Below are 72089 nucleotides of genomic sequence, written 5' to 3'. Positions count from 1 at the left end.
GATTTATCCCCCCCACTGACTCTCTTAAGCTTTGCAATATGTTTCTGGACTTCTTTCAGTCAAAATGTAATCCTTCTACCAGCAGCTTCAGCCATCCCCCACCCTGCCCCCTGAACAGGTTCTGGCTAACACTACCCACACAGCCTGGTGTTTCTCTGCCTTCTCTCTTGTTAATGTGGCCCACATCACAGAGTTGGTCACCAGATCCAAATCCTCCAACTGTCCACTGGATCCCATACCCACGTCTCTGGCAAAGGCATGCATACCTTCCCTGTACCCTCATGGTGGACATGATGAATTCTTCCCTCTTGATTGGAAATGTACCTCCTGCACTCAAAATGGCTGCTGTTATACCCATCCTGAAGAAACAAGGAATGCACCCGGATAGCTTGAACAACTGCCAGCCTATTTCCAACTACCCGTTTCTAGCCAAAATCCAGGAGCAAACAGTCGCCACACAACTACAGCGTCACATGACCAACCATAAGATGTACAAACCTCTTCAATCAGGGTTCCCGGGACAAGCACAGCATAGACTACACCTGTAAAAGTAATCAACGACCTCCTCATTGCCACTGACTCTCGCCACTTCAATATCTTCATCCTGTGTGGCTCAGTCGGTAGAGCATGGCGCTTGCAACGCCAAGCGTCATGGGTTCGATTCCCGCTGGGACCACCCATATGTGGCCCCAGCCGACTTGTAAGTCGCTTTGGACAAAAGCGTCTGCTAAATGGGATATATTATCCTCCTTGACCTCTCTACTGCACTTGACACCGTCTGCCACAGCATCCTCCACGACCTCATGGAAACAATCCTGGGCATCACCGGATCGCCATTCAACTGGTTCTGGTCATACCTGGCTGACCGAAAGCAGTATGTGTCCTTTTGAGACTCCAAATACCCCCCAGCTCCTGTAAACCAAGGCATGCCTCAAGGTTCCGTACTTGGACCCCTGCTGTTCATCATATACAGTTGAAGTCAGAAGTTTACATACACTTAGGTTGGAGTCATTAAAACTAGTTTTTCAACCACGCCACACATTTCTTGTTAACAAACTATAGTTTTGGAAAGTCGGTTAGGACATTACATTGAGCATGACAACAATTGTTTACAGACAGATTATTTCACTTATAATTCACTGTATCACAATTCCAGTGGGTCAGAAGTTTACATACACTAAGTTGACTGTGCCTTTAAACAGCTTGGAAAATTCCAGAAAATTATGTCATGGCTTTAGAAGCTTCTGATAGGCTAATTGACATAATTTGAGTCAATTGGAGGTGTATGTATCTCAAGGATGTATCTCAAGGCCTACCTTCAAACTCAGTGCCTCTTTGCGTGACATTGTAGGAAAATCAAAAGAAATCAGCCTCAGAACCTCAGAAAAAACATTGCATGCCTCCACAAGTCTGGTTCATCCTTGTGAGCAATTTCCAAACGCTGAAGGTACCACCTTCATCTTTACAAACAATAGTACGTAAGTATAAACACCAATGGGACCATTCAGCCGTCATACCGCTCAGGAAAGAGACACTTTCTGTCTCCTAGAGATGAATGTACTTTGGTGCGAAAAGTGCAAATCAATCCCAGAACAACAGCAAATGACCTTGTGAAGACGCTGGAGGAAACAAGTATAAAAGTATCTATATCCACAGTAAAACGAGTCCTATATCAACATAACCTGAAAGGTCGCTCAGCAAGGAAGAAGCCACTGCTCCAAAACCACCATGAAAAAGCCAAACTACCGTTTGCAACTGCACATGGGGACAAATATCGTACTTTTTGGAGAAATGTCTTCTGGTCTGATGAAACAAAAAAATAACTGTTTGGCCATATTGACCATCGTTATGTTTGGAGGAAAAAGGGCGATGCTTGTAAGCCGGAGAACGCCATCTCAACCATGAAGCACGGGGGTGGCAGCATCATGTTGTGGGGATGCTTGCTGCAGGAGGGACTGGCTCACTTCACAAAATAATATGATTTCCCGAGGAAGGAGAATTATGTGGATATATTGAAGCAACATTTCAAGAAATCAGTCAGGAAGATAAAGCTTGGTCGCAAATAGGTCTTCCAAATGGACAATGACCCCAAGTATACTTCCAAAGTTGTGGCAAAATGGCTTAAGGACGACAAAGTCAAGGTATTGGAGAGGCCATCACAAAGCCCTGTGCTCAATATGTTAGAGGAATTTAACTCCTATATGTTCATTAACCAATTCAATTAAAACACTCTGTCCGTTTCTAAGAATTTGTAAGATACTTATTTGCATAAAATGGACAGAGACCAGTCTCAAAATTAATCAGTAGCGTTTATTTTCCGAGAGCTCCCCTCATAATACCATGTACATTGGTTTATATACCTCACATTTCGTCATAAATGTCTCTCCTCCACTCAGATACAATGGCAATATAGTTCACAAGCCTTCCAACATTGTCTGCCACCTGTTAAACAGTCAGTACCTGGTGTGGCCACCATACTGCAGTGCATCTCCTCCTCATGGACTGCACCAGATTTGCCAGTTCTTGCTGTGAGATGTTACCCCATTCTTCCACCAAGGCACCTGTCAGGATTTGGCCAGGGTTGTTCCGGGTTTTGGTCACTAGATGCCCCCATTGTGCTTTTTGACCTCATGTTTTTTCCCTTGTTCCCCATTATTATTTGCACCTGTGCCTCGTTTCCCCTGATTGTATTTAAACCCTTAGTTTCCCTCAGTTCTGTGCTCTGTGTTTGTATGTTAGCACCCAGCCCTAGTGTTCTGTGTATTCTTGTCGTTTCCGGTGGATGCTCTTGTGGAATTCTGTTTTTGTTTTTGAGTATCTCTTGAGGCTTTTTGTGCTATTCCTACCACCTTTTGGATTTGCCATTTTTTGTATTGAAGGACTTCTCCTTTTTTACTTTATTAAATACACCGTCTTAAGTACTGCTGTGTCTGCCTCATCTTCTGGGTTCTGCTGACTATTCGTGGCTCAGTTGGTTAAGTGACTGTTTCTCACTCCGGAGACCCAGGTTCGTAACCGGGTCCTGACAGAAACACAGAGCCAAAAATGAACCCAGAGGCAGCCAGTTCCCAGGACCTTTTTGCCATGCTGTCCCACCACCAGGAGACTGTCCAACGCCACGAAGCCGCCCTGGTTCAGCAAGAGGCCTTAATGGCTAGACATTCTCATCTTCTGTCGGAGATGCTGACTTCCATTAAGCAAATATCTGATCGTCTTACCCCGGCAACAGTTCCCGTCCCAGTACCTCAGATTCACGTACCCATGGCAGTTAACCCCCTGGCTGAACCTCGTCTTCCACCTCCCCAACGGTTCTCAGGTGATCCAAGTGCTTGTAAAGGGTTTCTCACCCAATGTTCTCTCTCCTTTGAGCTACAACCCTCGTCGTTTCCCACCGACCGGTCTAAGATCGCTTATATCATCACCCTGCTGTCGGAAAAGCCCTGGCCTGGGCTACTGCTGTGTGGGATGCCCATAGTTCCTGCTGTGCCAGCTACTCTGCCTTTGCTGAGGAATTCAAACGAGTGTTTCAAGGCCCAAGCAGTGGTTCTGACTCAGCCAAACAGCTCCTGACTCTCCACCAAGGTTGGCGCAGCGTGACGGACTATGCCATCCAGTTCCGCACGGTGGCAGCAGCAAGTGGCTGGAACAACGAGGCGCTCACGGTGTGCTTTCTGAAAGGCCTTTCCGACACTATCCAAGATGAACTGGCCACTCGGGAACCACCGGACAATCTCGAGTCCCTGATCAAGTTGGCCTCACGCATTGACCAGCGTCTGAGAGAGAGAGAACTCAACCGTAGACCTCTAGCCCCTATCAGTCCTAGCTCCGAGTCTCCACCTTTATCCTCGCTGGCTCCATCGGAACCTATGCAGATTGGACGCATCTCCCAGGCTGAGAGAGACCGCCGGATGAGGGAGCGACGCTGTCTATATTGCGGCAAACCGGGCCATTTCCGTTCCACATGTCCCGGGCTCCAGGGAAACGCTCTGTCCCGTACAGACCGGGGGGAACTGTAACGGGAAACATAACCTCCTCCCATCCGTCCAACTCCCGTCTGCTCATTCCAGTCACCCTCTCCTGGGACAACCACAAGCTTCACCTTCAAGCCTTGGTAGACTCTGGAGCCGCAGGTAACTTCATGGATGGTGTCTGGGCGAAGGAGAATGGCGTTCCCCCTGAACCTCTAAGTGAACCCATGAGGGTCACTACATTGGATGGAAGCCCTTTGGGATCTGGACTTGTCACTCATGTCACTACCTCCTTGCGACTTTCAGTTTCACAACACCAGGAATTGATGAACTTTCATTTGATCTCCTGTTCCGAGTTCCCTCTCGTCCTTGGATACCCCTGGCTTCACAGCCATAACCCTCACATCGACTGGTCTGTGGGCACTATCAAGCAGTGGGGTCCTACGTGCCAAGCTACTTGTATTTTCAAGAATTCCCCGAGTTCTACTCCCGAGTCTTTAGAATCCATCGACCTGACCCGAGTTCCCGAGTGTTACCATGACCTCAAACTGGTGTTTAGCAAACAGAGGGCTACCATGCTACCACCCCATAGACCTTACGATTGCCCCATCGACCTGTTTCCGGGCACTTGCCCCCCCCAGGGGTCGGATCTTTTCCCTATCTCCACCCGAACGAGCTGCTATGGATACCTACATCAAGGACGCTCTGGAAGCAGGCCTCATGCGTCCATCCACCTCCCCGGCGGGAGCAGGGTTTTTCTTTGTGGCCAAGAAAGACGGTGGATTACGTCCTTGCATCGACTACCGGGGACTCAATGCCATAACCGTCCGTAACCGTTACCCGCTACCCCTTATGGCCACAGCCTTCGAGCTGCTCCAGGAAGCAGTTGTTTTCACTAAGCTTGACCTGCGGAACGCATACCATCTTGTGCGGATCAGACCTGGCGACGAGTGGAAGACCGCTTTCAACACGCCTACTGGTCACTATGAATACTTGGTGATGCCCTTCGGCCTGACCAACGCCCCAGCGGTGTTCCAAGCGCTCATAAATGATGTGCTTAGGGATATGCTTAACATATTTGTGTTCGTTTACTTGGATGACATCCTCATCTTTTCGAGCTCCCTTCAAGAACACACTAAGCATGTCAGACAAGTACTCAAACGCCTCCTGGACAGCCATCTGTACGTTAAGCCGGAAAAATGTGAATTCCATTCATCCCGAGTACAATTCCTGGGATTTGTAGTGGAACCCGGTCGAGTCCAAATGGACCCCAGGAAGGTAGGGGCGGTAGCGGATTGGCCCACCCCCAAATCCGTTAAGGAAGTTCAGCGTTTCCTGGGCTTCACAAACTTTTACCGCAAGTTCATCAAGAACTTCAGCTTGGTGGCAGCCCCTCTCTCAGCTTTAACCAAAGGTGGCAATGCAAGGTTTTTGTGGGGAAGAGAAGCTGAGACGGCCTTCCAAGGACTCAAGCAGCGCGTTCTCTCTGCTCCCATCCTGATACTACCGACTACGGATGAACCATTTGTGGTGGAGGTAGACGCATCAGAGGTTGGTGTTGGAGCTGTCCTGTCTCAGAGGGGTGAAGACAAGAAGCTTCATCCGTGTGCTTTCTTCTCACACCGGCTTACCCCGACTGAGAGGAACTACGATGTGGGGATCGTGAACTCCTAGCGGTTAAGATGGCATTGAAGGAATGGAGACACTGGCTCGAGGGGGCTTCTCACCCGTTTCAAGTGCTTACGGACCACAAAAATCTGGAGTATATCCAGCAGGCGAAGCGGTTGAACTCTAGACAAGCTAGATGGTCTCTTTTCTTCAATCGATTCCAGTTTATCCTCACCTATCGGCCCGGGTCGAAGAATCTCAAACCGGATGCCCTGTCCGAGTCTACGCTCCTGCCATTCGAGATGACACGGACATGCCTGTCCTTCCTGCTGCTAAGATTGTGGCGCCGATCTCGTGGCAAGTTGAGGATACCGTGAGACGTGCTCAAGCTAGCGAACCGGACCCGAAAGGAGGTCCTGCCAATCGGTTGTTTGTTCCCAAGGCAGTGAGGACTCAGGTCCTTCTGTGGGGGCACTCCTCTCGACTCACCTGTCATCCGGGCGTAGGTCGCACCTTGGAGTTCATCCAGCGTAAGTTCTGGTGGCCTACCATAAGAGAAGACGTTGCCACTTTCGTCAATGCCTGTCCCGTGTGCTGCCAGGGCAAATCTTCTCACCTCCGCCCTCAAGGACTCCTTCACCCTTTACCTGTTCCCCACAGACCCTGGTCCCATATCTCATTGGACTTTATTACTGGACTTCCTCCATCCCATGGCAAAACTACTATCCTAGTCATAATCGACAGGTTTTCAAAGGCGGCCAGGTTCGTCCCTCTGACTAAGTTACCTTCTGCCAAGGAAACGGCTGAGTTGGTAATTAATCATGTGTTCCGAGTCTTCGGCATTCCTCAAGATATGGTTTCTGACAGAGGTCCCCAGTTCGCCTCAAGGTTTTGGAAGGCCTTCTGCCAACTCATGGGGGCTTCTGCCAGTCTATCTTCAGGGTACCATCCGGAGTCCAACGGCCAAACAGAGAGGATGAATCAAGAGCTGGAAACCACCCTCCGATGTATGACTCGTGACAACCCGTCCACATGGTCATCCTTTATTGTTTGGGCCGAATACGCGCACAACACCTTGCGTTCCTCCTCCACTGGTATGTCCCCGCACGAGTGTCAGTTTGGCTATGCTCCTCCATTGTTCCCGGACCAGGAGGCAGAAGTCAGAGTGCCTTCAGCCTTGAAGTTCGTCAGACGCTGTCGGCTTATGTGGAGGAAGACCCGTCTTAATCTTATGCGTTCCTCACAGAGGTATCAACAACAAGCCAACAGACGTCGCCGTCCCGGGCCTACCCTGCGCCCCGGCCAGAGAGTCTGGCTCTCCACAAGAGACTTACCTCTACGGGTGGAGTCTCGCAAGCTGTCCCAAAAATACATCGGTCCCTTCAAGGTTGCCAGGAGAGTTAACCCAGTTTCTTATCGCCTACACTTACCCAGATCCCTTAAGATTAATCCCACATTTCACATTTCATTGTTAAAACCTGTTGTTTTTTCTCCCCTTGTCCCGGCAGACAGACCTCCCCCTCCGCCTCGTGTCATTGGAGGCCAGCCGGCTTATACCGTCCATTGGATACTGGATTCCCGCCGGGTGCAGCGGTCCTGGCAGTATCTGGTGGACTGGGAAGGCTACGGTCCCGAGGAGCGCTCCTGGGTTCCTGCCAAAGACATCCTGGACCCTTACCTCATTCGTCAGTTCAGGGCCCTCCACCCTGAGAGAGCTGGTAGGAACGTCAGGAGCCGTTCCTAGGGGGGGGATTCTGTCAGGATTTGGCCAGGGTTGTTCCGGGTTTTGGTCACTAGATGCCCCCATTGTGCTTTTTGACCTCATGTTTTTTCCCTTGTTCCCCATTATTATTTGCACCTGTGCCTCGTTTTCCCCTGATTGTATTTAAACCCTTAGTTTTCCTCAGTTCTGTGCTCTGTGTTTGTATGTTAGCACCCAGCCCTAGTGTTCTGTGTATTCTTGTCGTTTCCGGTGGATGCTCTTGTGGAATTCTGTTTTTGTTTTTGAGTATCTCTTGAGGCTTTTTGTGCTATTCCTACCACCTTTTGGATTTGCCATTTTTTGTATTGAAGGACTTCTCCTTTTTTACTTTATTAAATACACCGTCTTAAGTACTGCTGTGTCTGCCTCATCTTCTGGGTTCTGCTGACTATTCGTGGCTCAGTTGGTTAAGTGACTGTTTCTCACTCCGGAGACCCAGGTTCGTAACCGGGTCCTGACAGCACCTGCAAGTTCCCAGAAATTTCTGGGGGGAATGGGCCTGGCCCTCACCCTCCGATCCAACAGGTCCCAGATGTGCTCAATGGGATTGAGATCCGGGCTCTTCGCTGGACATGGAGGAACAATGACGTTTCTGTCTTGCAGGAAATCACGCACAGAACGAGCAATATGGCTGGTGGCCATATTGGTGAAGGCAATGCATCGCGCCAATCAATTTAGGACACCGGGCGGACACCTGGAAAATGTCGTCTCTTATGGTCAATCTTCCAATGATATGCCTACAAATACGTCACAATGCTGCAGACACCTTGGGGAAACGACAGAAAGGGCAGGCTCATTCCTCTCGCATTCACAGCCATATAAGGAGACAATGGAAAACGGAGCCTCAAAAATCCTGCTGATTTCCTGGTTGCCGTTTCATCTTGGTTTTGCCTGTAGCTCCCGTTCTAGGGCACCCACAGACAATATCTTTGCAGTTCTGGAAAATTCTGAGTGTTTTCTTTCCAAAGCTTTCAATTGTATGCATAGTTGAGCATCTTTTTGTGACAAAATATCTTGTTTAAAACAGGAACGTTTTTCATCCAAAAATGAAATTGCGCCCCCAGAGTTTCAAGAAGTTAAGATTATCCTACCAATGTGACATTAAGAACTGCAACATCTTATGTTTCACCGAGACGTGGATGAACGAAAAAATTGACAATATAGAGCTGGCGGGATTTTCAATGCACCGGCAGAACAGAGACACTACCTCTGGTAAGACGAGGGGTGGTGTCTTTTTGTCATTAGCAGCTGTTGCGTGATGTCTAATGTTAATGAAGTCTCGAGGTATTGCTCTTGTTAGGGTTCGTTCCTTACATCATTTGTCAATCATTGGTTCATTGGTGAAATTAGCATTATGACAATATCTTTAATTAAATCATTCAAGAACCTTTATTAATGCAATTGCAGACAGACGTTGACAAACAAGAACATAGCATGCATGTTTCTGAGTAAGTTCTGCATCAAGCAAAAGGTCTCAAGTTGTTTTAAACCAAAATCCCGCCTTAGTGATGTCACTGACTACGTCATTACCTTTTTTCTCCTGAGACCAAAACCCTGCATCCACAACTGTGCAAAAATATAGTTTCAGTGCTTATCTAAAAGCTAGGCAATAAATGTCCCCTCCCCAAAGTTGATTTATTGTGGAATGTCTGAGTAGTCTCTTATCTCCCACACTCCCCTGCAGAGTTCTGTCTCAGTCACACATTTATAAGATGGGTATTCTTTATAAGAGAGAGACTAATCCGGACGCTTATAAGAAATCCTGCTAGCCCTCAGATGAACCATCAAACAAGCAAAGCGTCAATACAGGATTAAGATTGAATCCTACTACACCGGCTTTGACGCTCGTTGGATGTGGCAGGACTTTTAAATACCTTTTATGCTCGCTTTGAGACAAGCAACACTGAAGCATGCACGAGAGCACCAGCTGTTCTGGATGACTGTGTGATAATGCTCTCGGTAGCCGATGTGAACAAAACCTTTAAACAAGTCAACATTCACAAAGCCGCTGTGCCAGACTGATTCCCAAGACAAGTACTCAAAGCATGAGTGGACCAACTGTCAAGTGTCTTCACAGATATTTCAACCTCTCCCTGACCGAGTCTATAATACCTACATGTTTCAAGCAGACCACCATAGTCCCTGGTAATGAAGGTAACCTGCCTAAATAATTACCACCCCGTGGCACTCACGTCGGTAGCCATGAAGTGCTTTGAAAGGCTGGTAATGGCTCACATCAACAGCATCCTCCAGGACACCCTAGACCCACTCCAATTCATAAAATTCGGCACCGGACAATTTACCTTGACACCCCCTCCCCTTCTTCTACACTGCTGCTACACGCTGTTTGTTTGTTACCTATGCATAGTCACTTCGCCCCCACATACATGTACAGATTACTTCAACTAGCCTGTACCCCTGCACGCTGGCTCGGTACCGGTGCCTCCTGTATAAAGCCTCGTTATTGTTCTTCTTATTGTGTTACTTTTTATTATTACTTTTTATTTTAGCCTACTTGGTAAATATTTTCTTCTTCTTCAACTACTCTGTTGGTTAATTAAGGGCTTGTAAGTAAGAATTTCACGGTAAAGTCTACACTTGTTGTATTCGGCGCATGTGGCAAGTAAAGTTTGATTTGATTTGAATTACATTGTAGGAAGCTACAATCTATCCACAATATTAAAGCTGATCTACATCCTTAAAAAAATAATAATAATAAATATATATATATATATTTCACAAATACTACATATACACTTACTGTACACTGTTTTAAAAGGCTTTCTCACAGTTACAGCCAATCGTATTTTCAGTGACAACACGTTTTTTGTGGCCTTCTTCCCTTACACACAGGTGTTCAGAGCACCATAGATAGTTAATTAGCACAGGTGGTCCCTCCTTCTTCTGTCTGTCTTCTGTAAACATGCACTTTAACATGGAGATATGGCCATGTGGGAACACTAACCCCTAACCCAATAAAAGGTGTGTATCAATTTAACCTTTTGTTTTTTGAAAATTATTTCTTGCTGATATGAAGGATAACGTCCTTATACTTTCAAAACGTACTACAAGCCATCCGTGTTCATGTTCAGGCCAAGCGTAGGGCACTTAACAAAACTGCCCTCTACAGAAGATACCTTTGTCCAATGACTCTTCTGTGTAATGGAATGGAACTAAGAGTCAAAAGATCAAAGGCTACTACTAACGTTACTGCTACTGATACCACTGCTACTAGCGAGTAATAATAATAACGATAGTAACAATTATCTTGTTTATGCAGCAGTTCAAAGTGCTTTACAAGCTAAAAAGGAACTTGTAATAGATTTGAACCCAAATGATACATTACCCATAACCCATAAAGGCATGGCGGCAACTTTAAAACCAGACCAGTTTCAAAAAAACAAAACAATGATAAGAGACACATTATAATGTTTTGGCATACGATACATCTTTAATATTATAACTGTTGACATTACCTACAACGTGGCTTACCTCTTCTTTATTTTGTAAGTAAGAGGAAGTAGTAGTCGCTAGTGCACACGTTATTTTCAGTTGTCCTGCTTTTGGTCGTACTGCATTTGCTTGTTTAACATTAGTGAATGAATGCGGACCATTGAATAGGCTTTTTTTTCAACAATCTGGGCAACCTGGGTTGTTGGTTTGTACAATCTGTATCATGTTAATGAATGCTTGTGCAACAATCTCTCAACATTGAATGGGTGATACAAGATAGAATTTATGGAAACTTCTGCCTTCTCTTAGGCTGACAGCGAGCCTTCAATAAAACTTGTGGGCCAATAGCGAGCAGTAGTTTTCCCAAGGTCTAGCTAGCTAGCTGTAGGCTAGTTTACAGCGGCTGCAGCAGGTTTTATTGAAGAGGATGTTGTCCCTAATTTGTTAGCTTTGCCCAATTCAAGATTAACTTTCAAATGATTATGCGTGTGAAACATTGTGGCATTTGAACTTTAGATCACCGGTTACTTTATGTGATGAACGTGAAAAATATGTTTGCAATGGGAAGTAATAATTGTACATGGATGTCCAAGAAGATGTCCAAGTATATGTTATACAAAAAGTGTGCTCTCCTACAGTATACCACATCACATGGAGTGTGCTGAATATTAAGGTCGCCGTCCTTTCAGCATCATGAGCCTGTCACACACATCCTTTGGTGGGTCGCAGTTGTCGCTTTTGGTGATTGTGTGATAGTGATGGCATTAGGCATCCCGTCAGTTCAACGTCTAGTTTGGATTTATATTCGGTTGAGTTGTCAAAAAATGTGAATTCAACATGAAATCCCCAAAAAAATCACGGCATTGGATTTAGGTTAAAAGTTGTGTAAAAAAAGAAAAGAAAAGGAAATGCCCTTATGTTGATGAATTTTGCAAATCCAATTAGTTATCCACTGTGATTCAACGCCATCACATATATTTTTAAATGTCGTGTAAAACAATGTTGTTCTCGTTTTTGCCCAATGGGGTGGCTCAGACTTGTTTGATTCAGTTGGGTGCATTAAGTGATGCTAATTTTTTGTTCTGTTTCTAGATTTTTTGTTTAGTACAATGTGTTGGAAGGTTATTTTCCCCACATGTTCAATAGCCACAGTTTGCCACTGACCAATACAGTGACAAGAGTTTGTAACCCTTTAATAACAAATCTAACCCTTTATTTCTGAGAGTGTAAACGGCAAACGTGTGGCAAACAGATCTTTAAATCTGGATGTCCAAATAATCACTATCTATGCTTTTAAATTGATGCAGTGCGCCTCTCATATGGACTACCTATAGGCCAAGCCTGCTTGTTGTCAAACCCTGGGTCCTTTTACTCCTCCATGTTGTGCCAACCACCACGTCCTGGGCACCACATCTCAGCCCACCATCACAGTGTGCTGCTCAGTGATATATATGACCCTCTTCCAGGAATGTGAATCATCCAGTGGAATGCTGTGACACACTAATGCCATTTTGGTGACTTATCCCGCCAGCCTTGCCCTGGACCAAATTCTGAATATAATCATGTTGACACTTGTGTTCTGTTTGGTCGCCAGAATTCACATAAGAGCAAATGATAAAACCAGGACCCTAGGGGGACCTGATGCTAGATCAACACTCCTAGTCTGAGACCTGTTACCAAAGGTGAGCGGGGACAGAAATCCTCATGCAGGCCAGTCAAATGATTTCAATGCAGCCGAAGTATAATAACATTTAACATGCTTATTACCGGGAAATCCCATGGGGTTGCAGTTTGGGGGGAAAATCCAAAGGAAGCAGAAAGGGGTGAATATTGACAGTATTTATTGACACTAAAAACAAACATCCATATTATTATTATTTTTCTTTAAATAACAATAGACTTCTGATGTTGCCATGTAATAAATAAATCAGCAGTGCCACCTACTAAGAGTTTTAGTCTGTATCATCCTCACTAAAAATGTTTTCAAGCTCCTCTCCTTAACTTCTTTCTGTGCTCAAGTCTATTGGGTGCTGAGATGTCTTAACGCAGCCATCTCCGTTATTATCTCAATGCATTAGGAATGTCTGTAGTTTCACACATTGCAACACAGACAAGTAAATACACAATACTGGATACATGAATCAAATGTAATGCATAACACATTATTTGGCATATGCACTATATATTATAATACTGGTGAATGCATCTAAACAACATTGCAAATCTCCAGTGTACTGGCAAAAGATAATGCTTTACTGTCATGTCATTTAGGATGCGTTGAGTTTGCAATACTCCCATGAAGATGTATACATGTTTTGTGATTATCACTCAGCTACACAGCTATTTGATGAAATGTACCGCGAGGCAAAATAACGATTTAAAACAAAAATTGACATGACATATAATATAATGGTCAAATGTATTTTTGTCTGGCTTTGCCGTTCGTTCACTTTAGAAGATATTCCTTAGAGGGTCTGAAAAAAAAGAACAGAAATGTTGCGTCATAATATAAAAAACACAATAGCATGATGTGTGTATGACGTCAGCCTGTCTCCCTGTGCCCGAAATAATCACAGAGAAATTGGGGACCATATCAACTGAGTATCATATTATTAATAATTCATGAATATTTAAAGTACATCAACTGAGGCTAATACCGTGTACAGTATCTTAAAATACCAATAACTCACAATTGTTTTGTTAGAAATTAGCATAAAAACGTTGTACTGTACATCAGTTAAAAACGCAGGAAACTAGCATGCTAATATCCAAGCAGGACCTACTGTACCAATGAAAGACTATTGAGGAGTTCATGAATTGAGATGTCATCATTGGTTTGCTGTGAGGAAGGCTCGCTCCTAATGGATAATTCTGGAATAGTAGGTTCCTCCAAGCTAGAATTCAAAAAGTAAACCATCAGTATTCAATTTGTTTTGGAGAACAAATGAGTTTTAATAGACATTGGACATACATTCAGGCTTTATACACTGTTTAAATTATATTGTCCAGTCTTTTATGTTAAAAAACTAGGCCTGTCCTGGTTCCTACCTCCTCTTGTTTGACAGAGCTGATTTCAAGTATTTCTTGATGGCCATCTGTTTTCCGTAGTGGCTGTAGTTGTCTGAAAACACAGCGTCTGAGTGGTGTTTTACTGGAAACCGGTCCTCCATGAGGTCATTACTACAGATGAAAATATAATTAGAAAACAAAAAATTATTACAATAAGATCTGCTCAAAGCAAGTTTTACTTGTTCACTGGTTTACATATTGTTGTACCATGATATACAATACCTTATGAATTGTTGAAACATTTATACTATGGCATTATTGAATAGTAGTTTCTGATTGACTTTAAGAGCATTATAGAGTGTGCATTATTTCTCAGTAATGCATGACAATAACCAACGGCTATGAATTATTTCTTGGAGGGTGCACTAATAATTCAGATGGAACTGTTAACAGGCATTTGCTGCAGATTATGGTCTGTGCTGTAGCTGATAGAATGATGCCAAGTGGCGAAACCAACATTCCATCTTTCAGCTGATCTTTCAAGCCAAATTGAAAACACTACTGGCATTGTTGAATTACAATTGTATAAATAGTTAACTAGTGGTTTGGTGGTTTGGTTCGTCACCAAGTCTATTTGTTCTGTTACTACACTTTACTGTAGCTGTAGTAGTAAACTTCCTAGCAACTTCAGTGAATGTTGGAACACATTTCTACAGGCAAATTTGCATGTGTTTGTGTTCAATTATAATCGCAGTATGGTCATGATAATCAACTCGGGGCTCTATGTGTTCTCTGAAAATATGCAACCATGCGGAAGTTTGGTGCCACTTCTGACCGGGCAGTACGGACCTGCACAGGGGTCTCTGCCATATTTGTGGAGATTCCAATCCATAAGGACTCAAATTGTTCAGTTTAAGGGGAACTGCAACTTGGGCATGATCACAAGAACCAACCGATGGTCACTACACAGGAATAATTTCCCTCCAATGGCCCTTCTGATTGACTACTGGGAGATTTGAGGCAGCACTAGATCATTTTTTTGAAAAACCATGGCATGGATGCTAAAAACACAAACAGGGAATCTTCAACGTTAATATAACATTGAGTTACTACCCATTGTAAACATTCTTTAATCCAAATCATGTTGCAGTAATAAGAGAAATGTGGCAATATAAGTGAGATATAACTTTTGACGATGGCAGTCAAGCCAAACTGTAGTGGTATTACATCGGTAGAGTGATTCAATCGCCAGGATGAACTGGCAGGATCGCAAATGTGACATTGTTGTGACAAACTTCTATGAACTTCTCAGCTGTAAAACTTCAATTCACACCATTGGTGTTGATTTCGGTCAACCTACCTTAGAGCTGCCCCGGCGTTCCTATTTGTACTTTAATGTACTGATTGACTACATAGTGAATTGTTAGAAATAGAGGTATAGACCAAGATAAATTAGAGTCCCTCAGAGCACAATTTATGGTTACCATGTGAAAGTTGTACCTGACTCGCTTTGCAATCAAGGATTCAAGGTAGTCCTTGGCCGAAAGCTGACCTAAAAGTTTGCTGTAGCCACTTGTGAAGAGACCATCTGCATGTCTTGTTGGTCTAAAAAAAAAAAGATCAATAAAAATGCTTTCAGATTCAGATTCAGGACAAATTATGTTAAAGTGTCAATAGTTACATCAATTCACTTTTGATTGATGCAGACAGGATGTCAAGAGCAGATTATTCAGCAAAATGTCACAGTCACAAAGTATTAATTGCTGGTGACGGGCACTTCAGGACGTTCGACATTTACTGCTAAGAACTTTAGCCTCAAATATGTTGGTGGACCCTGATGTGAGGTCAATGTTGCCTTATTATTATCATTGGCTAACAACACATTTTATTTTTTATTGTAATACAGACTTGGCCCATCAAAAAACAGATATCAACAGATACCTGTATGACAGAAGTACATTAAAATCCATAGGAGGAACCAATTTCATTCGATTCTGTGCTGAGAAACATAAGTGAGGGACTAATTTCATCACAAACCATTTTGTAACTAAGTGAATGTGACCATTACCTTGCAATTATATCATAGAGAAGTTTAAGGGTTTCCATGTCATTTATTGACAGACTCTGCTCCCAGTCACCCTTCCCATCTGTCTCAACAGTCCCTGACCTATAGAACGGAAGCAATAAGTGAGTCCATCCTCATATCAAATTCAATATACATAATTGACCAATGACATTATTTAATTTCTCAATTGCTACATAGTCGGATTCACCAAATGTTTTATGTGAAAACGGTTTTTCTTCTTCAAAGTTTCTTCTTCAAAGTTCCCTTCAGATGGCAGAGATGAATCTTAGCATACAGTATATTTAATACACACCAACAATTTCCAATCAGAATCATGTAGCAAGACCAGAATCATTTAAACATGGTTTTAGTACCGACAGTCAGATAGCCTGTTTATGATAACCATGTAACCATATAGTAAATGTGTCTGTATCTATCAGCGATTGTAACAAGATGCTTTTCAAGTCAGCTTTTCTTTAAATTATCAGTAAGAGTATCTCAAAACAGAAGTCAGAACAAAATCATAAAATATCGTTACCTGACTGAGTATGCGGCGACAGCAGGTAGACTCATGGTTCTGGTACACAGCATACTGCATAGTGCCATCAAAAGAAGTCGATGAAAGCTGTTCGTCTGTGCCATAACGCTCTGCACATGCAGAGACAGAATAACAGCATTGTATTTTTCTACTTCTTGATCACCATTGGGACAATTACTTTATCATTACTGTTAAGATGAACATTTTAACTAAATTAAATAAAAATATGCCGTCTTGTATTTCCTTAAGTAAATCAGGTTGTATATATTGCACAATGCAATAGACTCACATGCATCAACAATCACCGTGGGTCGGCTGGGCTGCTGTCCACGGTGCTGAAAGAAAAGTTTCTGTATTATTCAAGGCGTGGTTTGGATCTGGTAAAATGAACCACCACCTTTCACTGACTCTGTATCTATTATTTCCTTGCTTTCTAAGTATGGAACGCAATCACAGTAGTGACGATACGTCATCGCAACAATTCCCAATGCGCTTGTCACTGGCTAAGAACGGACAGTCCGGACTTCGTGGTTGGCCCTGACATCACCTGCCAAAAAGGTCAGATTATTACAGAAGGCAGGGCTAAATGTGATATGATGATGATGATGGCCCTTCTGATATTAGTATTGTCAAAATTCATTCTGTTTAATTGTCTTCACAATTTTCCATAATGGAGCCCACTGATCACACACTGATTGAATCAACATTCTTTCCACGTAATTTCAATGAAGTGATGTTGAACCAACGTGGAATAGACATTGTCTGTGCCTAGTGGGTGGCTTATTGTTGCACTGAGTGTACAAAACATTAAGAACACCTTCTTACTATTGCGTCGGTGCATGGATTCTACAAGGTGTCGAAGGCATTCCACAGGGATGCTGGCCCATGTTGACTCCAATGCTTCCCACAGTTGTGTCAAGTTGGCTGAATGTCCTTTGGGTGGTGGACCATTCTTGATAAACAATACAGTAGTGCGGAGTAAAGACAAATACGTGACAGAAGCCTACCATCAATTAGACAATGATGAATTCTACCAATCTTTTACCTTCAACCCTTCAGAGGACCTAAAAACTGAATCGAAAGGGATCCTCACAGACGCTAAGGAGAATGGCTACATTTCAGACAATGAGTTCAAATGAATTGTCAATGGCAGTCCGGCATATGGCTTCTCTTTATCTTCTTCCAAAAGTCCACAAGAATCTTGAAAACCCCAGACAGACCAGTCATTAGTGGTAATGAAAGTCTGACAGAACCCATCTCTAAGTACATTGATTACTTCATTCAGCCTTTTATGACGTCACTCCTAGCCCATCTTCAAGACACCACAGACGTGTTGAACAAAATGAAGGAGTTGAACAATATAGATACAGCTTCCTTTTTAGTCCCCATGGACGTGGCGTCTCTACACACCACCATTGAACGTGATCAAGGATTGGCAGGTATGCACCATTTCTTGACTACCCGGCCTGAGACTGAAATGCCTCCTACAGAATTCATTGTCTCACTGACTGAACGGACTCTTACAGGACCGTATTGTTAAACAAGTCAAAGGATGTGCCATGGGAGCATTCCTACAGCCCTTCCTACGCTGGTTTGTACTTGGGTAAATGGGAAAATGACTTCATTTTGGATCCTTCGAATAACCAGTTCTTTGACCGGAATATATGGTGGGGACGCAATATATTGATGATGTTCGCCTGTTCTGGTCCGACTCAGAAGATGAACTTATTTCCTTCACGAATACCTTAACAGAATTAACCCTAACATCAAACTAACTATGGAGTACAGCAAGGATAACATTCATTTTTTTGGACCTTGACATCAGTAAAGATGATAAAGTTTGTTTGCACACATCAATCTTTAGGAAACTGCGGGCAGACAGCTTTCACCCCAAAAGGCTAAAAGAAAACATTCCATGTGGCCAATTCCAAAGAGTCCGCAGAATTTGCAATCAGACTACAGTATCAAATCTGCTGAAGTAGAGAATCGCTTCTTGAATCGGGGCTACAGTGCTGAGGTCCTGAAAGATGCAGGTATAAGGGTCGGACGACTTGACAGAGAACTTGTTGTGATTAGGAGTGCCTCGTGATACATCCAAGAGAGTGTACTTTGTTACAAAATAGAGCACTGAAGCAGAGAACATTAAAAGAATCATTAAAAATGATTTGGGAATCATCAAAAGTGACACGCTACTACGCCAAGTCTTCCCAGAGCCACCAGGCATAAGCTTTAAGAGATGTCCTACCCTAAATGACTAATTAGTCCACAGCTATCTTCCTGCTGACTCTCAAAAAAATAGGCTTGACCACAAGCCAAAGGGCTCTTAAATACAACCAGTGCAGAAATATTGCAAAGAAAAAGTGTTTTGTTTCTAAAATGGAGTATCACGTCAAGCATTTCATTAACTGTAAAAAACACTCAAGTCATCTACAGATTGGAATGTCCACAACGCAAGGTGTTCTACATTGGACGGACAAAGAGACGGCTTCAAGACCGCTTAGCGGAACACAAGTACGCCATGCGCGTAGGCAATGAAGACCACCCCATGGCAAGGCACTACAAGTCCTTACACCATGGCCTCCCTACAAGCTATAGGTATTGATCAGGTTCCAGCTTCAATTAGAAATGGGGACCATCTTAAATAGCTAAACCAAAGGGAACGTTTTTGGATTTACAAACTACAGGCCACTAAGAACCCTGGTTTAAATGAAGATATGGAATTACAAACTACAGGCCACTAAGAACCCTGGTTTAAATGAAGATATGGATTTACAAACTACAGGCCACTAAGTACCCTGGTTTAAATGAAGATATGGATTTCTCAATTTTCCCGTAGGGTCGTGATAGGTCCATTTTCTGTCATCTAGTGGACATTTTGCTCTATTGCCCTCAGCTATGTTTAGACTGTTGTTGTCCATGTTTGCTGTGTTCTAGAGTACTATGGAATAGATTGCTTTCCTATTCCTGCCACTTTGCCCAGTCACATTTAAGGTTAGAACTAGCTTTCTAGGCGTTATGATGCTTCTAGCTTGGGGTTAAATTTTTTGATAACACATATACAGTATTTCACTTTTTAATGTGTATAGTATTGCTTACTAGGGTGTTGTCCAATCAATGTTGTAACCACTCCCTCTTCAAATTAGGGATGATTGGATGAACCTGTTCAAAAGAGGACATTGTATTATCATTTCTTTGTAATCCCTGACGAAGGTCATGCAGCCGAAACGCGTCAGATTTTTAAAACCCTTTCCATTGAACATGCCATACAAATAAAGGCATTTTAATTCATTATATGAAGAGTGACTTCGTCCTCCTTTCTTTTTGATGACCAATTTACCCCTTTTACCAAAGAGCACCTTCTGACTTCTGCTTCCCTTCCTCCTCTTTTTTTCTACAAACACGGGAAACTGTTGAGCATGAAAAACCCAGCAACGTTGCAGTTCTTGACACACTCAAACCGGTGCACCTGGCACCTACTAGCATACCCCGTTCAAAGGCACTTAAATCTTTTGTCTTGCCCATTCATCCTCTGAATGGCACACATACATAATCCATGTCTCAGTTGTCTCAAGGCTTAAAAATCCTTCTTTAACCTGCCTCCTCCCCTTCATCTACACTGATTAAAGTGGATTTAACAAGTTACATCAATAAAGGATCATATCTTTCACCTGGATTCAACTGGTCAGTCTGTCATGGAAAGCAGGTGTTCCTAATGGTTTGTACACTCAGTGTATGTTCAAAAAGACAAAACAGCCTGTTTTGGGTCTTAGTCGAAACAGCTAATTAAATATGATTTATTCGCATTCCCAGCAATGCTTTGGTACCACGATTTACATTTAAGTGGATCATAGCACAGTAATTATTTATCCTACACAAAGAAAGAATCCCAGAGCATACAAGTCATCAGGTCCAATCACATTACAGGACTCAATACAGCAAATCCAATTCTATTTCACATTTCTCTTTTGTGGACAGAGTTCCCAGATGTACAAATGACTGTTTGGGTGCACATCTCCAGTTGCTGTATCTCTGGTTTAGGTGAACAGTTGTTTAGATTAGACTGGTGGTCAGACTTTCTCATCTTTTAAACATTAGCAAATGATTGACAGCCAGGAGAGAAGTGACAGGCTTTGGTTTACATGACAGTTTATCTCAGGTTCATGCTGCCCAACTGTTCCAAAGGGAATTATCAAAAAGGTAAACAATTTGTATTATTTTTTTAATAATTTCCTTTCCATAACAAATCACATGAAGTTTGTGAGGCCTGGTTTCAAACACTATATAAGTTAAATCCTTTGAAATACTTGAGCTTGCCTGAAGTATGTGAGGCCTGGTTTCAAACACTATATAAGTTAAATCCTTTGAAATACTTGAGCTTGCTTGCAGCATTGAATACCACGTCATACCTTGTCCATAGACCGCTTACAGGGTAAGTAATTTAATATTTCATTTTGTCATTTGGATTAATTATCACTTTAAATACATTTTTACTCATATGAGCACTTCAGGCCCTTGCCTATGAAAAGCCAAAAGGTTTGAAGATCACCCATCACATCCAATATACAGAATGTTTTGGATGGTAGGGCCAAGCTAAATTTGTCACAGTGTGATGGCAGAAGTTGATTCATAGTGACATCAGGAGTTGATTCATAGGGACATGGCAGTATAAGCAGAATCACCCTGCAAAATGCCATCTGTTATGTGCCCACCAGGAGATGGAGAAGGTTAAAAGCCACAGAATGCCACCCCTCACAACATGCCAACACATTGATTTTCTGTCAGAATGACTGTAATCCCGGGCAACCATACTGTCACAATGCATATGATGTATGCATTTGTAGACCAACTTAGAAAATGTAGAATGGTTACATTATCCATAATGCAAATTGACCAGACATTCCAAATGACCATGGCAATTATTCATCACAATAGTAAACCATGGCAATTTTGCATCACAATAGTAATTCTATTTATATTGTGTAAGGCAGACTAGTAAGTTTTGCCATCATTTTTAAGTTAAGCAATTCAAGACAGTTCAGGAGTCATAGGTGGGATCATTAATCCACTGTGATTTTACTGACCCGGTCGCAGAGACTTTTATGGTCACACAAAGTGCCACCTGTAAATTCAAAATGAGTAGCTTAATTATTTTTATTAAATTAAAGGGGAATTCCACTCTTACATATTTTTTTGACAGATTATACATTACAAGGGGCTACAGCGGTTAAAGAGGAGAGAAAGTTGGATTGAACCTCGCTCATTGGTGAGAAAGTTGGAAGTCGTCTATTTGTTGAGTTACCACTCAGCCACAGCTCAGCACGGCCAATAAACATTTTCGGAACCAAGTACTTTTTCAATATTGCACACACAGGGTGACATTTTGCGTGCACAATTGGCAGTGAGCACCATAATCATAACATTTTAAATAAACGGGATGTTGCGAATAGCTTTTTAGCAGCATGAATTTGTGCTTTGTGATGGTGGCAGTCCACAAAGATGAAATTGCATTCAATCGAATCAATCAGGTCCATTGATTTAGTGCCCATAGAGTGGGGTGAAGCTAGTGTATTTTAATAAATCATGAACGTAAACTCAACTGTAATTGAAGTACAGAAAACGTTTGATTTGTTCATCAAGCAGCTATTGGTGGATTCATGGCCGTGGGGAGGTGGTTGTGGCATATTTTTTTGCTGTGCCATCATGGCGCACATTGCTTCTCTAAGCAAGCTCTGGCTCAGCCGTAATTATTCTCCTGAGACAAATCTCCACATTTCCTGGAACTGATGGTGAGGGTGCAACCAGGCTCGGGCAATGCAGAGAGGAGAGAAAACACAAAGGAAATGACAGTTAAATTACTCCCTTCTCTTTATGTCCCTGCTTCTGTCCTGTCTCTTCTTTGCACTGTTCTCACAGTCCATCATTGTCAACCACAGGGTTTCATAACCAGATCCAAACAGCAAATTTAACTCTCAGGACCGATTGTTTTGATCATGTGCACCTACCTCCATTTTATTAGGCATTGATATTATCCCCAAAAACAACGTCTTTCTTGCGAGATATGATACATTCTGCATTCCATAGTATTTTGAGCTTTATGTAGCCATCATTCTACCCTGTCTGGTAATTCCTTCTGAAGAGGTAATCTCACAACTCCAGTGGATTCACTAGGCACACTTTATGATGCTGCTCTATGATTTGTAACTAACACTTACCCATCTCTGTACCTTATAGCAGTTGCCAGAATGGCCATCCTTAAAGGAATTACAGCCTGAATAAAAAAAGGATTAAATGTAAATTTTGTTTGTCACTGGCCTACACACAAATTGTTCAATTACATTTCCATTATGTCAAAGTGGAATTATATTTTTTGACATTTTTGCAAATTAATAAATAAAGAAAAGCTGAAGTGTCATGAGTCAATAAGTATTCAAGCCCTTTATTATGGTAAGCCTAAATAAGTTCAGGATTCAAAATGTGTTTTTAAGACGTTACATAATATGTTGCATGGACTCACTCTGTGTGGAAAAATAGTGTTTAACATCATTTTCGAATGACTACCTCATCTCTGTACCCCACACATACAATTGTCTGTAAGGTCCCTCAGTCGAACATTGAATTTCAAACACAGATTCAACCAAAGATCAGGGAGGTCTTCCAATGCCTCGCAAAGAATGGCGGATGGGTAACAAAAAAAAGCAGACATTGAAAATCCCTTTGAGCATAGGGAAGTTATTCACTACACTTTGGATGGTGTATCAATAAACCCAGTCACTACAAAGATACAAAGATTCCTAACTCACTTGCCTGAGAGGAAAGAAACCGCTCAGGGATTTCACCATGAGACCAATAGTGACTTTCAAACAGTTACATAGTTTAATGGTTGTGAAGTTGTCTGTGGCGGTCACAGAGAGACTGATAAATATGTTTCTATGTTTAGCGAATATCTTCTGTGTATAAAGTGATATGGTAGGGGGGAAAAATGCATCTAACCACACGCTTAGCTGTTCTACGAGTAGTCTGAGGCAGTCGATAAATAACAAGCGTTTAAGTGCAACTTTAGTCATGAAAGTTTTGGGACACAGCTTGGATATTTAACGATGCTTAACGTGCAATTAGTTCTGAGCCTTGACGGTGTGCGCATGATGGGTTTGATTAAGGATTTGCGTGCTTACTATGATCCACATAATGCTAGACTCGTGCATTAGCTTTAACGGCCCTAAATTATTTTTATGATTTCATTAATTCATTTCAAGTGGTGGCTGCATGCATGCTATGCTGGGTCAGTTTGTAATTCAAGCCTATTTTGTACAATATAATATATATATACAGTATATTAATCCTAGTCCAAATCTCCCCATTTATTGATGAAATGTCTTCCTTCCTCCAACACATATCTAATGTTCATTGATTAGATATATTTATTTTAAGCAATTTGACATCACAGCATATTTTAGTAATTTTAAGATTTGCGTGATTATTTAAAAACATGTAGAAGAGTGAAATGGGCAAATAGTGGATGTCAACTGTGGTCTCTCACTTGAGAATCCTGTTTGAGAAGCCATTGACTTCTCCAAGGTGTTAAGCATTGTTGTGAGATGCAATGTGTATGGATCATTCAGTGATTTAATTTCACATGACTTTTACTTACTCATCTCTTTGGATTTTCCATCTTCTGCACAGTGCAATAGAGGTGGCCACTTGGTTTATGATTTGCCGAATTGACACCTGTGGTTTTCCATGGTTCAATTAAGAATTCCTTCTCTGGTAAGGCACCGGCATAATGGTGAGCGACTCCCTGCTCTGCGTCTCATTAACCTCTCCATTCTTCCTGCTGTGTGCTCTTTAAAATTCCTCCCCGGAAAATTCTAAATCATATGAATATGCTCCCACTAATCCTGTCTCTCCATCTCACCCACTCATTTTATATGCTTTAAAGGCATGAATGACAAGGTCAATGTTGCCAGGTGATCAATTATGAACAGCGAAAACAACAATAAGATTAGTAGGTATAGGGCTATATATATAATATATATATATATATATATATATATATATATATATATACAGTTGAAGTCGGAAGTTTACATACACTTAGGTTGGAGTCATTAAAACTAGTTTTTCAACCACTCCACAAATGTCTTGTTAACAAACTATAGGTTTGACAATCTACTTTGTGCATGACGCAAATAATTTTTCCAACAATTTTTTACAGAGAGATTATTTCACCTAAAATTCACTGTTTCACAATTTCCAGTGGGTCAGAAATTTACATACACCAAGTTGACTGTACCTTTAAACAGCTTGGAAAATTCCAGAAAATGATGTCATAACTTTAGAAGCTTCTGATAGGCTAATTGACATCATTTGAGTCAATTGGAGGTTTACCTGTGGATGCATTTCAGGCCTTCAAACTCAGTGCCTCTTGGCTTTGACATCATGTGAAAATCAAAAGGATTCAGTAAAAAAAAAATGTAGACCTCCACAAGTCTGGATCATCCTTGGGAGGAATTTCCAAATGCCTGAAGGTACCACGTTCATCTGTACAAACAATAGTACACAAGTATAAACACCATGGGACCACACAGCCATCATACCGCTCAGGAAGGAGATGCGTTCTGTCTCCTAGAGATGAACGTACTTTGGTGCGAAAAGTGCAAATCAATCCCAGAACAACAGCAAAGGACCTTGTGAAGATGCTGGAGGAAACAGGTACAAAAGTATCTATATCCACAGTTAAACAAGTCCTATATAACTGCACATGTGGACAAAGATCGTAGTTTTTGGAGAAATGTCCTCTGGTCTGATGAAACAACAATAGAACTGTTTGGCCATAATGACCATTGTTATGTTTGGAGGAAAAAGGGGGAGGCTTGCAAGCCAAAGAACACCATCCCAACCGTGAAGCACAGGGGTGGCAGCTTCATGTTGTGGGGTGCTTTGCTGCAGGAGGGACTGGTGCACTTCACAAAATATACGGCATCATGAGGGAGGAAAATTATGTGGATAAATTGAAGCAACATCTCAAGACCTCAGTTAAATGGGTCTTCCAACTGGATAATGACCCCAAGCACACTTTCAAAGTTGTGGCAAAATGGCTTAAGGACAACAAAGTCAAGGTATTGGAGTGGCCATCACAAAGCCCTCACCTCAATCCTATAGAACATTTGTGGGCAGAACTGAAAAAGCATGTGCGAGCAAGTAGGCCTTCAAACCTGACTCAGTTACACCAGCTCTGTCAGGAGGAATGGGCCAAAATTCACCCAACATATTGTGGGAAGCTTGTGGAAGGCTACCCGAAACGTTTGACTCAAATTAAACAATTTAAAGGCAATGGTACCAAATACTAATTGAGTGTATGTACACTTCTGACCCACTGGGAATTTGATGAAAGAAATAAAAGCTGAAATAAATCATTCTCTACTATTATTCTGACATTTCACATTCTTAAAATAGAGTGGTGATTCTAACTGACCTAAAACGGGGATTTTTTACTAGGATTAAATGTCAGGAATTGTGAGTTTAAATGTATTTGGCTAAGGTGTATGTAAACTTCAAACTTCAACTGTATGTATACTACTGTTCAAAAGTTTGGAGTCACTTAGAAATGTCCTTGCTTTTGAAAGAAAAGCACATTTTTGTGCATTAAAATAACATAAAATTAATCAGAAATACAGTGTAGACATTATTAATGTTGTAAATGACTATTGTAGCTGGAAACGGCAGATTAAAAAAAAAAATGGAATATCTACATTGGCATACAGAGACCCATTATCAGCAACCATCACTCCTGTGTTCCAATGGCACGTTGTGTTAGCAAATCCAAGTTTAAAAGGCTAATTGATCTTTATTATGTTAGCACAGCTGAAAACTGTTGTGCTAATTTAAGAAGCAATAAAACTGGCCTTCTTTAGAAGAGTTGAGTGTCTGGAGCATCAGCATTTGTGGGTTCGATTACAGGCTCAAAATGGCCAGAAACAAAGACCTTTCTTCTGAAACTCGCCAGTCTATTCTTGCTCTGAGAAATGAAGGCTATTCCATGTGATAAATTGCTAAGAAACTGAAGATCTCATACAACGCTGTGTACTACTCCCTTCACAGAACAGAGCAAACTGGCTCTAAGCAGAATAGAAAGAGGAGTGAGAGGCCCGGGTGCACAACTGAGCAAGAGGACAAGTACATTAGTGTCTAGTTTAAGAAACAGACGCATCGCAAGTCCTCAACTGGCAGCTTCATTAAATACTTCCCGCACAACACCAGTCTCAATGTCAGCAGGGAAGAGGTGACTCCAGGATGCTGGCCTTCTAGGCAGAGTTGCAAAGAAAAATCTCAGACTGTCCAATAAAAGTAAAAGATTAAGATGAGCAAAAGAACACAGATACTGGACAGAGTAACATCCCGGATTAGACTAAGATTTTTTCTTCAACAAGCGGGACGCACAGGATGTACTTCAGACACCCGACAAGGCCAAAATCCCCGTCATTGGCAAGAGAAAGAAACGCAGGTATAGAGGACACAGGGCGGGGTTCCTAGTAAGGATCTGCAGACGGCGAGTGGGAAATCTGCCCTTAACATCAATATTACTTGCCAACGTACAATCATTGGACAATAAATTAGACGAGGTACGATCACAAATATCCTACCAACCGGACTTCAAAAACTGTAATATCTTATGTTTCACCAAATCGTGGCTGAATGACGTGGCTGAATGATGACATGGATAACATTCAGCTGGCGGGATATATGCTGCACCAGCTAGATAGAACAGCACACTCCAGTAAGACGAGGGGGGTTGGTCTGTGTATATTTGTAAACAACAGCTGGTGCACAAAATCTAATGACGTCTCTAGATTTTGCTTGCCTGAAGTAGAGTATCTCACGATAAGCTGTAGACCACACTACTTGCCAAGAGAGTTTTAATCATTTTTTTTCATGGCTGTTTATTTACCACCACAGACGGACAATTACTAAGATGGCACTGAGTCAGCTGTATAAGGAAATAAGCAAACAGGAAGGCGGCACTCACCCAGAGGCGGCACTCCTAGTGGCCGGGACTTTAATGCAGGGAAACTTAAGAAAGACAGTAGGTGGAATATTGTAGTATATAGAAGTTGTACATAGCTAGCAGCTGCTCAAAAATATTTAGCTAACTTTCCCCCCCCCCCAAAAAAAAATATAAAATAGCTTGAGTAGAACAGAAAGCTTATTTTCTAATGCGTCTTCCCTCACAGAATGTTAGGGGCAAAGCATCGTATTAGTGGAAACCAAGACTGTTCTGAGGGCAGGCCTGGTTGTAGATAGGTAAAGGTTAGGGAAAGCTAAATTGTGCCCGAAGCAACTCAAACCTAATTATCCTAACCTGCCACGTTAATTATCCTATCATGCTGGATTAATTCTTATAATCAGCTACAAAAAGTAACTTCTGCTAGTGTAAACTGGCAGACCTCTGCCCTGAGAACCGTCTTGGTTTCAACTATGCAATACAGCGCTCTTTCTCTCAAACACACCACAGACAGTTTAAAGCCGCCAACTACAGCAGCATTCGGGTACTACTGTAAAGAAATACAATAAGCCCTTTACAGGAGGCTTACAATTAATAACAATATGTTTCCGCATTTTACCCACAATCTACAGCATTAATGCTGTAAAACACATTTAAGGTATTTCACTGTGCATTCTACAGTGTTTTACTGTTGAGATTACAGAAAAGCCTTAGTGTACTCAAACCCATCAGCTCCCCTAAAAAAACATGACTACACAGTACTGAGTATGGAATATTTTTAAAATAACATTTCTCAAAGACACATGTTTCTGTTTGTATTACATATAAAATATTATTAATATTGACATTACCAGTCTATTTGCATGGAACTGTAAGGGACCGTGTGGCGAAGGATGTCACTGTAGGAGTGCGGCTCCTTCCTCTCAAAAGCATGGTCCTCATTCCACGGCACCAATCCATCAACCAGGTAAGTCTGATAGAAGGTGCATTCAAATACCAGTTAAAACAGATACAACAGTAATTGTACATTACATGTTTAATTGTTTTGATTTTACCTGGGATGAATCGGTTAATATGAAGATAGAAGCACTCCAGTGATGTGGAAACCATGGCACATTTGAATGTGGGCAGGTGAAGTCCTGCCAACTTCTTTACCACCTTTTTGGTTGAGTTGATCTTGAGGACTGTGCCAAACTGGGAGGTAATGCTTGCCTTGACCTCATCTAGTCACTGCAGGACATCCTGGGCATATACCTGTATTAGCTATGGCACAGATGTCATGTCACCGGCAGGGTCATTCAGAGGTCGAGACAGCAGGTGCAGTAGAGAGAGAGTGCGTAAAAAACAGCAAGTCTGGGACAAGATAGCATGTCCGGTGAACAGGTCAAGGTTCCATAGCCGCAGGCAGAACAGTTGAAACTTGAACAGCAGCATGACCAGGTGGACTAGAGACAGCCAGGAGTCATCAGGCCTGAGTCATGGTCCTAGGGCTGAGATCCTCCGGGAGGGGAGGGACAGAGAGAGAATTAGAGGGATATTACTTCAAATCACACAGGACACTAGATAAGGACATAAGGGACATAAGGACATAAGATAATTACACCAGATATAACAGACTGACCATAGCCCCACGGCACATAGACTATTGCAGCATACAGTGAATTCGGAAAGTATTCAGACCCCTTGACTTTTTACACATTTTGTTACGATTAAATAAAACTATTTCCTCAGCAATCTACACACAAAACACCATAATTACAAAACAAAAACATGTTTAGAAATTTGTGCAAACTTACTACCAATAATAACCCCTCTAAAATTCCATTGATCATCCTTGATATGTTTCTACACCTTAGATTTACACCTTAAATGTAATTGATTGGACATGATTTGGAAAGGCACACACAGTTGACAGTGCAAGAACCCACAGTTGACAGTGTAAGTCAGAGCAAAAACCAAGCCATGAGGTCGAAGAAATTGTCCGTATAGCTCCGAGACAGGATTGTGTCGAGGCACATATCTGGGGAAGGGTGCCAAAAACATTTCTGCAGCATTGAAGGTCCCCAAGAACACAGTGGCCTCCATCATTCTTAAATGAAACACCAAGACTTTTCTTAGAGCCACCCGGCCAAACTGAACTATTGGGGGAGAAGGTCAGGGAGGTGACCAAGAACCCAATGGTCACTCTGACAGAGCTCTAAAGTTCCTCTGTGGAGATGGGAAAACCTTCCAGAAGGACAACCATCTCTGCAGCACTCCACCAGGAAACTTGGCACCATCACTACGGGGAAGTATAGTGGTGGAAGCATCATGCTGTGGGGATGTTTTTCAGTGGCAGTGACTGGGAGAATAGTCAGGATCCTTGATGAAAACCTGCTCCAGAGCGCTCAGGACCTCAGACTGGGGTGAAGGTTTACCTTCCAACAGGGCAATGACCCTAAGCACACAGCCAAGACAATGCAGGAGTGGCTTCGGGACAAGTCTCTGAATGTTCTTGAGTGGCCCAGCCAGATCCCGAACTTGAATCCGATCGAACATCTCTGGAAAAACCTGAAAATAGATGTGCAGCATCGCTCCCCATCCAACCTGACAGAGCTTGAGAGGATCTGCAGAGAAGAAGAATGGGAGAAACTCCCCAAATACAGGTGTGCCAAGCTTGGAGTGGAATCGAATGTGATTCAACAAAGTACTAAGTAAAGGGTCTGAATACTTACGTAATTGTGATATTTCAGTTTTTTTGCAAAAATGTCTAAAAAAAACTGTTTTTGTCATTATGGAGTATTGTGTGTAGATTGATGAGAAAAAACTATTTCATCCATTTTAAAATAAGGCCGTAACTTAACAAAATGTGAAAAAAATCAAGGGGTCTGAATGCACTGCATAGCGTGCATGTTATCGTGTGTGTGTATGCATGTGTCTGAGCCTATGTTTGTGTTGTTTCACAGTCCCCGATGTTTCATAAGGTGTAAATCTAATTCTACTGCTTGCATCAGTTACCTGATGTGGAATATAGTTCCATGTAGTCATGGCTCTCTGTAGTACTGTGCGACTCCCATAGTCTATTGGAGACTGTGGAGAGACCTCTGTTTGCATGTCTTGTGGGGTATGCATGGGTGTCTGAGCTGTGTGCTAGTCATTAAAAACAGACAGCTCAGTGCTTTCAACATGTCAATACCGCTCACAAATACAAGTAGTGATGAAGACAATCTCTCCTCCACTTTGAGCCAGGATAGATTCACATGCATATTATTAATGTTTGCTCTCTGTGTACATCCAAGGGCCATCAGCCATCTTTGTGACACCTGACCACACGACTGAACAGTAGTCCAGGTGCGACAAAACTAAAGCCTGTAGGACCTGCCTTTTTGATAGTGCTGTTAAGAAGATAGAGCAGCGCATTATTATGGACACACTTCTCCCCATCTTAGCTACTGTTGTATCATGACAGTTTACAATCCAGGGTTACTCCAAGCAGTTTAGTCACCTCAACTGGCTCAATTTCCACATTATTTATTACAGGATTTAGTTTAGGTTTAGGGTTTAGTGAATGATTTGTCCCAAACTTACTGCAGCTCTTTGTTTAGTGTTGCAGTGATTTCACTCGCAGTAGTATCTGACATGTGTAGCGTTGAGTCATCCCCATACATAGACACATAGACACACAGGCTTTACTCAAAGCCAGTGACATGATGTCAGTAAAGATACTTTTTTCTAAGGGGCCTAGACAGCTTCCCTGGGAAACTCCTGATTCTACCTGGATTATTTTGGAGAGGCTTCCATGTTCTGTTAGAATTCAACTCTTTATCCACAATATAGCTTGGGATGTAAAAGCCATAGCACATACGTTTTTCCAGCAGCAGACTATGATCGATAATGTCAAAACCGAACTGAAGTTTAACAAAACAGCCCCCACAATTTTATCATCAATTTCTCTTAGCCAATCAGTAAGTGTAAGTGCTGTGCTTGTTGAATGTCCTTCCATATAAGCGTGCTGAAAGTCTGTTGTCAATTTGTTTACTGTAAAACAGCATTGTATCTGGTTGAAACCCATTTTTTCCAAACCTTTACTAGGGGTTGGTAACAGGCTGATTGGTCTGCTATTTGAGCCAGTGTGCAGAGTGGAAATACTAACTAAGAGGAAGAGAGAGACTGTAGATTCCCCAAACAGCAACTTTATTATAAGTTTTGCAAAAATGGAGCAATCAATAATCACTCAAATAGTGTAAAGTTAAAAGCCCAACGAACAGAGTTGTCTCTCTGCTTTTATAGAAAGTACAACCTCTTTGTTAATGTGGCAGTTTAGCAGATATGTTGAAAAAAGGACAGAACAGGACAGTGTGTAAAAGGCGATTGGTTTGTCTGTGCAGATTAAGAAAGCCCGAGGTTGATAACATGAGGGTTCCACCATCTAACTGCATTTTGTCACAGTTCACACTTAGATGATACTTTGCCCCAGTAAGTAGCCCCGCCCGCGGGAGCTCAGAGAGCGTGTCAGCATGATGGAAATGCCCCCTTTTTTTCCAGAGTGTGTAAAGGATTAGTTGGAAATTAACACATCAGAACAGAAGGACTCAAGCTGCAGCTTAGGTCTCTATTGGTTACAATGTTGAAAATCAACAAATCATCACCCCACTGGGGATCATCGACACAGCTGACTAACTGTCTTCAGAGTGTCACTCTTCCAGATTGAGGGAAAGTAAACACCACCTTGTTAGTCTGCTTCAAACTACAGGACAAGGCATTGAAGCCACGTGTGTAGGTGTTGTCTTTCTTTCTCCCTTTTCCCCTCTCTACTCCTCACCCTTTTGATAAACAAGCAGTCATGTTTGTGTTAGTCCACTAGGGACCTGTTTTCATCGTATTAAGTTTCTAATCAGTAACCTGTACTGTTTGCGTGTTCTGTTTTATCATTTAGTTAGTAAATAAATAATTACATCAATTTGTGTGGTACAGAATATTCAGTAGAGCTGGAGTTTGTGCAGATGCAAGGAGTACGCTACGTTCATAATTATGAGACTGATATGAGGCAATGATTAATAATTGACTTATTGATATAAAACGTATATATCTTCTAGAGTTCGGGAGATGGTAACTCAATAACCTCTCTAGGGTATGTGGGACGCTAGCGTCCCCCCTGGCCAACATCCAGTGAGATTGCAGAGCGCCAAATTCAAATACAGAAATAGTCATTATAAAAATACAGAAAACAAAACATATTTTACATAGGTTTAAAGATTAACTTCTTGTGAATCCAACCACGGTGTCAGATTTTTAAAATGCTTTACGTCAAAAACATACCTTACGATTATTTGAGAACATAGCCCAGCAGACAAGTCATTACAAACAGTAGCCAGCCAAGTAGAAGAGATACACAAGTCAGAAATAGAGATAGAATTAATCCCTTACCTTTGATGATCTTCATATGGTTGCACTCAGAAGACATTAATTTACTCAATAAATGTTCCTTTTGTTTGATAAAGTCTCTTTATATCCAAAAACCTCCATTTTGTTTGCGCATTTTCTTCAGTAATCCACAGGCTCAAACGTAGTCAAAACAGGCAGACAAAAAATCCAAATTGTATCCGTAAAGTTCATAGAAACATGTCAAACGATGTTTATATTCAATCCTCCGGTTGTTTTTAGCCTAAATTATCTATAATATTTCAACCAGACAATAACGTTGTCAATATAAAGGTAAACAAGAAAGGCACTCTTTCGGGATTGTGCATGAAAACGCTCTGTGACACGTCATGGTCCACTCATTCAGACTGGTCTTACTCCCTCATTTATCAGAATACAAGCCTGAAACTATGTCTAAAGACTGTTGACATCTAGTGGAAGGCATAAGAACTGTAATTTGAGTCCTAAGTCAATGGATACTGTAATGACATTGAATAGAAAACTACAAAACTGACACAAAAAACTTTTTCTCAGATTTTTGCCTGCCAAATAAGTTCTGTTATACTCACAGATACTATTTTAACAGTTTTGTAAACTTTTGTCTTTTCTATCCAAATCTACCAGTTATATGCATATCATATCTTCTGGGCCCGAGTAGCAGGCCGTTTAATTTGGGCATGCTTTTCATCCAAAATTCCAAATGCTGCCCCCTACCCTAGAGAAGTTAAACAACTTCTTCCGTGGCCCAAATTCTAATGAGATAATTGTTACATGATTAATTTAATCAAGTAACTATTACACATAGTTAGTTGATTCGATACATAATAGTCATCAGATTAATGAGTCATGTCACGACACAAGTAGATTATGTATTTCCAGCATTGTCAGCACTGCTTCATTCCAATCTCCATCAAATACCTAAACAGCAATAAGTAAAGATGAGCGCTGTGTTAGTATGCCAATGTGGCTATATGAGAAGTGGACAATGTGTATGATAAGGGTAACATCCAATGTAAACTCAGCAAAAGACACATCCTCTCACTGTCAACTGCGTTAATTTTCAGCAAACTTAACATGTGTAAATATTTGTATGAACATAAAATTTAACAGACATAAACTGAACAAGTTCCACAGACATGTGACTAATATAAATGGAATAATGTGTCCCTGAACAAAGGGGGGTCAAAATCAAAAGTAACAGTCAGTATCTGGTGTGGCCACCAGCTGCATCAAGTACTGCAGTGCATCTCCTCCTCATGGACCACCAGATTTACCTGTTCTTGCTGTGAGATTTAACCCCAATCTTTTACCCCACTCTCTCACCAAGGCACCTGCAAGTTCCCAGAAATGTCTGGGGGGAATGGCCCTAGCCCTCACCCTCCGATCCAACAGGTCTCAGACGTGCTCAATGGGATTGAGATCCGGGCTCTTCGCTGGCCATGGCAACACATTGACATTCCTGAAATCACTCACAGAACAAGCAGTACGGCTGGTGGCATTGTCATGCTGAGGGGGTCATATCAGGATGAGCCTGCAGGAAGGGTACCACATGAGGGAGGAGGATGTCTTCCCTGTTACGCACAGCATTGAGATTGCCTGCAATGACAACAAGCTCAGTCTGATAATGCTGTGACCCCCCGCCCACACCATGACGGACCTTCCAACTCCAAATCGATCCAGCTCCAGAGTACAGGCCTCAGTGTAATGCTCATTCCTTCGACGATAAACATGAATCCGACCATCACCCCTGGTGAGACAAAACCGCGACTCGTCAGTGAAGAGCACTTTTTGCCAGTCCTGTCTGGTCCAGTGACGGTGGGTTTGTGCCCATAGGCAACGTTGTTGCCGGTGATGTCTGGTGAGGACCTGCCTTACAACATGCCTACAAGTCCAGCCTCTCTCAGTGTATTGCGGACAGTCTGAGCACTGATGGAGGGACTGTGCGTTCCTGGTGTAACTCGGGCAGTTGTTGTTGCCATCCTGTACCTGTCCCACAGGTGTGATGTTCGGATGTCCCGATCCTGTGCAGGTGTTGTTACACGTGGTCTGCCACTGTGAGGACGATCAGCTGTCCGTCCTGTCTCCCTGTAGCACTGTCTTAGGCGTCTCACAGTACGGACATTGCAATTTATTTCCCTGGCCACATCTGCAGTCCTCATGCCTCCTTGCAGCATGCCTAAGGCACGTTCGCGCAGATGAGCAGGGACCCTGGGCATCTTTCTTTTGGTGTTTTTTAGAGTCAGTAGAAAGGGCTCTTTAGGGTCCTAAGTTTTCATAACTGTGACCTTAATTGCCTACCGTCTGTAAGCTGTTAGTGTCTTAATGACCATTCCACAGGTGCATGTTCATTAATTGTTTATGGTTCATTGTGTTTAAACAGTGTTTAAGCCCTTTACCATGAATATCTGTGAAGATTTTTACGAATTATCTTTGAAAGACAGGTCCTGAAAAAGGGACGTTTCTATTTTTGTTGAGTTTATGCATTATGCTGAGAGTGTAATATACAGTGTATACATCAGTACTTTGTGTCTAAGATAATTTTACCCTCGGGGACATTAAAGTTTGATCCTATCATAGTACAAACTTTGGTGGTTTGAGGCAATCTGAGATTACATGCATTGGTTAGTGAGGAGTTGTCTTGGGAGGAATCACATTAGAAATCTGGTTCATGTTTGGGTGAAACTGGGACTAAAAGGGATACATTTTTTATAGATTTTTGACATTTGTATTGAAGCTGAAAAGGATTGTTGAGAAAGTGAAGGTCGAATGATTATAGAGAAAAAAAAGTAAATGTTTACTTTGAAGGAGTTCTAACAATACGTATCAATACATTTTACCTAATCTTAATCACTATATGTGTAGTGTAGGTCTATGCTATAATGTCCAACACATGTTGATGTTTCACTGCCTTGAAAGCATAATCAGTTTTTCATATAAATGGGACAAATTAAAACTAATTGCAAATACATTTTGCATCAATCTTTCATCAACGATATTCTATAACTAGGCTTAACACCACCAAACAGTAATAAGTTGCTATCATAAGGTGTAGAGCGTCCGATTTGCCTGCTGCGGGGCAAGGAGACCCCCAGCTCTGCCAAAAACATTAACAACTGTGTACCTTTTAAGAGATTGCTAAATAAATGCGATAACTATGTGGGTTTAATATCCTCACCTCTTGTAGAGCATAGTCAGAACTACACATTTTATCTAGTGAGTAACTGCATGCCTTTCATGATCAGTAAACATCAATTGATGATGTAATTTCAGATATGTGAGGGTAGCCTTGTTATCCCTCTCAATATTGATGTTTGAGTGATATTAAATAAAAGTGAACTATACCTGACAAGTATTAGTGGTTTAGGTTAATTTCCCCATCTGATGTGGGCTCTGCCTGTCAAGCAGCAGAAAGTTGCATTTGCTATATGTACTGTTAATTGATAATGGTAACTTTCCAAGCTACCAATAGAAACTTTGTATGGGAAACATAGTGGTAAGTAGACCTAATGTACTTTTTTTCTCCAACTAATTTAAGCCTACCTAGTGAAATTAGCTAACATATCCCATTTCCAACATAAATTTTGAAGAGTGTTGAATCACGATTGCTGCTGATAGGCTACATTGATTATTGGACCATGTCAAATTGGCTAGCAAAAGTTAGTTAATAACAGATTACGTCAATATGGCTATTTAACAAGCTAACTTTCAGGGGATAAACTAGATTGCTATATCCAAATATTGTTTGATTTGCTTGCCATCTATAGTGGTAGTGACAGTAGTCCAACTACCAACTTTAATGGGGTGAGGGCTTGCTGGTGTCAAGCTCTTTCCAAAATGCTACTTTCTGATGAAATAAGCTAAATAACACATTGTTTGCTTGGATAGCTAGTTAGCTACATGCCATATGGATAGCCTACCCTCACGTACCTGAAAATACATGCGGTGCACTGTTCATGAAACGCTTGCAGTTACTTGCTGTATAACTCTGATAGAGCTAAATGTGGAAAAGTTGGAAATGTGTCGTTCTGAATATTATCTTCAAGAGGGGATGATAATAAAACCAAATAGTTATAACATTTATTTAACAATCCCTTGAACATGGAATGTGGTTGTCAATGGTGTTAGTAGATCTGGGGAGTTGACCTTGCACGCCAGAAGCCAAATTGAACCACTTGCACCATATTGTGACATTTTATTGATAATGACCTACAATCCAAAATCAGCCAAATTGTCGAGTTTCTAGAAATGAAGTCAAATCCAATTTTATTTTATTTGTCACATGCGCCGAATAAAGCAGGTGTAGACCTTACAGTGAAATTCCTACTTACAAGCCCTTAATAACCAACAATGCAGTTAAGAAAAAATATTAACAAAAAAAAGTTTTTTAAAAAAGGGTTGAGATTAAGGTAATTTAGGTAATACAGTTGAAATCGGAAGTCGGAAGTTTACATACACTTAGGTTAGAGTCATTAAAACTCATTTTTCAACCACTCCACAAATTTCTTGTTAACAAACTATAGTTCTGGCAAGTCGGTTAGGACATCTACCGTGTGCATGACACAACTCATTTTTCCAACAATTGTTTACAGACAGATTATTTCACTTATTTTACATACACTAAGTTGACCGTGCCTTTAAACAGCTTGGGAAATTCCAGAAAATGATGTCATGGCTTTAGAGGCTTCTGATAGGCTAATTGACATCATCTGAGTCAATTGGAGGTGTACCTGTGGATGGATTTCAAGGACTACCTTCAAACTCAGTGCCTCTATGCGTGACATCATGGGATAATCAATCGAAATTCAGCCAAAAAAACATTGTAGACCTCCAAAAGTCTGGTTCATCCTTGTGAGCAATTTCCAAACGCCTGAAGGTACCACTGTTGTCACGATCGTCGTATGGAATGGACCAAGGTGCAGCGTGGTGAGCGTACATTTTTCTTTATTTTGCAAATGTCGCCAACGAAACAATAATACAACAAAAAACGACCGTGAAGCTCCGTAAGGCTATATATGCACAAACGAAGACAACTACCCACAACTACCAAAAGGAAAAAAGTCTGCCTAAGTATGATTCCCAATCAGAGACAATGATAGACAGCTGTTCCTGATTGAGAACCATACCTGGCCAAAACATAGGAAAAAACATAGAATGCCCACCCCAAATCACACCCTGACCTAACCAAATGGAGAAATAAAACGGCTCTCTAAGGTCAGGACGTGACAGTTGTCACATAGAGAGAGCCTTTATTTTCTATGGTGGAGTAGGTCAGGGCGTGACTGGGTTAGTCTAGTTTATTATTTCTATGTGGGGTTCTAGTTTTGTTTTTCTATATTGGGGATTTTGTATGATTCCCAATTAAAGGCAGCTGGTAATCGTTGTCTCTAATTGGGGATCATATTTAGGTAACCTTTTTCCACCTGTGTTTGTGGGATATTGTTTATGTGTAGTTGCATGTTAGCACTCCATTGTCGTTTCGTTTAGTCTTTATTGTTTTGTTGTGTGGTTCACTTATTTCTAATAAAAGATGTGGAACTCAGATCACGCTGCATGTTGGTCCGAGTATGCTTCCAACGATCGTGACAACCACGTTCATCTGTACAAACAATAGTACAAACAAAAGTATAAACACCATGGGACCACACAGCCGTCATACCGCTCAGGAAGGAGACGCGTTCTGTCTCCTAGAGATGAACGTACTTTGATGCGAAAAGTGCAAATCAATCCCAGAACAACAGCAAAAGACGTTGTGAAGATGCTGGAGGAAACGGGTACAAAAGTTTCTGTATCCACAGTAAAACGAGTCCTATATTGACAGAACCTGAAAGGCCGCTCAGCAAGGAAGAAGCCACTACTCCAAAACTGCCATAAAAAAGCCAGACTACGGTTTGCAACTGCAAAAAAAGATCCAAAAAGATTGTACTTTTGTACTTATCTCTGGTCTGATGAAACAAAAATAGAACTGTTTGGTTATAATGACCATTGTTGTGCTCCAATGACAAGGCCCACTCACTCACTCACTCACTCACTCACTGTGTTTTACTGGGACTTGGGCGCTACACACTTTCATATAGGCCTACTCCTATTCTTCCGACACTGGATTATTCATGCCATTCCTCTTTTCATCATCGGGTAGCATGTTGCATCATTAAGATTGAGTGAATAAATGGGACTCTATCCGTCTCCTACTTATTCAGGAAGTCACCACAAACAACGGCCATTTCGGCCCTGTCTTCACCCTTTGCCATTTCACATTCCACTCACTTATTCCACTATAGACGGCCTTCAACTGGAATGGAGGCCAACCCTGTTTGTCATGTCCAGAGAAACGTCTGTTGCTATCTTACATTCGGCAGACAAAGACAGCACGCAAAACCCCTACACTTGAAACGGAAAAGGATACAAAGCAGCAACTCTCCAACTCGGCCCACAGCACCGGCCCCCAATGGAACAGTCCTACAATGGACACAGCCTACCTACATACACATTCATTCGGTCACAATGGAATTGCTTTTTTACTGACAGGGTGGTTGGCTCTTAAAAGAGCCTTAGGGTTAGTATAGCAGTCCAAATGCGCTGCTTACTTGGAGCTGGTGTACTTGGTTATGGCCTTGCTGCCCTCAGACACTGCGTGCTTGGCCAGCTCACCAGGGAGCAGCAGGCACACTTGTTTTAGTGGGCACACCGAGAGGACACTCCGGCGATACGCTCAAAATTGTCGTTCACTAACGAGTTCATGATTCCCATGGCCTTGGAGGAGATGCCAGTGTCGGAGTGGACCTGCTTAATACTTCCTGTCCACTCGGCGTGGCTCATGCTTTCCTACCAAATGGCATACCTAAACAATATTCCAATAACGTACCAACCACTATATGGAATTGGCCCTTTTGAAGAGGATGTGGGTGGCTCTTAAAAGAGGCATTTGGGTTCAAGTCGGGATGTCAAAGTTCCCGAAAACAGTGTGTTTAACCTCTGAAACCGTACAGGGTCCAACCGTCCATGGCGGTAACGGTCTTCCTCTTGGCATCACGGATCACGTTCTTCAGGAACACCTTCAGGACAAGGCAGGTCTCCTCATAGATCAGACCGGAGATACGCTTCACACCGATAGCGGGCTTGGTGATTCCATGGATCTTTTCACAGAGAACTTTGCGGTGACACTTGGCGCCTCCTTTTCCAAGTTCCTTGCCACCTTTGCCTCTTTGACTCTTTGACTCTTCCAGGCATAGATTTGTTGCTATATTTTCCTTTCCCGACATGGATTTACTGTACTTAAAACCAACTTTATTACAATTACAGCTCATAGCTGTATGGGGGGAAAGGGAGGGGGGTGAATGAATGCATCCACATATATACACACATTTTTATTTTTATTATGCAAATGTATTTTGAATTTTTTTGTATTTTATTTTTGCTCTTTTTATGTTGGAAAATAAACTATGTGTAATTAAAGTCAGTCTTGCATGATTATGTTTTAGATGGGGGATATTTTAGGTCAGTTTCAGCATTATCTACATGGGTGTGTCTGTGGCCCATTATGAGTGGCTCTGTTGATGAACTTCTGGCCAATGATTGACTGTCTATTGTTGATTGATGTGAGTCCGGATATGCTGTGAATGTAGTGATTGTTGATGTATCTTGGTAGTCTGTAAGCCATTTCTATTGCCATGTTTTCGGGTTTATCTGTAGCCAATTCATCTGCTATGGTGAAGCTGTTATCCAGGCTGGTAGGGCGTATCCAAAGAGAGATCAGATGTAGTTGATAGACTTTCATCACTGTCTGAGGTGAAGCTCCACATTTTCTTCCGCACAGCGTTTTTAAGTGGTTTAGTCTTTTTTCGTCCCTCTCTCTCTATGTTCGCTATATGGGTTGTCCAGTGCATGTTCTTCTGGAAGTTGACTCCAAGGAATTTTGCTTCTTTTTCTATTTTCATTGTTTCTCCGTAAAGTCTGAGATCTATGGGTTTCCTGTTGTTTTTGCTGGTGCTTCTTTTAAAGAGGACACATTGAGTCTTTTGTGGGTTCAGTTTTACTCAGCACATGTTAGACCATGTCTCGATCTTTTCAATAGGCTGCTGGAGTTTTTTTGCAGCAAGTTGAGGACATTTGGAGCTGGACCAGTAGCAAAGGTCATCGGCAAACTGTGAGACTTGGCCTATGTGGGTAACAAATGTCTGATATGTATAGTAGAAAAAGTAGTGGGCTTAGGAATGCCCCCTGGGCATGGGGGGGGGGGGGTATTGCTGTGGAGACCTTCACTTTAATTGTGGGGTTGTGGAGAAAGTGATAATGTTTCTGATGGAGAGTGGTAGATTGGCGTCTGCAAGCCCGTAGCACAAGCCATTGTGCCACATCTTATCAAATGCTTTTTCTATATCAAAGAAAATCGCCAGGGTAGTTCCGAAGGATGTATCAGACCACCACAAAAACAACTCCCACCACATATCCTCAGTCTCATCAAGCAGAAGAGAAAGGTCCCGAGAGATTTTATAAGAACAAGAGCACCAAACTTGAAAACAGAAGTCAATTGGTTTCAGAATCATATCAGATATGAACTCGCCCTCCACAAATAGAAACAGAGGACTGCTTTTTATCACCAGCTAGATACAGACACCAACCCCCGGATCTTCTGGCAAAAAAATCTAAGCAATTAAAGGAGACAACCAATAATATCATACCTGTGCTAAAGTCTCAAGACCAATTAATTGAAGACAACAAAACAAAAGCTATATTATTTAGAAACCACCTACAGAATGTTAATTCTCATCCCAATTAAACCCTCTATAACAAAGAATGGAAAAACATTGTCAACAGAGAAATATAGAAAACAGTATATACTTCAAGTCTGACACCAGTAGACCATCCCCTCACCCTCTCTGTTACTATTGAAGAAATAAAGACTCATCTGAAAACAAAGCATCTGGGGAAGACAACATTGACAGCACACACAAGCAAGCACCTGATGAATACCTGCACCTCCTTTCTAACCTCTTCACCACATGTCTCATGGATGGCCATTTTCCCCTACCTTGGTAATCTGCAGTTGTCACAATGAGTCACAAACCTGGTAAAGACCCACACAACGTCACAAGTTAAAGACCAATCAGCCTCCACAGTCATGTTGGGAAGCTGTTTGAGGGAGTACTCACCCAAAGACTGAGGAGCCACACTGAGGAAATGGGTCTTTAACTTTAACTTTAACTTCACAGGCCATGGAAGGCACACTAACTACATACTGAACTAGTATGATTCACCCCACGTTGAAACCCTCTAATAGAGATAGGCTTAAAGAACTCAAAGAGGTCCCAAGTAGAGAGGAGGTGACTCTCCCACACACAAAATAACAACAACTCACACACCAAACATCCACTGAAAAAAATGCCCACTTTTTCATAAATGGATTCTTCATCTTTCCATACACGGGCCACCGTCGAATCCAAACGCCGAAGATATAGGCTATAGGGAAACAAATACACATGGGATGCCCTAAAGGCAAAGGGGCCCCATCATGTCACCTTGTGGAAGGCCATGTCATCTTGCAGTGGTAGTATATTACCTGTCATTAATAACATCATTCTTTTTCTTTCTTCCCTAGACAGGATCCAGCCTGACAGTCAGGGGGCCAAGAGGACCTGAGGTGCTGATAGGAGGGGTGGTGATACCTCTGTCAGCTGAAACGCAGTAAAACATTCCTCAGACACCCACCCACCCACACAATGAACAGATGGTTTACCTATCCATACAGAGGTGATAGGGCTGTGCAAAAATTGTATTGTATTTTTCTTTGCTAACCAATAACAAAGTATCTTGTTATTGGTATGATGTTGCTCATTTCTGGCCCAGGTGACACTATGCCCACAAGATTGCCTCAGATGTAGCATAAAACGACAGCCACAGAAGGAGGGCCCATCTCAACTGTTCATTTCAAAAGGGACAAATGGGGCGGACCCATTGATGCCATAAGGGTTCAAGAGCACATACTGGCACTTTATCATTCAGTGTAGTCTAACATCTCAGATGTGACCAGCTTTAATCTAGCAAAGTATTGATGCCATACTGGTCTCTTACCTGTACTTACTGGCTGCCAGCCCCTGGTTTAGTAATATATAAATAAATACAATATAAATAAATAAATATTACGTAGTACATCTAGGAACAGAGTTAGCTTTTTAGGATAAGGGCTGACAAGGTTTTGACTAGGTGGGTTACAGCTAGTGTCATGAAGTGACTTTTCCCTAGCAGGTTAGGAGAATTATGTTAAGGTTATGAAAAGGGTTAGGGTTACCGAAAATGTCACTTTTGGTCGTAGCTGTACTCCATCTAGTCGCAATCAACTTACAAGTCATCACACAGAGAGCAGACTTGAAGCACAACTGCACTGTCTGGAAGACTGCACCGGACTGAATTGGAATCCCTCCAACAGCACACTAACTACATTCCACTTTGTGGTGTCACAGTCAGCCACTCGGAACACTGACCCCCAACATTCTCAAACACCTTGGATACCAAAGCCAAACATTCTCGAATCACTCACATGCCCAAATCAACTAGGGTGAAGGCTGCCATGAATTGGATGCTGAAAAGCAAACCTCCTTCACAGAGCAAGATCATAGGACTGGGAGTGAATCATACTCTGTCTGCAGAGGTGTTTGGGGCCTTCTGTTGAACAGCAGGCGAGTCTTTCACTAGTTCCCCTCAACTGCGTGCAATCCCCTATTCTCAACAGCCTTGCTCTTCGCTAGGCTAGAGTGCAGATACTTCACATGTACAGTACAAAAACAAATGACAAGAGGGCCTGTTACCACACCCTATAGCCTAGAAAATCTACTTTGACTACAGTGACATTGCTAGTAAGTAGCCTACAGTATAATGGATAGCTCCCCCAACTTGGACATGAAATGGAAATGGAAGATGGACACACACTGAGGAAAACTCCTACCAACATCAAATCTAATTCAATCACCCATCAAATCAAATCCTATTTGCCACATACACGTGTTTAGCAGATGTTATTGCGGGTGTAGTGAAATGCTTGTGTTTCTAGCTCCAACAGTGCAGTAATGTCTAACAAGTAATATCTAACAATTTCACAACAACACACACAAGACGCATCAATCTAACAAAGGCAATGGAATTACAATATATACATCATATGGGCGAGATACGTCAGAGCGGCATAGACTAAGATACAGTACAATAGAGTAGAATACAGTATATACATATGACATGAGTAATGCAAAATATGGAAACATTATTCAAGTGACTGCTGTTCCATTATGAGTGGCTAGTGATTGCCGAGAAGAAGAAAAAACACACCTCAGTGGAACCCACGTGGCAACACAGGAAGGAAGACATGCAGAGGGACTAATGAAGAGAACATGAAGAAGACAGGAATTATCTCAAATTAAATGAAGAAAGGGGCTCAGAACAGGGTTCAGCCGAGATGCACTGTTGACACCCTTAGGAGCATAAAGGAATAAGTAAACTCATGTGGGAAGAGATCTCACCGCCACATACTGGACCAGAAGTCATGTGGCCAACACTCTGCTTAAAATCATTAGGAGCTATATGGAGTCAGACGACTAACTGGTCAGTCAAGTCATGTAGGGAGGGATTTCATTGCCATCTGCTGGATCAGAAGTCATATTGCCAACACGGGCCTTAAATACATTAGGAGCTAAGGAGTAAGTCTACTCATCATTCAAGCCACGGAGGGAGGCATTTGAGCACCACCTGCTGGATCTGAAGTACTATTCACAATGGCCACAGAGAGCCATCATTGCTCAACTTGGTGCCATTTCCCCCAAGTATGTAGTAAAAAAAACAAAAAACAACAACAACAGATCATCAAATAGGCAGTGCTTTCAAAACTCCAAACACATTTTCAAGTAGAGAACACCAAATCATATTTACTTTTTCACCCAACCTAATCAGTGTTTCATCTACAAATACATGCTGCACATTGCAATACATGTGTTTATAAAGTCATTGCTTTCCACAATGCAATGCTCACATTACTTTTGATATGATATTCTATTTCATGTGTTAAAATGTATTTCACTGTTACTTAATCTGACTGCTCTGAAATCAGAATCACTTAACCTTTTGGTGTTGACCTGCACATTTTCAGCTGGTTTTTGTCTACTGCAGATTTGGAACACTACATCATGACAATGTATGTTTGTGAGGTATAAAATGAGGTTCACTTCAAATGGTACTACTTGATTAAAAATGGATTGCAACTGTTATCTCTTACCTAGAGCATTATTTTTCTGTATGCTCTCCTACTGGTATATGGATTGTAAAAAAAAAGAAAAACGTTTGAGATGCCATTACATTATATATCCTGTATAACTTCTTCCCGAGGACTATATATTACATCAATGCACCTCCACAATTGTTTTGTTGCAGTGACTTAAAAAGTGGAGATGCCACAGATGACCAGGGAAAGTGGAGTAAAATAGTGGTTTCTGTGAGAATTACAGGGGGGGCTTATATAGATACTGGAGTCTATTGGATGAGGGGTGTACTGAACTGTGCCTATACATGTCAAAATTCCCTCAAACGGGAAATAGCCCTTGCCAACTGGGCAGAGGCGGTGGCCATTTCAGCACCACGGTTACTATGAGAATATTTAGTTCCTTATGAAGTCTATGCAGCAACCAGGACGCACCTGCAATGTTGATAGCAATTGTGTCATTTGTCAAGTAATAATTTGACCGTCGTTGCTGCTGCTTTTTGTACTGTTTAAATAGAGCTGTTTTGCCAACTGTTGATGTTTAAATCAACGGATTCCTGCTGTCCTAATACCTTTTCTGTTAAGAGAACTCTGATCTAGTAAATCCAAAGGTAAAATGTGAACCTTTGTGACTGAGTCTAAATGTATTTATAAAGCCCTTCTTACATCAGCTGATGTCACAAAGTGCTGTACAGAATTCAGAATTCATGTCAAATAACATGGATATGAGTTCATTCAACTTAATATGATTCCCATGGCCTTGGAGGAGATGCTGGTGTCGGGATGGACCTGCTTCAGGACTTTGTACATGTAAATGGCGTAGCTCTCCTTCCTGGACTTTCGGTACTTCTTGCCACACTTCCCTGCGGTCTTGGTGACAGCTTTCTTGAAGCCCTTCTTGGGCGCGGACTTTGCTGGCTCGGACATGATGTTGATGTTTCGTTGCTTCTCAGAAACAAATGAGGGGTGGAAGGCGCTTACCTGTCTTATGAAAAGGAAGCTAAGCATATTCAGCTGCCATGGACACACCCCTGCTTTCTCATCCCTGCCATTTGCCCAGTGGAGCTCTTGCGCTCAAAAGAGTCTTCCACTCAGAGGCGGGCTTCCCGAACAAAGACAAATGTGTGGGATGCCTTCCCCTCCCCTCCCTTCCCCTCCCCTCCCCTCCCCCTTCTCTCACATTCTGTGATGGATGGGGAATTGTGTGTTTCAAAATGTGTGTGGGGGCATGATTGTTGCTCCAAATAACACTGATCCTAGAATTGCCCACTTTGGCACTGTCACACATAGGCCTCACTCTGTGCATAAAGGCTGCACTGAACAGGGTCCTGTCATTAATATTCCCTGTCCACTTGGATTGGCTCATGCTTTCCTACCAAATAACATACCTAAACAACATTCCAATAACATACCAATCACTATATGGAATTGGCCCTTTTGAAGCGGATGTGGGTGGCTCTTAAGAGCCTTTAGTTTCAAGTTAGGAAAACAGTGTGTTTTACCGCCAAAACCGTACAGGGTGCGTCCCTGGTGTTTCTGAGCATAGACCACGTCCATGGCGGTAACGGTCTTCCTCGTGGTATGCTTGGTTTTAGGGGCGGAGTCACGGATTTCTAAATAAATAATACTTTAATATATTGAACTGGCTTCTTACCAAGGAGCTGCTGCTTTTCCTTCAAGACTGTTTTGGACATTGAGGATCTCTTGAACCACACAACGACTGATTCGGGCTGCCCATTTATCAATGGAAGTAATTTTGTAGATTTTCTGGTCTGCCAGAATCAATGTGTGCTCAAAGCATCCTATTTTTAGGATATGTAGCCTCTTGATGGCAACATCCATATTGCCAGAATTATCAACAGTCACAGCTACAATCTTTGCTCAGCTCTATCTCAACTCTTCCAGAATGTCTGAGATCTCCTGCCACTACTTCGCCAGTTTGCGATTTTTACACTGCCTTGTCTTGTGTATTGCACTGTAACAGTGAGATAGTGGTCCTGACAGAGGTTGGTCCACCCATCTGATGTGATGGCCAGCTTTGGCACGTCCTTCAGCTCAGTGATCACATCGGCCTTTTCTACACCATACCAGATAGGAATTAATGTGTCACTGATGTAACTTGGGGGAGGGGTATATTTGGGGTTGAGTGCCTTGCTCATCTCCCTACAGTAAAAAAATATAGTTTCCATGTGTTGAATTATCATTATTGTGTTGTGTATTGTATTGTGGAGTGATGGGACTAACATACAACCCATTTACACTACTGTATCCTAAAAATTCATACAACTCAATAAATACTGACAGACTGTTGCCTAAAGCCCTTGGACTCCAATGTTGCAAAGGTGTGTAGGCCTTTCACTATGAACTTGGTCACAGCTAGGTGGCACTCATTCACCCTCTCCTCAGTCATCCTCACACGAGCTGCCAGCGTGAAGGGGCTTTGGGCTTGTCTGGCTTGGACCAGCGGTATTAGAGGGAGGCGTGGGTTAGAGGGAGGCGTGAGTTGGAGGGAGGCGTGGGTTGGTTCACGTGTGTGTGTGTGTGTGTGTGTGTGTGTGTGTGTGTGTGTGTGTGTGTGTGTGTGTGTGTGTGTGTGTGTGTGTGTGCTGTAGTGTGTGTGTGTGTGTGCTGTAGTGTGTGAGAGACACAGGCTCCGTGCGAGAGATCTCTCTTCTGGATTGGGAATAGCTAAAATGCATCATAGATGAATGTCTTAATCTTATTGCAAATTAGAAACGATTGGTGAAATAAAATGTGCACGATAACATTTAGGTAAGCAATAATAAATAGGACATGTATTTTCTTAATTTCTCCAGTACTGAAAGCAGAACCGATAACGTCGGAGCTTATCGATACTACGGTCTTTCATAATTTAGCCCCGGGCCCATTTAATACTGGGTTTCGGTACCCATCCCTACTCCAATCTCGTGCTTCCTGTTTACAAAGATGTGCAAAATACTGAGGTGGTCGGAGGAAGCAGACGCGATGCTACAAGACTGTTTTGCTAGTACAGACTGGGATATGTTGCGGGATTCATCCGATTGCATTTAGGAGTTTACCACAACAGTCACCATCAATAAGTGCATAGATGATGTCGTCCCCACAGTGACTATAAGAACATATCCAAACCAAAAAACATGGTTTACAGGAAATATCCATCTAAAGGCTAGAGCAAGGGTGCCCCGACTTTAGTTAGATAGGAAGAGGGTGGAAAATGTAGATCCTAACGCGGTCTTCCACCCGGCCCCTCCCCTAGCCAATATTAAATAACATTTCACCTTATTGATTGGATGATTTGCACTGCATGCTGTCAGCAAGCTTTGTAGAGTCTGTCCAGGTGATCATCTGTTAGAGTGGACCGTTATTTTGACTTGATGATCTTCGTGTCTGAAAATGTTGACTCGCAAAGGTAGGTAGATCCAAAAAAACGTTGTCAAGTACTTGGCAACTTTTCTCATGTTTGGATATTTTTCCTCCATGATAAGGTTCCCGAAAGTGTTCCCCTGATGCCCTCAATTTGATTTGGAGGTCACTTTGCAGAGTCAAAATTTCACTCTCGACGGCTGATGCCTCCATGTGAAAAAATGATGCAATTTCTTTTGCAATTTCGTCAATATCAACTTCCACACCAAACATAAAGCACATAAATGTTGATCGCAAAAGTCTTGAAAGCGTCAGTCAAAGTCTGCGATAATGTTCAACATATCGACCACAGTCACAAAGTGCTAGTGCTTTTCCCTGACTTTCAAGCTCTGACATATTTTTGAAATTCCTCAGTTCATGTTGCTGCGATTGTGAGGACAGCAATTTCAATTTTTGTTTAAATGCTGTCAGTCACAAAGCTAATCATTTAAAACATATATGTGTATTTTCCTTGCAGCTCAAAATTGAGCTCATTCAGCCGAACAGTTACGTTGGTCAAAAATGCTCAATTTAACAGCCACACTTTGTCTTGCAACTGCTCATATTCTGTATCTTTTGAAGCCAGAAACTCCTCGATTTCAAGTAACAGATCCCTAAATCTCTGCAGGAATTTACCTCTACTAAGCCACCTTACATCTGTGTGTTGTGTGTCTGTCGACACGTCAAATTGAAGTGAAAAGAACACTTACGCATTTATGTACTTTAGGTGCTCTCTCAAATCCTCATCCATCATTTCTCAGTGCCACAGGTTCCAGGTTCACCTGGATACCTTTCAATACGGGACAGGGACATGGATGCATACAAGAAAGCCTGCTACCACCTCCGACGAGACATCAAAATGACAATACAGGAGGGAGGTGGAATCCTATTACACAGTGGAATACTATTACATAACACCATCATCCCAGACACTGTAGACCCACTCCAATTTGTATACCTCCCCAACAGACCCTCAGATGATGCAATCTAACATTATGGGCTATTGTGTGTAGGCCTGTGACACAAAATTGCAATTTAATGCATTTTAAATTCAGGCTTTAACACAACAAAATGCTTTTAAATAGCCATGTTTTAACTGTGTCCAGCAAAACTCCACCTTTATGTTAGAGTGGCCGGACGGAAGCCAATCTTCAGTAAAAGGCACATGACAGCCTGTTTGGAGTTTGCCAAAAGGCACCTAAAGAAACAAGATTCTCTGGTCGGATGAAATCAAGATTGAACTCTTTGGCCTGAATGCCAAGCATCACGTCTGGAGGAAATCTGGCACCATCGCTACGGTGAAGCATGGAGGTGGCAGCATCGTGCTGTGGGGGTGTTTTTCAGTTGCAGGGACTGGGAGACTAGTCAGGATCGATGGAAAGATGAACGGAGCAAAGTACAGAGAGATCCTTGATGAAAACTTGCTCAGGACCTGGGGTGAAGGTTCACCTTCCAACAGGACAACAACCCTAAGCACACAGCCAAGACAATGCAGGAATGGCTTTGGGACATGTCTCTAAATGTCCTTGAGTAGCCCAGCCAGAGCCCGGACTTGAACCTGATCTAACATCTCTGGAGAGACCTGAAAATAGCTGTGCAGCAACGCTCCCCATCCAACCTGACAGAGCTTGAGAGGATCTGCAGAGAAGAATGGGAGAAACTCCTCAAATATAGGTGTGCCAACCTTGTAGCGTCATACCCAAGAAGACAACGCTGTAATCGGTGCCAAAGGTGCTTCAACAAAGTACTGAGTAAAGGGTCTGAATACTTATATAAATGGGATATTTCAGGTTTTTATTTTTATAAATTAGCAAACATTTATAAAAACCTGTTTCTGCTTTGTCATTATGAGGTATTGTGTGTAGATTGATGAGGGGGAAAAACAATTTAATAAATTTTAGAATAAGGGTGTAATGTAACAAAATGTGAAAAAAGTCTTTCCGAAAGCACTCTGTTAGGGGCCTCACCTTCACCTACGTAACTCAGCCGGGCCCGGTACTGGCCAAAATGGCCAGAAATGGGAGCCATGATGGTAAGGGTTGGCTAATCACTGTGGGAGATAAGGAAGGTGGACCACAGCTTACTGGCCTCGTCCTGGCATTGTGTGTTCACTTTGTAGGCCTCTTTGTAGGCTCTGTGGTAAGGTACTCCTCAAACATTGTGTAGCACCCACCTCGGTGATGCCAGATAGGGCGCCAAAGGGTCACTGCGCCTCAGTTACAGGAAAAGTCCACCTTGGAGTAACCACTTGGGGGATCTGTGCCATTTCCAAACCAATTCTTCTGTTCTTGTTAAAATAAAAAACAATAGCTAACTAGCTAGTTAACTAGCCTCTTAGTTGTCTTAGCAAACCAACTGACTAGCCAGTCTATGATGTTATGATAACCACTGTTTGCCTGGATTTAATTAGTTATCGTTTTCCTTTACTACTGGTCTGGCTGCTTTGTACATTTCCAACTGGCGGCACTGTTGCACATTTCCGGGTGCACCAGCTGCTGTTAAACAGAAAAGAAGAAGAAAACCACAAAACTAGATTTAGTTTAGAAGAAGAGAATGGCCAAGGAGCAAAAAATTTTAATTGCCCTTACAAAAAACTTCCTACAGGAATCCTGCAGGAAAACAATCCCGCAGATAGTCGTCAAATAAATCTTGCAGGATTTTTTTCCTGAAGGACCACCTGCAGGAATCGGCCCCAAAATACAGTGGGATATCCTGTAGGTAATTCCACAAGATTTTCAGGGCCATTTTCCCTTCCTCGTCCTTCAGAGAGAATTTCCTGTAGGATTATCCACTTTTTTTCAAAGGAATGGACAAGATATCAGATTGCATGGCAATTGTATTATTCAATGCAGCAACAGAGGACGTGTTTGATTATCCATTCCACTTGCACTGCATAAAAGATGATTCCTAGGAGAAAGAAAATTTGAGTTTTTTTTAAATGAATATGGTAAATGCATATGTTGTAACAAGTGAGTAATGGTGACATCACATGAACAGCTTATGTGTATTTGTGTTAAGGGAAACGGATGTCTGCCATGGTAAATGTGTTAATAGTTGCATGGCTGGTACACCAACAATATCTGGGAGTATACATGTGTGTTACTGTCTTGTGCAGTCCAACCCACTCAGGCCCCAGAGACTGAGCAGGGTATTTGAGTTTGCGAATGACAGAAGGAATGGGAATGTATATATTTTTTATTAATACTTTTTGGGAGTTTGTGTGGATTCATCTTAATTTTCCCTTCCCCTATGGAAGGGAAAATTATTTTGTAAATATTTCACCCCCGTCCATTTGGTGGCGACAATACGCCTTTTGCGTGTAGTTCACCATGAAACACAAAGAAGAAGAAAAAGGAAGTAGGAAGATTTGGAGACTAGTTTGTTTTGGTTATGAACATTCCTTGCGGATTCAATACCTACTGACTGGACGGAATAGGCCGACTACCCACCTCACTCTGTCGAAAATGTCTAAACTACAGTCGTTTCGTGTGTTTTTAAATGAGCGTTTAATGGCTGCTGCCCTGGATATTTTCGCGGCAGTTGAGAAAACGGTGGCAGAGTACAAGGAGGAGAATGATCGGCTACGGAGACTGCTGCGGATCACACCGAAGATAAAACTAAGTAGAATTGGTTAGTATGTAGCTAGTAGATATCTACCAGGGGATCTAGGGTTATGTACTTATGTAAGGGATAAACGCCCGACAATTTTTCCCCAAGCTGGTAATGTACAGAACTCAGGCCCTTATCCCGCTTATATACCACAGTTGCCAAATAAAACAATACTAAAGTCCACTTAACGGAAAAAAGTGTTTATTTAACGTTGTGTGTGTGTGTGTGTGTGTGTGTGTGTGTGTGTGTGTGTGTGTGTGTGTATATATATATATATATATATATATATATATATATATATATATACACACACATACACACAAGATATTGAATACTTTCTCATCTTTTGGTTGCTAGATGCGACCCAGTCTTTCATTTAGTTCGATATTCATGGACGCTGCCCAGTTCGTTCTATAGCTATGTTCCATGGTCGCTGGCAACGTTCTTGCCCCTTGCTTGCTAGCTAGCCAACTAGCTACGGCTAATACAGTCACGACCTCTGCAGCCAGTAGCTACATTTGCGTGTGTTTAAGCTGCTTTCTATTGACGTTAATTTGGATACATCCATACCAACGAGCGGATGTTGCCCGATGCTTCAATTTCATATCCCCCTAGACGGGGGACTGGGGGATATTTAACTTTTTTAAAGCGAATTTCCTGCCATTCTACGTATTTTGACACAGGCCTAAACTATGACCAGGGTGGGAAATCAAAACCATAGGTCTGGTGTATTCAGGATACTTTGAACATTTAAATGAACACTCAAACTTCGACGACTTTGTTACTTGTAGCTTTTTGGGGGGTGTAATTAACACTTTTAGGTTCACAATCTGTTCAACACAATTATTTTTATAGTTACAAATCAGGTCACCTAAAAAACTTCCCTGCTAAAACACACTGTAGATCTATCTGTCTGCTGCTTTTAAGTTGCCACAGCCTAAATGACAATCACCAAATGAGGGGACTAATGTGATTAAATCGATTTTTGTATATGCCGTCAAAAGGCTGCATTCTGCTATAAGGATGGGAGTACCAGCAACCTAATTTAGTTGACAACATCCTTTTAGTTAAATAAATTCAGTGGAGAACATTCTCTCTCTCCATTCAGCTCTACTCTAATCTTGAGGTGTGTTTCTTTAAAACATTTATCCAATCCTGTTGATCCCTTACATAACTATAGAAAAAATAATGTTAACCTTTGTTTAACTAGGCAAGTCAGTAAGGAACAAATTCTTATTTACAATGATGGTCAAGGAACAGTGGGTTAACGGCCTTTTTCAGGGACAGAACAACAGATTTACATCTTGTCAGCTCCGGAATTCGATTACTTTCGGTTACTAGTCCAACGCTCTAACCACTAGGCTACCTGCCGCCCCTAGACCAATGAAATGCTTCAATGTGCCACGGGTTCAAAGTGCCGTGGCAAGACAGGACAATTAGAGGTTTCGCTCGTGATGTTAAGTTGCTGGCGCAGATGAGATCGCATGCTCCGATTTCAAAACTATTTGGAGCACAGTTGAAAAATGTACGTGCTCACTATACAGTGGACTAATTAGAAAAATAAAAGCAGTATTTTTAATGCGTTTGATATGAGGTGTGCTGTGAGAGCGTGAGAAGAGGGTCAAAGGAGTGTGTCTCACAGCCAATGCGTGAGACTTACGAGGAGATCGCATTGCATATCAAACATTAGGCTAGAAGCTAGCTAAATACACTATATATACAAAAGTATGTGGACACCACTTAAAATGAGTGGATTTGGCTGTTTCAGCCACACCCTTTGCTGACAGGTGTTTAAAATCGAGCACACAGCAATGCAATCTCCAAAGACAAATATTGTCAGTAGAATGGTGTCACTGACAGTGACTTTTTCAACATGGCACTGTCATAGGATGCCACCGTTCCAACAAGCCAGTTTGTCAAATTGCTGCTCGGGTGAACTGTCTTTGGAAGCAACTTCAGCACAAGAACTGTTCATTGGGAGCTTCGTGATATGGGTTTCCATGGCTGAGCAGCCGCACACAAGCCTAAGATCACCATGTGCAATGCCAAGCGTCGGCTGGAGTGGTGTAAAGATCGCCGCCATTGGACTCTGGAGCAGTGGAAACCCGTTCTCTGGAGTGATGAAGTACGCTTCAGCATCTGGAAGTCCGACGGACTAATCTGGTTTTGGCAGATGCCAGGAGAACGCTACTTGTCCCAATGCATAGTGCCAACTGTAAGGTTTGGTAGAGTAGGAATAATTATCTGGGTCTGTTTTTCATGTCTCAGGCTCGGTCCCTTTGTTCCAGTGAAGGGAAAGTGGAAAGCCTTCCCAGAAGAGTAGAGGCTCTTGTAGCAGCGAAGGGGGAACCAACTCCATATTAATGCCCATGATTGTGGAATGAGTTGTTCGACGAGCAGGTGTCAGCTTAATCATGGCTGGGAAGACAGAAAAATAATTAATTTGTACACTGCAAATTGACCAACTAAGCTCAAAAATGATTTACTTTTAACAATGCACACCTGTTAATTGAAATGCATTCCAGGTGACGACCTCATGAAGCTGTTTGAGAGAATGCCAAGAGTGTGCAAAGCTGTCAGGCAAAGGGTAGTTACTTTGAAGAATCTCATATAAAATATATTTTGATTTGTTTAACACTTATTTTGGTTACTACAATGTAGAAAATAGTACAAATAAAGAAAAACCCTGTAATGAGTAGTTGTGTGTGTCCAAACCTTTGACTGGAAATTTTTGGGTGTCTACCTTCTGATTGCTAAAATAATGATGATCACTTCCTCAATTCAAATATTATGGCGACACTATACCAAAGATGGTTTGATATGGCTTAGAAACTGGGGAGCCAAGCTCGAGTTCTCAGTGTAGCCTGCTATTGCCTGGACAGGTTGAAATATCTTTTAATTCCTAGAATAAAAACCTCCAGGCTTCTGCATAACAATCCATTTATTTAAAAAAAAAAAAAAAAAATACAGGGGCCAGTTTTGAACAAACTAATCAGGTCCAAATCGTCCTCTGGAATAACGGACATTGTGGGGTAATAGTTGCATAACCAACGTTCTAGTAAATACTACTCCTGTGCAAATAGGGCTTTAAACATTTAATTTTTATTTTATCTATCTCTGATCCCGAGCGTTCCATTGAGGGCTCTAGGGACAGGCCGTCCCGCTTGCGGGACACCTGTCGACAGCATCCTGTGGAGGGCATTCAATTCTAATAAATAATTGTAATATTAAACATTCATGAACATACAATTATCTTAAATCATTTAAAAGCTTAAATTCTTGGTTTATCTAACGGCGTTGTCCTATTTACAATAGGCTTTACAGCGAAAGCATACCATGCGTGATTGTTTGAGGACGGCATCCCACAACATATTTTCAACCAGCACAGGCCTCATAAAATCACAAATAGCGATTTAAATAAATCACTTACTTTTGAAAATCTTCCTCTGTTTGCAATTCCAAGTGTCCCAGCTACAACATGAATGTTTGTTTTGTTAGATAAAATCCTTCTTCATATCCCAAAAAGTCTGTTTTAGTTGGTGCCATCGATTTCAGTAATCGACTCGTTCAACATGCAGACAAAGGAGTCCAAAAAGCTACCGCTAAACTTTGTTCAAACAAGTCAAACTACATTTCTATCCAATCCTCAGGTATCCAAAAATGTAAATAAATTATAATATTTAATACGGAAAGAAGTATGTTCAATAGAAAAGTAAAATTAGTAAGCGCACAGTCTATTGGCGTGCTCTTCACCGTGCGCGCCAACAGACTGATTTTGAACCAGGAGTCTTTGTACAAAAACTCTAAATTCTTGCTCGTTTTTGAAGAAACAAGCCTAAAACAATGATCAAATCAAATGTATTTATATAGCCCTTCGTACATCAGCTGATATCTCAAAGTGCTGTACAGAAACCCAGCCTAAAACCCCAAACAGCAAGCAATGCAGGTGTAGAAGCACGGTGGCTAGGAAAAACTCCCTAGACAGGCCAAAACCTAGGAAGAAACCTAGAGAGGAACCAGGCTATGTGGGGTGGCCAGTCCTCTTCTGACTGTGCCGGGTGGAGATTATAACAGAACATGGCCAAGATGTTCAAATGTTCATAAATGACCAGCATGGCCCAATAATAATAAGGCAGAACAGGTGAAACTCGAGCAGCAGCACGGCCAGGTGGACTGGGGACAGCAAGGAGTCATCATGTCAGGTAGTCCTGAGGCATGGTCCTAGGGCTCAGGTCCTCCGAGAGAGAGAATTAGAGAGAGCACACTTAAATTCACACAGGACACCGAATAGGACAGGAGAAATACAGTCCAGATATAACATACTGAACCTAGCCCCCCGACACATAAACTACTGCAGCATAAATACTGGAGGCTGAGACAGGAGGGGTCAGGAGACACTGTGGCCCCATCCGAGGACATCCCCGGACAGGGCCAAACAGGAAGGATATAACCCCACCCACTTTGCCAAAGCACAGCCCCCACACCACTAGAGGGATAACTTCAACCACCAACTTACCATCCTGAGACAAGGTCGAGTATAGCCCACAAAGATCTCCACCACGGCACAACCCAAGGGTGGGGCACCAACCCAGACAGGAAGATCACATCAGTGACTCAACCCACTCAAGTGACATACCCCCCCCCCCACCCCCCCCGGGACGGTATGAAAGAGACCCAGTAAGCCAGTGACTCAGCCCCTGGAATAGGGTTAGAGGCAGAGAATCCCAGTGGAAAGAGGGGAACCGGCCAGGAAGAGACAGCAAGGGCGGTTCTTTGCTCCAGAGCCTTTCCGTTCACCTACCCACTGGAGCTCTATAGGAGAAAGCCCTGCCTCCAGCTGTTTGCTTAGAAATTCTATGGACAATTAGGAGGCCTGCGTCTTGTGACCGTAGCGTACGTGTAGGTATGTACGGCAGGACCAAATCAGAGAGATAGGTAGGAGCAAGCCCATGTAATGCTTTGTAGGTTAGCAGTAAAAACATTGAAATCAGCCCTTGCCTTGACAGGAAGCCAGTGTAGGGAGGCTAGCACTGGAGTAATATGATCAATTGTTTTGGTTCTCGTCAGGATTCTTGCAGCCGTATTTAGCACTAACTGAAGTTTATTTAGTGCTTTATCCGGGTAGCCGGAAAGTAGAGCATTGCAGTAGTCTAACCTAGAAGTGACAAAAGCATGGATTAATTTTTCTGCATCATTTTTGGACAGAAAGTTTCTGATTTTTGCAATGGAAAAAAGCTGTCCTTGAAATGGTCTTGATATGTTCTTCAAAAGAGAGATCAGGGTCCAGAGTAACGCCGAGGTCCTTCACAGTTTTATTTGAGATGACTGTACAACCATTAAGATGATTTGTCAGATTCAACAGAAGATCTCTTTGTTTCTTGGGACCTAGAACAAGCATCTCTGTTTTGTCCGAGTTTAAAAGTAGAAAGTTTGCAGCCATCCACTTCCTTATGTCTGAAACACATGCTTCTAGCAAGGGCAATTTTGGGGCTTCACCATGTTTCATTGAAATGTACAGCTGTGTGTCATCCGCATAGCAGTGAAAGTTAACATTATGTTTTCGAATGACATCCCCCAAGACGTAAAATATATAGTGAAAACAATAGTGGTCCTAAAACGGAACCTTGAGGAACACCGAAATGTACAGTTGATTTGTCAGAGGACAAACCATTCAGAGACAAACTGATATCTTTCTGACAGATAAGATCTAAACCAGGCCAGAACTTGTCCGTGTAGACCATTTTGGGTTTCCAATCTCTCCAAAAGAATGTGGTGATCGATGGTATCAAAAGCAGCACTAAGGTCTAGGAGCACGAGGACAGATGCAGAGCCTCGGTCTGATGCCATTAAAAGTTAATTTACCACCTTCACAAGTGCAGTCTCAGTGCTATGATGGGGTCTAAAACCAGACTGAATCATTTCGTATACATTGTTTGTCTTCAGGAAGGCAGTGAGTTGCTGCGCAACAGCCTTTTCTAAAATGTTTGAGAGGAATGGAAGATTCGATATAGGCCGATAGTTTTTTAAAAATATTTTCTGTGTCAAGGTTTGGCTTTTTTAAGAGAGGCTTTATTACTGCCACTTTTAGTGAGTTTGGTACACATCCGGTGGATAGAGAGACGTTTATTATGTTCAACATAGGAGGGCCAAGCACAGGAAGCAGCTCTTTCAGTAGTTTAGTTGGAATAGGGTCCAGTATGCAGCTTGAAGGTTTAGAGGCCATGATTATTTTCATCATTGTGTCAAGAGATATAGTACTAAAACACTTGAGCGTCTCTCTTGATCCTAGTTGTGCAGAATCAGGACAACTGAGCTTTGAAGGAATACACAGATTTAAAGAGGAGTCTGTAATTTGCTTTCTAATAATCATGATCTTTTCCTCAAAGAAGTTCATGAATTTATCACTGCTGAAGTGAAAGCCATCCTCTCTTGGGGAATGCTGCTTTTTATTTAGCTTTGCGACAGTATTAAAAAGGAATTTCGGATTGTTCTTATTTTCCTCAATTAAGTTAGAAAAATAAGATGATCGAGCAGCAGTAAGGGCTCTTCTGTACTGCACGGTACTGTCTTTCCAAGCTAGTCGGAAGACTTCCAGTTTGGTGTGGCGCCATTTCCGTTCCAATTTTCTGGAAGCTTGCTTCAGAGCTCGGGTATTTTCTGTGTACCAGGGAGCTAGTTTCTTATGAGAAATGTTTTTAGTTTTTAGGGGTGCAACTGCATCTAGGGTATTGCGCAAGGTTAAATTGAGTTCCTCAGTTAGGTGGTCCTCTGGCGTCCTTGGGTAGACAGAGGGAATCTGGAAGGACATCAAGGAATCTTTGTGTTGTCTGTGAATTTATAGCACGACTTTTGATGTTCCTTGGTTGGGGTCTGAGCAGATTATTTGTTGCAATTGCAAACATAATAAAATGGTGGTCTGATAGTCCAGGATTATGAAGAAAAACATTAAGATCCATTTATTGCATGGGACAAAACTAGGTCCAGAGTATGACTTGCGACAGTGAGTGGGTCTAACAGACTGTTGGCATCTAGTGAAAGCCATAGGAATTGCATTCTGGAAGCTGGAATTACATAGAACCAATAGCCTTCCATTATTAGGATCTGGGAGCTCAAAAAAAAATTCTGGTTGGTTTTTCTTTGGAATTTCACCTGCCATATCAATTGTGTTATAGTCTCAGACATTATAAAATCATTTCTAGAAACTTCAAAGTGGTTTCTAGCCAATACTACTAATTATATGCATATCCTGGCTTCTGGGCCTAAGTAACAGGCAACTTACTTTGGGCACATCAGTCAAGCGGAAATTCAGGAAAATAGACTCTTTAATATATTTCAAAAAAGGCATTTGATAGATTGATCTTAAATGACCTCTGCGCGTTTTCATGAATTTCGTTATCTTGAAGCCAATTCACAACAATATGGGAAAGGATATGGAAGTGAAGCAGAAGGGTCATCACTTTCACCGAAGATTTGTGATTATATTGACAAGATGGTCGGCTAACCACTCTAACAATGGAAATACATGTCCGCAAAAGGCAGGCGGCGAGATCAGGTGAGAACATTCTAGCCAATGAGAGGCCAGATATGCATGTGAACAACAGGTGCAACTCCGATATAAAATCTTTTTGCGCAAAATTGCTGGAATGTCATGCGCATTACACTTCTGCATTGTCTTGGCTGTGTGATTGTCTTTTTCTTGTTGGAGGGTGAACCTTCGCCCCCAGTCTGAGGTCCTGAGCACTCTGGAGCAGATTTTCATCAAGGATCTCTCTGTACTTCGCGCCATTTATCTTTCCCTCGATCCTGACAAGGAAGAGTCTTGGTGCTTCCAAACTTCCAGTTAAGAATTACGGAGGCCACTTGTGTTCTTGGGGACCTTCAATGCTGCAGACATTTTTGGTACGCTTCCCCAGATCTGTGCCTTGAAACAATCCTGTCTCGGAGCTCTACAGCTAATTCCTTCGACCTCATGACTTGGTTTCTGCTCTGCTCTTATATTAACAGGAGTGTGCCTTTCCAAATCATGTCCAATCAATTGCAATTACCACAGATGGACTCCAAGTTGAAGAAACATCTCAAGGATAATCAATAGAAACAAGATGCACCAGAGCTCAATTTCAAGTCTCATAGCCAAGGGTCTGAATACTTATGTAAATAAGGTGTTTGTTTTTTAAATTTTGAATACATTTGCTAAAATTTCTGAACCTGTTTTCGCTTTGTCATTATGGGATATTGTGTATAGATTGAGGAAACATTCATTTGATACATTTTATAATTAGGTTGTAACAGAACAAAATTGTGGAAAAGGTGAAGGGGTCTGAATACAAGCATCTTGTGATAGTGGACTTTTGAAGTTGCTTTGAGACATGATTTGGGGGTACGTGTAAGACTAAGAAGAGATGCAAAGAAGTAATTCAAGTTTTTATTTTATAGAATTGGAATTTCTGTTTTTTTTCTCCTGAATTTACTGATTTCAATTTCAATTGACCCTGATGTCTAAAGGCTGAATAGATAATATCTGCTCCTTTCTCCTTCCCTCCAGACTCCCTGCAGCTCACTCTTGCTGTCTCTGAAGAGGTTCCCTTTGAGCAGCAGCACTGTGAGCAGGAGTGGAGCACGAGACTGGGGCAGGAGGATCCAGAGCCCACACAGATTAAAGAGGAACAGGAGGAACTATGTACCAGTCAGGAGAAAGAGAAGCTTCAAGGGATGGAGGCTGATATCATAGAGTTCAAATTCACTCCTTGTGTGAAAAGTGAATGTGATCAGGAGGACACACTTCAGTCCTTGACTCTTCCCCAAACCCAGACTGTGGAGAACAGAGATAGTGACTCTAAACTAGTGGATCTAAAACCTTTTGGCAATGTGACCCACCTAAATAATCAAAACAATGACTCCAGCCACACCACGTCTATAAAAAATCAACGCTGCCGTGACTGTGGTGAAACATTTGCTCTAAAAGCTGACCTGCAGAGGCATTTGACTCTCACTAAGATGAGACCCAGGGAATGCAGATTCTGCAAAAAACAGTACAACTCCACCTGTAAACTGAAGGCCCATGTTCGACTCTGTCACGTGGATAAACCCTGCTCAATTTGTGGCAAGACCTTCAAATACAAAGGGGTTCTGTCCAGGCACATGAAGACTCATACAGGAGAGACAGGAGAGAAACCATTTAGTTGTGGTGACTGCGGGAAAAGCTTCAAACGCAAGCAGCATCTAACCAACCATGTACGGACTCACACAGGAGAAAAACCATTCAGCTGTGGAGACTGTGGTAAAAGCTTCATTCAGAAGGGACATCTAACCGAACATATTCGAACCCATACAGGAGAGAAACCATTTAGCTGTGGTGACTGTGGGAAAAAAAGCTTCAATCAGAAGTGGCTCCTAACCGAACATATACGGACTCACACAGGGGAGAAACCATTTAACTGTAGTGACTGCGGGAAAAGCTTTAGTTACAAGGGAGACTTAAGGAGGCATATGCTGACTCACACAGGAGAGAAACCATTTAGCTGTGGTGACTGCGGAAGATGTTTCAATCATAAGGGGCACCTAAGGAAGCATATATTGACTCACACAGGAGTGAAACCATTTAGCTGTGGTGACTGTGGGAAAAGCTTCAATCAGAAGGCAGCCCTAAAGACACACATACTGACTCACACAGGAGTGAAACCATTTAGCTGTGGTGATTGCGGGAAAAGCTTCTATCAGAAGGGACACCTAAATGAACATATTCGGACTCACACAGGAGAGAAACAACATGTCTGCTCAGTATGTGGTAAAGGATTCACACAGAAGGCTCATCTGGTGAGGCATATAAACAATGTCCACAAAGAAAGAAAACAGGACGAAAACAGGAAATAAACAAATTAGGAGAAAGATCTGTCAGATGGTGGGAATAAAAAGGCAGGATGTGGACAGGACAACACTCCTAGGAAAACACAAAGAAAAGCAAAATAAGTGTGGGTCATTCATGCTGTAGGTTTCAGATAAATGGAGGAATGATATTCTGTAGGCCTACAATTGGGGTAAGTGTAGCGACCATAGTGCCACCACTACCAACCTTGTTAGCCGAATGGTTTTGGACCTCTGGTGTAATATTTGAGGGGTTTGACTGATCGTCGCAGGAACTGGGGTTTGAGTCCTGGTATTTTTTATTTTTTTATTTTTACCATGTCATTCTTAATCCAGCCCTGCCCTAGGTCTTTGGTGGCTCAGATTGCTCATCTTGCTAAATATATTGTTCTAAACTGTTTGATTTGTCTTCCTAATCATGTTTCTTTAACTTTTAAATATATATTATTTATAACCACAGTAAGGAAAGGTGATAGATAGCCTATGGATATTTTGCTCTGAACTTGCCACCCAAAGCAATTTTAGTCAGGGGCCATATTTAAGTCCTGTTTTAGGCCTCTCAAATATGTACAAATACATCGTACAAGGGAACATATGTATTCCATTCTCTGTATAGTGAACAGAAGATTGCTGTTCAAGGTCATGTATATTAAAATGTAGAGGAAAATAAAGTGCTGGCTAAATGTTTATGGAGTGCTGAACTGCCGAATAAAGATACCCTGTTAATTCTATCCATCATTTTAGGGAGCCTAAAACAGGATATACTCTAAAGCATTTGTCTAATTCAATTTGTGCAATGAAAACAGTTTTTACTATTATCCATGAGTGCTGTAGCTATGCAAAGGTATTCCTGTGACGAACATTACAGCAGCAATTTGATATAGACTTCATTTTATCTGATTTCAAGGGCAGAAGCAAACCAAAAAAGCAAGGGTATATGGGAATGTGTGAAAACAGGGTGAGAGTTGTCCTACTTTCAAAAACACAAATGCTGTTTATTACATGCCACATCAGGCTTGTTGTTTGGGGGCTTACAGTAATTCTGTAAAATTACCTGTGAGACAATGTCTTAAAAAAAAAAATGCCTGCCAGTAATTGCATTGAATCGAATTAATCAGATAGTTGAGTCCAGGGTTCAAAATAGTTAAAAATAATGACTCGATGTACCTAATGTTGAAGTCGGAAGTTTACATACTTAGGTTGGAGTCATTAAAACTCATTATTCAACCACTCCACAACCAAACTATAGTTTTGGCAAGTCGGTGAGGACATCTACTTTTTCCAAGAATTGTTTACAGACAGATTATTTCACTTATAATTCACTATCACAATTCCACTGGGTCAGAAGTTTACATACACTAAGTTGACTGTACATTTAAACAGCTTGGAAAATTCCATAAAATGATGTCATGGCTTTAGAAGCTTCTGATAGGCTAATTGACATCATTTGAGTCAATTGGAGGTGTACCTGTGGAAGTACTTCAAGGCCTACCTTCAAACTCAGTGCTTCTTTGCTTGACCCGTGCGAAAATCAAAATAAATCAGCCAAGACCTCAGAAAAAAATTTTTAGTCTGGTTCATCCTTGGGAGCAAATTCCAAAAGCTTGAAGGTACCACGTTCATCTGTACAAACAATAGTACGCAAGTATAAACACCATGGGACCACGCAGCCGTCATACCGCTCATGAAGAAGATGCGTTCTGTCCCCAAGAGATGAATGTACTTTGGTGCGAAAAGTGCAAATCAATCCCAGAACAACAGCAAAGGACCGTGTGAAGATGCTGGAGGAAACAGGTACAAAAGTATCTATCCACAGTAAAACTAATCCTATATCGACATAACCTGAAAGGCCGCTCAGCAAGGAAGAAGCCACTGCTCCAAAACAGCCATAAAAAAGACTATGGTTTGCAACTGCACATGGGGACAATCTTTACTTTTTGGAGAAATGTCCTCTGGTCTGATGAAACAAAAATACAACTGTTTGGCCATAATGATCATTGTTATGTTAGGAGGAAAAAGGGAGAGGCTTGCAAGCCGAAGAACGCCATCCCAACCGTGAAACACGGGGGTAACAGCATCATGTTGTGGGGGTGCTTTGCTGCAGGAGGGACTGGTGCACTTCACAAAATACATGGCATCATGAGGAAAGAAAATTGTGGATATATTGAAGCAGCATCTCAAGACATCAGTCAGAAAGTTAAAGCTTGGTCACAAATGGGTTTTCCAAATGAACAATGACCCCAAGCATACTTCCAAAGTTGTGGCAAAATGGCTTTAGGACAACAAGTCAAGGTATTGGATTGGCCATCACAAAGCCCTGACCTCAATTCTATAGAATATTTGTGGGCACGACTGAAAAAGTGTGTGCGAGCAAGGAGGCCTACAAACCTGACTCAGTTACACCAGCTCTGTCAGGAGGAAAATTCACCCAACTTATTGTTGGAAGCTTGTGGAACGTTTGACCCAAGTTAAACAATTTAAAGGCAATGCTACCGAATACTAATTGAGGGCATGTGAACTTCCGACCCACTGGGAATGTGATGAAAGAAGTAAAAGCTTAAATAAATCATTCTCTACTATTTCACATTCTTAAAATAAAGTGGTGATCCTAACTGACCTAATACAGGGAATTTTTACTAGGATTAAATGTCTTTAATTGTGAAAAACTGAGTTTAAATGTATTTGGCTAAGGTGTATGTAAACTTATATATATGAATAGTGTCAATAGTATTTTGTTTTCTCTTGGTGTCTTTCTTTAATACAACTCTTATTTTAGTTTTGTATTTTGAATTTAATGTAATATCTTATGTTTCAAATAGATGACCAAGCACAGAACAGAATGTTTTATGTGGACCCCAGGAAGAGTGCTGCATGTACAGTAGTTAATGATAATCCTAATAAACTAAACCTCTGCTTGTGTGTGAATGTGCAGTAAAATGGTTTGTCCATTGTCATGACGATGGTACTATGACGCCTCAGAGTACTAAACGGCAAGGCATCATAATTCAGAAAATGTTGTTATCCTGTCAAGACATCAGACCAACTCTCATTGTTGCAGTTACGGAAATGAATTGTCTGTTAGGTGATCCTAACTGACCTAAGACCTAAGACTAAGAATTTTTACTAGGATTAAACATCTTTAATTGTGAAAAACTGTTCCATGTATTTGATCTATTCTAGAGCTAGCACATCTGATACAACTTGTCAACTAATTATCAAGCCCTTGATTAGGTGAATCAGGTGAGCTAGTTCAGGGCTACAAAAAAATGGTGAAATGTCTGGGGGTACCCGAGGAGGGGTTTGAGAATCACTGATCTGGAGCAAACGCCTATCATTCCTGGTACTGGTATCTTGATATAGTATGAGACAAAAGTTTGGGGAAGAGGATAGTCAGTGGAGAAGAAAAACAACAGTCTTGAGAAAGAGATGCTGGAGAAGAAGAGGGATAGTTTGGAAACAAGAGAGAAAGATGTAGAAAAGAAGGTGGAGAGGAAGAAGGATGTCTCGCTCCTTAAAATATTCCAACATCAGAACAAATTCAGGGTGTACACCTATGTGTTTTCCTCTGCAATGCTTTTGTACATTTCTATGTAAAATATGTATAGTCTTCTCATTCTATAGTTAAGGTTTTGTTGGGGGCTAAAATGTAGACTTTATTGCTGAATAAGTAAATAACAATAAGTATAATATTCTAGGGATTACCAAACGATGTCCCAAATCTCCGCATAGAAGCATCACTAAAGCCAGCTGGAGGCCAAGGTTCTCTGATTATTATCATGACTCGGGTTGCAAAATTCCAGTAGCTTTCCCAAATTTTCCAAAAACCCTGGTTTGGAGGATTTCCTGCTTATTCCCTCCTAATTCCTCTGGGAATCTTCCACATTTTGGGACAGTCACTGTAATTTTACGACTCTAGTCATGACAAATGACTCTGATGACGAAGTACTGGATGTTAGGCTAAAAGCACCATATTGTCGCTTTCAATGTCACTTAGAGTAGTGCTGACGATTTTGACTTATGTAAACATATGTCTTATGACTTATGTAAACATGGTAATTGCTTAATAATTTTTATTCTGAAAATATGCTTATGTACTGGTAGAAAAATGTATACACTCCAATCCAACTTATGAAATTATACTTTTCTGACATGTAGTAATAACATTTGTAAAAAGTTGTCTTTTTTGTCTAAGTTATCTCAGATATTGTCAGCACAACTTAAAAAATACAAATTACAGACACTTCCGCTTGGAACACAACCATTCGATACCATTAGATCGATACCAAAGATTATCTAAACTCAGCAAAAAAAGAAATGTCCCTTTTTCAGGACCCTGTCTTTCAAAGATAATTCGTAAAAATCCAAATAACTTCACAGATCTTCATTGTAAAATGTTTAAACATTGTTTCCCATGATGAACCATTAACAATTAATGAACATGCACCTGTGGAATGGTCGTTAAGACACAAACAGCTTAAAGAGGCCTTTGTACGGACTCTGAAATACACCAAAAGAAAGATGCAGAGTGTCCCCGCTCATCTGCGTGAACATGCCTTAGACATGCTGCAAGGAGACATGAGGACTATGCACGAGAGAAAAGCACACTTAGGGCTAAACTAAGCATAGTTTACAAATTATTCTAACACCTTGCCCCGAACTGCCGCTCTTATGGGTCAGAATATAATGATGTAATTACTTGTCAAAGGTCTCCGTTGGGGTATCTCTTCATGGACCGAGTTCCGCCTCCTCCTCTGATGGCTGCACCTCTTTCGTCTCACCGGGTGTAAGTCTCTGATTTTTCCACACAATGTCAGTCCTTTCTCTTAGTGGTCTGTTTCCTCACCCTCATTCTGTAAGAGGGGTCTTCTGAGGACGGCTAATCAGCCATGTAGATGTTCCAGCATGGGAATGAAGGCAGTGTTTTCACATGATTCCTTGGAGAAAATAACTAGGTGGTCCTGGTTGAATTCACCTTAGATACAGATACAGCTACTCAACCGTAGCATTGATTGTTAACCTCTCTTGGGTAGGGGGCAGTAATTTTGACATCCGGATGAAAAGTGTGCCCAAAGTAAACTGCCTGTTACTCAGGCCCAGAAGCTAGGATATGCATATAATTGGCAGATTTACATAGAAAACACACTAAAGTTTCTAAAACTGTTACAAATAATGTCCGTGAGTGTAATAGAACTGATTTGGCAGGCTAAACCCCGAGGACAATCCATCCAGGGGAGAAAAAAAAATCGAGGTCATAGGATTTTCCAATGGTTTTCTATGGGATACCCTTATTATTAGGAACCTGGTTGCAGTTCCTATGGCTTCCACTGGATGTCAACAGTATTTAGAAATTGTTCGATGTTTTTCTTTTGAGAAATGAAGTAGTCTTATTCATTGTAAGTGTCACTCCAGGTGGACTCTACTGTTTTGGTGCGTGTGAACAGGAGCGCGCGCTCCACGCTGTTCTTGTCTGGTATAAGAAACAGTTTATTCAGTCTTAAATTTTTTTGATTATTTACGTTTTAGGGTACCTGAGGTTGGATTAGAAACGTTTGAAATGTTTGAACCAAGTTTACAGGTAACTTATTAGATACTTTGTAGGCATGTTGGGCGAGTTGAAACCGGTGTATTTCTGAATCAAACGCGCCAAATAAATGGACATTTTTGGGACATAAAGGACATTATTGAACAAAAGGACCATTTTTGATGTTTCTGGAACATTTTGGAGTGCCAACAGAAGAAGATCTTCAAAGGTAAGGCATTAATTATATCGCTGTTTCTGACTTTTGTCGCAACTGCCTGATTGAAAAATTATTTTCATGTGTTTGTATGTGGGGCGCTGTCCTCAGATAATTGCATGGTTTGCTTTCGCCGTAAAGCCTTTTTGAAATCTGACACAGCAGCTGGATTAACAAGAAGTGAAGCATTATTTTGATGTATAACACATTTTCAAGAATGTTACATTTTTGAATTTAGTATTTTTGAATTTCGCGCTCTGCAATTTCACCGGATGTTGGCCAGGTGGGATGCTACCGTCCCCCATCAGACGTTTTTAAGAGGTTCCTTTGTCTTCTTCAACCTCGTGTTGCATTTTGGAGTTGTGACTAATCGTAGACCTTGGCTGCATCGCGTGGTCACTATATAAATTCTCAACTCACATGTTTTATACCCCCGGGTCACAAAGGAGCATTTCCGTCTTTATGGCAAGTTCTCTGGGGCCGTATCTAGTTATATGGCAAGGTATAGATTTGACTCAGATCCAGTTTAGACAACTAACTTCACATTTCATCTTTACAAAAACATATTTGATTTGGACACTTTCCAGACAACGCACAGTATGCAAACTTCAGGTACCTATTATGAAAACTCTTCGAGTTACAATGTTTTCGTTATAATATTGTCATTTAACTTTTAATAACAACATAACAAAAACATTCATTTTCATATTCCATCTATCGTTGGCTGATTTTGTCTGACTACATATATTGTCCCAAAGTACATTTATTGCATGTTACCATCCTGAGGTAGGTTCTCCATAGTGAGAGGACAAAGTATGTGATCCACTATAACCTGACCCGAACAGGCCAGTCATAACAATGTACTCTTCCTTGGCAAATAAAGGTGCAGTTCAGGTATGAATGTATTTGATATTATTTTTCAGTCATATCCAATACCAGGTGTATCAAATTCCAGATTTTGAATGATGCTGTGTCTGCATGTACGTGTTAGAATTATACACTTCAACAGTGTTAACCACTCTTGGTCATGTGACATCAATGGTTACACATTGTAACTATGCAATAGATTAGAAACATGATTTAACTAGTTAAAGGCTGATTTGTAATTCATATATACAGGAATATAATTTAAGACACAGTACACAACACTTCCTATCCATCATGTAAATACTCTAAAACTGGATTCATCTCAATATCTAATGTTCCTTCATCTGCATTGATCTGATAAACACAGAATAGGTGAATTATTGCATCAAATGAGAGACTTAAGTTCAACTAGTAGAGAATGTGAAAGAAGTTGAAGTTCAGTATCCAAGTGCTATAAATACATAATACATGCATTATAAATATTATAACTGTAATATAAATACAAGTTCAATCTGTACTTCAATGCACATCTAGTGTGCATTATAAAAACAGAGGAAGAAAGAGGTGGCGAGAGAGGTGTAAAAGACAAAGGGAAAGAGGTAAGAACAGAGGAGCAGGAAGACGGCATATGATTAATGAATCACAGTGCTACCCTAATATTCTCTCAGTTCATCACAATTATATGATAGTGTCTAGTGGTGTCTCAGTCGGAAAGGTTATCTTAAGAGCAGGTGAGGTGGCGATGATGGGACTGGGGGTTGGCATCCTCTCACATCAAAACATACCTGCAGACAAAAGACAGATGGAGAGAAAGAGAGAGAATTTTATTAAAAACACAAGGCTTAAACATACTAACACTGTCAGTCATCATAATCATCAGGAGGTGAAATGCAAGACTGACCTTGAATCATTAACTCTGGGACAACTACAGTGCCTTGCGAAAGTATTCGGCCCCCTTGAACTTTGCGACCTTTTGCCACATTTCAGGCTTCAAACATAAAGATATAAAACTGTATTTTTTTGTGAAGAATCAACAACAAGTGGGACACAATCATGAAGTGGAACGACATTTATTGGATATTTCAAACTTTTTAACAAATCAAAAACTGAAAAATTGGGCGTGCAAAATTATTCAGCCCCTTTTACTTTCAGTGCAGCAAACTCCCACCAGAAGTTCAGTGAGGATCTCTGAATGATCCAATGTTGACCGAAATTACTAATGATGATAAATACAATCCACCTGTGTATAATCAAGTCTCCGTATAAATGTACCTGCACTGTGATAGTCTCAGAGGTCCGTTAAAAGCGCAGAGAGCATCATGAAGAACAAGGAACACACCAGGCAGGTCCGAGATACTGTTGTGAAGAAGTTTAAAGCCGGATTTGGATACAAAAAGATTTCCCAAGCTTTAAACATCCCAAGGAGCACTGTGCAAGCGATAATATTGAAATGGAAGGAGTATCAGACCACTGCAAATCTACCAAGACCTGGCTGTCCCTCTAAACGTTCAGCTCATACAAGGAGAAGACTGATCAGAGATGCAGCCAAGAGGCCCATGATCACTCTGGATGAACTGTAGAGATCTACAGCTGAGGTGGGAGACTCTGTCCATAGGACAACAATCAGTCGTATATTGCACAAATCTGGCCTTTATGGAAGAGTGGCAAGAAGAAAGCCATTTCTTAAAGATATCCATAAAAAGTGTCGTTTAAAGTTTGCCACAAGCCACCTGGGAGACACACCAAACATGTGGAAGAAGGTGCTCTGGTCAGATGAAACCAAAATTGAACTTTTTGGCAACAATGCAAAACGTTATGTTTGGCGTAAAAGCAACACAGCTCATCACCCTGAACACACCATACCACTGTCAAACATGGTGGTGGCAGCATCATGGTTTGGGCCTGCTTTTCTTCAGCAGGGACAGGGAAGATGGTTAAAATTGATGGGAAGATGGATGGAGCCAAATACAGGACCATTCTGGAAGAAAACCTGATGGAGTCTGCAAAAGACCTGAGACTGGGACGGAGATTTGTCTTCCAACAAGACAATGATCCAAAACATAAAGCAAAATCTACAATGGAATGGTTCAAAAATAAACATATCCAGGTGTTAGAATGGCCAAGTCAAAGTCCAGACCTGAATCCAATCGAGAATCTGTGGAAAGAACTGAAAACTGCTGTTCACAAATGCTCTCCATCCAACCTCACTGAGCTCGAGCTGTTTTCTGATATAACCTGTAGGAAGGGGAGAGAGGGATGAAGTGAAGGAGAGAGACTTATTGAGAACATAAGGTAGTTAAAGAGACAGTGTTCAACAGGAATCTGTGTGTGTATGGCCTCATCTAGTGTCCACACTAAGTGGGTGGAGAGTGCTTTATGCTGGTAAAACATGCACAGACACACGAGGACAAAAGAAATATAGCACACTTTTAGAAATAATGAAGTGTTTTACTGTTGTCCATGGTTGGCCCTCTTGCCTATTCTTTGAAGGTGGAAGGAGCCGCAGTTACACACACGAGCTTGCTTACTGCACAACTAAATCCATCAATCAGATTGATACATGAGTGTGTATGTGTGGGTTATAGGGATTATTTTTTAATTTTAATTTAACAAGGCAAGTCAGTTAAGAACAAATTCTTATTTACAATGACGGCCTACCAAAAGGCAAAAGGCCTCCTTCGGGAACGGGGGCTGGGATTAAAAATAAAATATGAATATAGGACAAAACACACATCATGGCGAGACAACACAACACTACATAAAGAGAGTCCTAAGACAACAACATAGCAAGGCAGCAACACATGACAACACAGCATGGTAGCAACACAACATGACAACATGGTAATGATAGCAGCACAAAACATGGTACAAACATTATTGGGCACAGACAACAGCACAAAAGCAAGAAGGTAGAGACAACAATACATCACACAAAGCAGCCACAACTGTGAGTAAGAGTGTCCTTGAGTCTTTGAATGAAGAAATTCAGATAAAATTGTACAGTTTGAGTGTTTGCTGCAGCTCGTTCCAGTCACTAGCTGCAGCAAACTGAGTATAACAGAACTTATGTAGCAGGAAAACCCAGAGGACAAACCGTTCAGATTTTTTTTTTTGGAGGTCACCGTCTATTCAATGGGAAACTAGATTTCTAAGGGACTTGTTTGCAGTTCCTACTGCTTCCACTGGATGTCACCAGTCTTTAGAAATTGGTTGAGGTTATTCCTTTGTGTAATGAAGTACGGCCTTCTTGAACAAGTACACATGTGTACTGTCTGATAGAGGCGCAAGCATGCTTGATTTTGTTGTCTTCCTGTATTGAACACAGATCATCCCGTCTTCAGTTTTATCGATTATTTACGTTTAAAAATGCCTAAAGTTGTATTACAAAAGTAGTTTCAAATGTTTTGGCAAAGTTTACAGGTAACATTTGAGATATTTTGTAGTGATGTTGGTCAAGTTGGAACCAGTGTTTTTCTAGATCAAACACGCCAAATAAATGGACATTTTGGATATATATGGACGGAATTAATCGAACAAAAGGACCATTTGTGATGTTTATGTTATAGTGCCAACAA

General features: G+C 41.6%; 2 protein-coding genes and 1 pseudogene across 2 annotated transcripts; 1 reads left to right on the top strand and 2 right to left on the bottom strand.

The window, feature by feature from the left end:
- Positions 1 to 13835: 13835 nt before the first annotated feature.
- On the bottom strand, positions 13836 to 16507 carry vipb (vasoactive intestinal peptide b). The gene is made up of 4 exons (XM_064946058.1): positions 16404 to 16507; positions 15869 to 15967; positions 15301 to 15405; positions 13836 to 13971 (listed from the first exon to the last, which is right to left on the bottom strand). Exons 1-4 carry the CDS (start codon positions 16505 to 16507, stop codon positions 13836 to 13838), a joined length of 444 nt encoding a protein of 147 aa, XP_064802130.1.
- A 22875-nt stretch (positions 16508 to 39382) lies between these two features.
- Positions 39383 to 45967, bottom strand: LOC135520462 (histone H2B-like; annotated as a pseudogene).
- A 5825-nt stretch (positions 45968 to 51792) lies between these two features.
- On the top strand, positions 51793 to 64837 carry LOC135522015 (zinc finger protein OZF-like). The gene is made up of 2 exons (XM_064947887.1): positions 51793 to 52072; positions 60594 to 64837. The coding sequence occupies exons 1-2, from the start codon at positions 51907 to 51909 to the stop codon at positions 61919 to 61921; spliced, it is 1494 nt and encodes a 497-aa protein (XP_064803959.1). The 5' UTR covers positions 51793 to 51906; the 3' UTR covers positions 61922 to 64837.
- Positions 64838 to 72089: the final 7252 nt, after the last annotated feature.

Source organism: Oncorhynchus masou, chromosome 4, assembly GCF_036934945.1.
Source record: "Oncorhynchus masou masou isolate Uvic2021 chromosome 4, UVic_Omas_1.1, whole genome shotgun sequence".
NCBI lineage: Eukaryota > Metazoa > Chordata > Actinopteri > Salmoniformes > Salmonidae > Oncorhynchus > Oncorhynchus masou.
Note: the sequence above shows the minus strand (reverse complement) of the source record. Positions and strands in the feature narration are given on the sequence as shown.

Coding starts and splice junctions, on each gene's coding strand:
- vipb (XM_064946058.1), bottom strand. CDS start 16,507: ATGGCACAGACGAACAGCTTTCATCGACTTCTTTTGATGGCACTATGC. Junction 15,968..16,403: donor GTCGCCGCATACTCAGTCAG/GTAACGATATTT, acceptor TCCGTTCTATAG/GTCAGGGACTGTTGAGACAG. Junction 15,406..15,868: donor CTCTATGATATAATTGCAAG/GTAATGGTCACA, acceptor TTTTTTTTTTAG/ACCAACAAGACATGCAGATG.
- LOC135522015 (XM_064947887.1), top strand. CDS start 51,907: ATGTCTAAACTACAGTCGTTTCGTGTGTTTTTAAATGAGCGTTTAATG. Junction 52,073..60,593: donor GATAAAACTAAGTAGAATTG/GTTAGTATGTAG, acceptor CCTTCCCTCCAG/ACTCCCTGCAGCTCACTCTT.